The sequence below is a fragment of the Sorghum bicolor genome, chromosome 8 (assembly GCF_000003195.3).
Source record: "Sorghum bicolor cultivar BTx623 chromosome 8, Sorghum_bicolor_NCBIv3, whole genome shotgun sequence".
In the NCBI taxonomy this organism is placed as follows: Eukaryota; Viridiplantae; Streptophyta; class Magnoliopsida; order Poales; family Poaceae; genus Sorghum; species Sorghum bicolor.
Window position 1 is genome coordinate 62,375,410 of NC_012877.2, and position 54,130 is coordinate 62,429,539.

The 54,130-nt window shown below is 43.1% G+C and overlaps 7 protein-coding genes across 9 annotated transcripts; 3 read left to right on the forward strand and 4 right to left on the reverse strand.

Moving 5' to 3' along the window:
- Positions 315–2,523, forward strand: LOC8065251 (protein NUCLEAR FUSION DEFECTIVE 4). The gene has a single exon (XM_002442569.2). The coding sequence runs from the start codon at positions 394–396 to the stop codon at positions 2,236–2,238; it is 1,845 nt and encodes a 614-aa protein (XP_002442614.1). The 5' UTR covers positions 315–393; the 3' UTR covers positions 2,239–2,523.
- LOC8071539 (protein NUCLEAR FUSION DEFECTIVE 4) lies at positions 4,304–6,082 on the reverse strand. Its single transcript, XM_002443613.1, has one exon. The coding sequence runs from the start codon at positions 6,080–6,082 to the stop codon at positions 4,304–4,306; it is 1,779 nt and encodes a 592-aa protein (XP_002443658.1).
- Positions 9,131–10,061, reverse strand: LOC8065252. Its single transcript, XM_021466155.1, has 3 exons — positions 10,034–10,061; positions 9,383–9,651; positions 9,131–9,235 (listed from the first exon to the last, which is right to left on the reverse strand). The coding sequence occupies exons 1-3, from the start codon at positions 10,059–10,061 to the stop codon at positions 9,131–9,133; spliced, it is 402 nt and encodes a 133-aa protein (XP_021321830.1).
- Positions 13,787–19,632, forward strand: LOC8065253 (disease resistance protein RPM1). Of its 3 annotated transcripts, none has more exons than XM_002442570.2 (4): positions 13,787–14,215; positions 14,962–15,042; positions 15,383–15,528; positions 16,567–19,632. In XM_002442570.2, the coding sequence occupies exons 1-4, from the start codon at positions 13,862–13,864 to the stop codon at positions 18,986–18,988; spliced, it is 3,003 nt and encodes a 1,000-aa protein (XP_002442615.1). In that variant the 5' UTR covers positions 13,787–13,861; the 3' UTR covers positions 18,989–19,632. The 3 variants fall into 3 exon arrangements, with proteins under 3 accessions (XP_002442615.1, XP_021302156.1, XP_021302157.1); XM_021446481.1 differs by having other exon boundaries at positions 14,980–15,042; XM_021446482.1 differs by lacking the exon at positions 14,962–15,042.
- Positions 22,124–26,245, reverse strand: LOC8072346 (LRR receptor-like serine/threonine-protein kinase FEI 1). Its single transcript, XM_002443615.2, has 13 exons — positions 26,036–26,245; positions 25,782–25,917; positions 25,416–25,487; positions 25,172–25,243; positions 24,966–25,037; positions 24,804–24,875; positions 24,614–24,685; positions 24,412–24,518; positions 24,112–24,294; positions 23,674–24,006; positions 23,310–23,564; positions 22,884–23,017; positions 22,124–22,772 (listed from the first exon to the last, which is right to left on the reverse strand). Exons 1-13 carry the CDS (start codon positions 26,181–26,183, stop codon positions 22,548–22,550), a joined length of 1,881 nt encoding a protein of 626 aa, XP_002443660.1. The 5' UTR covers positions 26,184–26,245; the 3' UTR covers positions 22,124–22,547.
- On the forward strand, positions 34,017–39,599 carry LOC110437679 (acetyl-CoA acetyltransferase, cytosolic 1-like). Its single transcript, XM_021466243.1, has 15 exons — positions 34,017–34,181; positions 34,363–34,430; positions 35,059–35,157; positions 35,257–35,430; positions 35,542–35,647; positions 35,901–36,039; positions 36,711–36,788; positions 36,876–36,941; positions 37,087–37,172; positions 37,694–37,793; positions 37,988–38,098; positions 38,177–38,218; positions 38,479–38,565; positions 39,029–39,148; positions 39,222–39,599. Exons 2-14 carry the CDS (start codon positions 34,403–34,405, stop codon positions 39,116–39,118), a joined length of 1,206 nt encoding a protein of 401 aa, XP_021321918.1. The 5' UTR covers positions 34,017–34,181; positions 34,363–34,402; the 3' UTR covers positions 39,119–39,148; positions 39,222–39,599.
- Positions 39,822–43,878, reverse strand: LOC8065254 (protein NRT1/ PTR FAMILY 2.9). Its single transcript, XM_002443616.2, has 2 exons — positions 43,533–43,878; positions 39,822–41,713 (listed from the first exon to the last, which is right to left on the reverse strand). Exons 1-2 carry the CDS (start codon positions 43,714–43,716, stop codon positions 40,113–40,115), a joined length of 1,785 nt encoding a protein of 594 aa, XP_002443661.2. The 5' UTR covers positions 43,717–43,878; the 3' UTR covers positions 39,822–40,112.

Here is a 54,130-nt window from a genome sequence, read left to right on the forward strand (position 1 = left end):
GCCTTGTTTAGATCTAAAAACTTTTTAGATTTTGACACTGTAGCACTTTCGTTTTTATTTGACAAACATTATCCAATCATATAGTAACTAAGCTTAAAAGATTCATCTTATGATTTACATGTATAATTAGTTATCTTTTTTATCTATATTTAATATTCTATGAATACGCTGCAAGATTTGATGTGATGATAAATCTTGTAAAGTTTTGAGGTTTTTTTGATGCATCTAAACAAGGCCTAACGCCCACGGCCCATACCACATCCGCAGGCAGCTGGCAGCTAGTAGTAGGCTATAGCAGCTGCCCGGCCCAGCCCGCAAAGCCAAACGAGACAGAGCGGGGCCACTCCACTCCCATCCGATCCGACAATCCCCATCCACATCCGACCACTAATCATGGCGCCGGCGCCGGCGGCGTTCGCGGCGCAGGTGGTACGGGGTCGGTGGTTCATGGCGTACGGCTCGTTCCTCATCATGTCGGCCGCGGGCGCAACCTACATCTTCGCCATCTACTCCAAGGACATCAAGTCGACGCTGGGTTACACGCAGGAGCAGCTCAACACGGTGGGCTTCTTCAAGGACGTGGGCGCCAACGTCGGCATCCACGCGGGGCTCGTCGCCGAGTTCGCCCCGCCATGGGTCGTCCTCGCCATCGGCGCCGCCATGAACCTCGGCGGATACCTCATGCTCTACCTCTCCGTCACCGGCCGCGTCCACGGGACCCCGCCGCTCTGGCTCGTCTGCCTCTACATCGCCGTCGGCGCCAACTCGCAGGCCTTCGCTAACACCGGCGCGCTCGTCACCTGCGTCAAGAACTTCCCCGAGAGCCGCGGCGTCATGCTTGGACTCCTCAAGGGCTTCGTCGGTCTCAGCGGCGCCATCTTCACCCAGCTCTACCTCGCCTTCTACGGCCCCGGCGGCGGCGGTGACACCAGGCCGCTCATCCTCCTCGTCGGATGGCTCCCGGCGGCTGTCTCCGTCGCCTTCCTCGCCACCATACGGATCATACGCGCGCCGCCGCGCTCGCCCGCCGCGGCACGCCGGGAGTACCGCGCCTTCTGTGCCTTCCTCTACGTGTCGCTCGCGCTCGCCGCCTACCTCCTCGTCGCCATCGTCCTGCAGAAGCGGTTCCGGTTCACGCGGGCAGAGTACGCCGCCAGCGCCGCCGTCGTGTTCCTCATGCTGCTGCTCCCGCTCGGAATCGTCCTGCGGGAGGAGGCCGCGCTGTTCAAGTCCAACATCACCAACGCTCCAGCGGAATCACGACCCGCAGTCACGCCGGCCCTGCCCGCGGCCACGAAACAGCCACCTGCAGCACCAGTACCACCACCAGCGACGACGACGGCGGGTCAAAGGTTGCTGCTTTCGCTGCGGCCGCCGCCGCGCGGTGAGGACTACACGATCCTGCAGGCGCTGGTGAGCGTGGACATGCTGCTGCTGTTCACGGCGACGGTGTTCGGGGTGGGCGGCACGCTGACGGCGATCGACAACATGGGCCAGATCGGCGAATCTCTCGGTTACCCGCAGCGGAACGTGGCCACCTTCGTCTCCCTCATCAGCATCTGGAACTACCTCGGCCGCGTCACGGCGGGCTTCGCCTCGGAGGCGCTGCTGTCCCGGCACCGCATCCCGCGGCCGCTGCTGGTGGCCGGCGTGCTGCTCCTCACGGTGCCGGGCCACCTGCTCATCGCGTTCGGCGTGCCCGGGTCGCTGTACGCGGCGTCGGTGCTGGTCGGGTTCTGCTTCGGCGCCGCGTACCCGATGATCCTCGCCATCATCTCCGAGCTGTTCGGGCTCAGGTACTACTCCACGCTCTACAACGTCGGCAACGTGGCCAGCCCCGTGGGCTCCTACATCCTCAACGTCCGCGTCGCCGGCCGGATGTACGACCGGGAGGCCGCAAGGCAGGGCGCCGTCGTCGTCGTGCCCGGGAAGGCCGGCGGCGGCATCACGTGCGTGGGCAAGCGCTGCTACAGGGAGTCGTTCCTCGTCGTCGCCGCGGTCACCGTGGCCGCCGCGGCCGTCGCGCTGGCGCTGGCGTGGAGGACAAGGGCGTTCTACGCGGGGGACATCTACGCCAGGTTCAAGGAGGGGGCGACAGGCACGGGAGCGAGTGGCAACGGCGTTCGCGACGGGGAGAAAGAGGATGCCTCGGCGGCGGCGACGGCGGCGGCGGAGTCCGTGTCCAAGGAACAGCAGGCCAAGGTGGACGGACGCGACGCCCGTGACATGTTGAGTTGAGCGACTGATACGCGACAAACACTCACGCTAGTTAACTGCATACTGAATCCACAGTGATAGTGCTACTTTGGATTTCGACTGGGAGCTGGTTGATGTTGGATTTTTGGTCATTGCTTGGCAATTAGGTTGTTTGATTGATGATTGACACTGATGGTTGATCTTGGATTGGGAATTTGGTATCTTTACCATTGACAGTTTCACATTGTTCTGTTCCACTGTAGTACGCAGAACAGAATAGAACAGAAGAAGTTTGTTAAATCAATTACTGTATGGGGTTTACGGTGATGGCGTTGTGTGAATCATGATGGCTCGCATTGGGTACAGGTGTCACCGGCACTAATCTAAACAACAATAGTAGATTCACCTGCTTTTTCAACTAGCAAAACCTTTCAAGTCGAATTTTAGAACTCTGTATGCAGTTCTGAGATTATACTCAGATTTTCAGACAACAGTAGATTCAGATTTTGAAATACATCTACAACTCTAACTTACCTAAAAGTTCCATCTCAATTTTAGATCTTACTGTTCAATCTCCTCAGTTCTTTACTCAAATCATGAGCTGCTCATCTCATGAAGACCTTCTATTGAAGGGATGCATGGCCAACATGGTGGAGCTGAAAACAAGTGGAAATTTTCAAGAGGCGCCACCATGTTCAAGCACCAAAATTCAAATGAAGTCGTACAAATTTTCATGGGCTTGTTCACCATGTTCTTGTTCGATTGTTCAGTATGTGATGACAACTTGACATGGGCTTATTCGATTGTTCAAAAAGTCATGGTTAAAAATACTATTCATTGATTTGATGTGAGAAAAAACACTAATGAATGACTGACAGATTCGAAAGCTAAAGCGAATAGAGCTATATATCACTCTAAGCGCTGGGTACAAATGTCAGGACATGGAAAAAGGGTTACCTTTTGCATGGTTGACCTACTTTTCAAATAGTGGGATTTTAGTGTCTAGCCATAAATCTACTTTTCGCCTTGGTTGGAAGTGCATATAAACTATTAGCACTCTTGCAAAACTAATAAACTAATTGTTAGCAGGTCCGTAGTTAATAGTTAATATTTTCTTTGTATTATAGTATATTCTATAGATGTAAGAACAAATTAGGAGAGAAAACAAAAGACTTCATTTTTGAGATTTTAGGAGACAAAAAAATATTTTACATTAAATAGTAGCACAGATTATATAGATATTATATTGTACTTGTCATTTATGAATCAGACGCTATCATCGGTGTAATCAATGAAGATTGATTAATAAATGACAAGTAACAATATACTCGGAGTATATCTATAGATTTTGTGCTACTATCTAATGCAAAATTATTTTGTCTCCTAAAACCCCTCATATTCAGATATAATTTTTGAAACCTTAAATTTACTAGACGGAGGGAGTAGGTCTACTAGTAGCAGGCTTGTTCGGATCTTACGTGCTGATGTTAGCTGGGAACTAGTGTCACTAATGATTTTTTTTTTTGAGGTAAAATGTCACTAATGAATTTAAACTGACCCTAATAACTAAGGGTGACATGGTAATATTATTGTGTTGCTATTTTTTTATCTTCATTGCTAAAACAACAGGTATTATTTTCAAATAGAAGGTGTGTGTTTTTGTTCACTGCCAAAAGGCACTAAATTTAAGTTTAAAAAAGCACAAAATTTGTTTTTTTTTTTTTTGCCAAATCCAGATGCAGTCCCGAGCCCTTGAACTGTGAGACGATGAACGGAATGACTAGAAAGCAAGTGAATTTTTTTTGGAGGAGACCATGTGCATGGAACACATGATGGACTGCCGGACTGCCATTGAGGTAGATGTTTGGACCACCGGACTGCCATCAAAACCACAAAAAGCATTAGCTCTTCCGCCTAGAACCATCTGAATAATTGAACTCAAATCTTCAATAGTTTGTGAAGCAAAAAAAAAAAGATTCGAACTTGGAGGTAAGGATTCATATATATATATTTCTGTAAAAAAAAGTGGCAGATTCGCAGTACGCGCATCGGTTGGATCAAAATTTTTCGAATTCTAAATAATATAATAGTTTTTTCAAACTTACACTTATTCCTTGGGTTCTACTTGTACTCGGACCTTGTCTTCACCAGCAATGGCAGCATTACCACCATCATCACCACTGCTACAACTACAAGCTGTTTCCGTCTTAAACTTGGCGTAGATGTCTCCCGCGTAGAACTCCCGAGTCCTCCATGCGAGCGCCAGCGTCACCACCGCCGCGGCCACGGTGACCGCCGTGATGACCAAGAAGGACTCTTTGTAGCACCGGACGCCAATGCACGTGACCCCCTTCCCGGCCGCCGCCGGGGCGTTCTGCCGCGCCGCCTCGCGGTCGTACATGCGGCCGGCGACGCGGACGTTGAGAACGTAGGACCCCAGGGGGCTGGCCGTGCCGCAGAAGTTGTACATGGTGGAGTAGTACCTGAGCCCAAACAGCTCCGACACGGTGGCGAGGATGAGCGGCTGCGCGGCGCCGAAGCAGAACCCGATCACCACCGACGCCACGTACAGCGACCCCGGCACGCCGAAAGCGATCAGTAGGTGGCCCGGCACGGTGAGCAGGAGCACACCGGCGAGGATGAGCGGCCGTGGGATGCGGCGCCGGGACAGCAGCGCCTCCGAGGCGAATCCGGCGGCGACGCGGCCCAGGTAGTTCCAGATGCTGATGAGGGAGACGAAGGTGGCCACGCTCCGCTGCGGGTAACCGAGAGACTCGCCGATCTGGCCCATGTTGTCGATCGCCGTCAGCGTGCCGCCCACCCCGAACACCGTCGCCGTGAACAGAAGCAGCATGTCCACGCTCACCAGCGCCTGCAGGATCGTGTAGTCCTCGCCGCGCGGCGGCGGACGAAGCGAAAGCAGCAACCTTTGACACCCCGTCGCTGGTGCAGGTGGCCGTTTCGTCGCCGCGGCCACCGCGGGCAGAGCCGGCGTCGTTGCCGCTTGCTCTTCAGCTGATGTGTTGGTGATGTTGGACTTGAACAGCGTGGCCTCCTCACGCAGGACGATTCCGAGCGGAAGCAGCAGCATCAGGAACACGACGGCGGCGCTGGCGGCGTACTCTGGCCGTGTGAACTGGAACCGCTTCTGCAGGACGATGGCGACGAGAAGGTAGGCGGCGAGCGCGAGCGACACGTAGAGGAAGGCACAGAACGCGCCGTACTCCCGGCGTGCCGCGGCCGGCGAGCGCGGCGCGCGTATGATCCGGATGGTGGCGAGGAAGGCGACGGAGACGGCAGCCGGGAGCCAGCCCACGAGGAGGATGAGCGGTCTGGTGTCGCCGCCGCCGCCGGGGCCGTAGAAGGCAAGGTAGAGCTGGGTGAAGATGGCGCCGCTGAGGCCGACGAAGCCCTTGAGGAGCCCGAGCATGACGCCGCGGCTCTCCGGGAAGTTCTTGACGCAGGTGACGAGCGCGCCGGTGTTGGCGAAGGCCTGGGAGTTGGCGCCGACGGCGATGTAGAAGCAGACGAGCAAGAGCGGCGTGGCCGCCGGGCTGACGCCACCGCGGCCCGTGACGGAGAGGTAGAGCATGAGGTAGCCGCCGAGGTTCATGGCGGCGCCGAGGGCCAGGACTAACCATGGTGGAGTGAGCTCGGCGATGAGGCCGGCGTGGATGCCGACGTTGGCGCCGACGTCCTTGAAGAAACCGACGGTGTTGAGCTGCTCCTGCGTGTAACCCAGCGTCGACTTGATGTCCTTGGAGTAGACGGCGAAGATGTAGGTGGCGCCGGCAGCCGACATGATGAGGAAGGAGCCGTACGCCATGAACCACCGCCCCCGCAGCACCTGCGCCGCGAACGCCGTCGCGGTGGCCATGGGCGCCATGGCTGCTTGGTTGCGGAGTGTCCTCTGTCGCAGTCGCAGCAGTGCCTTGCTTTCGTTGTATGGATGGCAGACATGACAGTAATTTATACTGTATTGCAAAAAAAAAAAAAAATAGCAGTTAGTTCAAAAGTTTTTACTGTACTAGGTGGGAGATGGGTGCAGCAGTTTAATTGAAACTTTTTACCGGAGCATGCATGCGTGACAGTGCATGGATAGCAGGATAGGTGAGTTGGAAACTTGACGAAAGATAAGACTGAACTTTAGACCAAGAAAAGTTGGCACATGTCTTGTTTGCTTGTTTACATTAGTCTCCTTGAATCGTGCGTTAGCATAATAAACAACTTGTCACTTAACACTGCCATGAGTGGTGGTTAATTTTTCATTGGCATTTGGGAAGCTACAAGCTGCAACTAGTAGTATATAAGTTGATGCTACTACCTAGTACCTTGCTACCTGCCTCCTAATCAAATCGAAACATGACAGAATTGCTACTAGTTTGATTTTATAGGGCTCTGTTTTCTTTTCAGTGGTCTTGATGCACGTTTTATTTGATCTAGTACACAACAAGATATCAGCGGGCGGTTTACTAAATTAAACGTCGTCCTCGATCATTGCGTGTAGCTTGATTCCGGCACTCTCATAATGGCCTTTGCAAGTATCCAGTCCATCTATGATCTATACTAAGTACCACCCAATTATGTTCGAAAATAAAACTAATGCAGGTAGATGTTTGGGCAGCTACTATCGGGCTTGTGTTATCCTTAGCAGTAACACAACAGCGGAGTATCAGGCAGGTAGATGTTTAGAGCATGTTCGATTGAGCTTATCTGTCAAATTTGTTAGCCACTTAGCAGTGTTTTTTCTTTCACAATAAATTAACAAATAATACTTGGGTTCTAGAGGATGAAGTTTCACATCTAGTCATCCACAAGTTGGAACACTTGAGAAGTAAGCACATTTTTAACAGAGGTTGAAAAGAAGATAATCCTGGTGTCTCTATCGGATTATAGTCCAATGCTTGTAGTGAATACAAACCACAACGGGGTGGCCGCTCTCCCCCTTATCTCCCAACGTCTATTTCACATTAAGATTCATGCTAGAATGTTTCAAAATCCGTGCCTTGGTGTTTTAAAATAAGTGGGGGGTGTTTTATTTATCTGCATGAATCACAGAACAAAATGAACGGTGGGATAAGGAGCGTGCGCCCACCTCATTGTGGAAATTACAAGTTGGGTGCTGAAATTTCAAGTTGGCTTTGCTTGCCTATAAAGGGCAGCGGATATAATCCATAGGGCTTTAGACTAGGCTAGGGTTACCTACTAGATTGATCCAGTGGTTGATCTTGGGGATCACTAAACCATGCATTAGCACTTTTCCAGAGGGGGGAGGGGGTACTTCCATTGTACCCACCAGATTAGTTTGGTTTGAAGCACCAAACCAAGCTGATGGTCTAAACCGTCTCTAGTCACTAAGCACAGATTAGTCTGGTGGTTAGGGTTGACCTAACACCAGACTATGCGATACAAATTTCTGACAATTAGAGTTAACACGTAGTTATCGGTGGTGACAATAAAAAGAAGGCACCGGATGAGACTAGTGCCGCAGACCAGCCGAATTTTTTAGCTATTTAGCAGTATTTTTTTTTCACAAGAAATCAGCCAACAATACTTTCTATCATGGCTGAACAAGGTACCGGTGGTTTATCAGTGTCGTAGACCTGTTCGCTTGAATTTATCAGCCGAATACTTTCTTGTACCGAATTTGAATGCATAGAAGCTAGAGTTAATGCCTAGTATGTTTCCTGTGGCGACTGTTGAAGAAGAAGGCACCAAATTAGTCCTGTGCTGCCGTCACTGCCGAACCAAATAATCCGGCAAGTGCGTATAGAAGCTATGGCTTATTTCCAACGGCTAGTTGGCTCTTGGGCTCTCTATCTATTGTGGCCACTGGCCAGGCTTAGCTCTTTTGGCACCCTTGGTTGATGCTATCACACTCACAGAACTTGAGCAAACACTCTAAATCACTTGTAAACTTAGAGATTGCATCTGGCTGTACTTGTCTCACAACAAATCAGTGCAGCCTACTTTCCGGCGAAACGAACAGCCTAATCACGCCACCTGTGATTGATTTTTCAATGGCATTTAGGAAATTATAAGAAGCTGCAACTAGTATATAAGTTGACGCTACAACCTGTACCTTGTTGCTAACCTGCCCACTAATCTACCGATCGAGAAACAGCATGACGTAATTGTTAGTTTTGGTTTAATCGGGCTCTGTTTTCTTTAGTTTAGTCGTGATGCACGTTTAAAGGTCAAGGTCTTCACTCAAAGATTTGTCAACAACCTCTCAAGATGCAATGGCTCGATCTACAAGATTGATAGAAGCATGAACTGTACTTGGTAAACTCTACACTCTTTAGCTGGCCAAGCTCTGAATTTAGGATCCAGACTCTGTTGCAAGTTCATTGTTCCAATGCTTCTCATGTAAACAGCTGTCCTGTGAAGGCAGCCTTGCAATCTGTACTTGGTGAACTCTTCACCAACATTGCAGCGAGATGCTGCTAATAATAAAGCTTGCTTTTTTACCAAAAAAAAAAGAAGATCATCAGGTGAATTATAACATGCACTACTTATATGCCGGTGTCATCCCAATTTTGATATTTAGATCTCAAACAAACTTTGTTTGTACCGAATTTTGATATTTAGATTTCAAAAGAAACTTTGTTTGTAGGCGGTGTGACCACTATATATGTTTGCTAGATCGAAATAGCAGATACAGATTATATATCATTCTCCTAAAAAAAAGCAGATTATATATATCATATGGGACCTGGCACCACTGAAATCCAAAGTGATAAGAATTAACTATAACCAAAATTCAATCTTTAACTAGAGGATCCACTGTCCACAACAAGCTATATATAGAAAAATCATGCAAATGAACTGGAACAGATAAATATGGTATAATGGCCGATGCAGATCTAGGATCGATGATGGTCGGATTCTATTGAGTTCATGTATCCTCGAGTGGCTTGTGTTGGATTCCTAGCTATCCGGATGTTTCGGCGGCGACTTGGCCTCTGCGGCGGCAGTCATTGAGAATGTTGACGTAGAACTGGCACTTGCTGATGTCGCTCCCATTCTGGTTGATGCACTGCATATATATGCATGCAACATTATTAGGTCAGATCCATGCATGCAGGCAAAATTGATTGACATTCAAATATATATATATATATATACACACAACAAATTCATAAATAGTAAAGCAGATCGATCTATGGAAGCATCAGAGACATACGTCTTGGAAGGCCATGGCATGGATTTCGCAAGGGCTAGACGACGCATCACTGGGACTGGTGGTCGTAGTAGTAGCAGCAGCAGCAGTGTGTTCGATGCGGAAGGTACGGGGGCCAAGGACAGCATCCATGGCCCTGTTTGCCAAGGCCCAACTGGTGCACCAGATCCATCCCTCAGCAAACACGGATGCGGCGTTGCTCAACAAGCCGCCGCCGCCGCCACCGCCGGTACTAGTTGCTGGAGCAGGAGCGCCGCCGCCACCCTTGGCTGCTGCAACGGAATATGCATGCATGCAATAGCACAACAATGTTATAGTATATCGTTCTAGCTATACCTGATCTTGTAAAAAGATGTTCTACATGCAAGCATGCATATTGGCATATTAATTCATACCCGGTGCAGGCGCTTTGGCTGTTTTGGCACTGGAATAAGATCTTATCCCTCCTCCTGCAAACCAAACCAAAATTCAATCGATCATATATATCCTTCATTATTATTGTGCCCATCATCGATCTAGCTAGCTCACTAATAATAAGATACAATGACGTGATCCGATCTGTCAGCATCATCTATACGATCAATGGCTATATGATATATGAGTTGAATAGTGATGATCATGCATGAACCAGAACGACGACGCGTTTATACGTACCCCCAGAGCTGCGGCCGCCGCGAGGCATGGCGTCGGTGGTGGGGCGTGGGATCGGTGGCCGCCGGCGACTCGACTAGACTAGCTGGAGGAAGCTAGGAAATTAAATAGATGGAGACGATGGATGTATATGGATCGATCGAGGCGGGCGCTGGTGGCTAATTTATATACGTCCATGATCCATCTTCTTCTTCCGCAAGATACAATTTAAGCTAACAATCTAGGGATATGGATGAAACATGGCCCCTCGCGATTTTACTGGAGCCGGAGTCTATTACGTATACTTGTATACACTGGAATCTTCAAAAGTTCCTAAAATAATATTTTGATAAATAAATCAATGAGTTTCCAAAGTACTTAGCTAACAAATTGGTTTCTTTTTTTTAAAACTGTTTTCAAAGTCTATCTGGCTTTTAAAAATAGAAAATAATTTTGAGTTAGTAATCTCGACTATTTCTAAATCACTTCAAAAGAAATTATATTTTCTTTCTAAAATGCAGATCCCTCTGTTTTTCCAATCATACAAAAAATCAAAATTCACGGTGAGTATTGGAAACTTTTGAAGTTCAATAGTAACTAAAAAAGTATGAATATTAGAAAAAAAATAACCCATCACAATAGCTTGAAAATTCGAAAGCAGGACGGCTAAGATTTTTGAGAGAATTCTCTATGGACAACTATAAAAGATAAGGTCCTTATATCTTTAGCTGGTAGAACAGTTCTTATATCTTCAAGTCTTAACAACTCTCCAATATACCATATGTCTGTTTACTTGCTCTCAAAATCAACTGTGCATCAATTGGATAAGATTAGGAGAAAGTTTTTCTGGCAAGGGGGTGGCACAAAAAGAAAATATCATTTGGTAAAATGGGAAATTATTTGTAAGAGTAAGAAAAAAGGTGGTCTAGGGATCAAGGATTTAAAACGGCTGAATATTAGCTTACTATGCAAATGGTGGTGGAAGCTTGAGAAAGAAGATGGTTTATGGCAACAAATAGTTAAATTCAAATATCTGCGAAATTCTTCCATTATAGAGGTTAAGCACAAGGTTAGTGACTCACCTATGTGGTCTGACCTGTTGAAGATTAAAGACATTTATCTACAAGGCAGGGGAATCTCTGTTAAAAACGGGGGGATATCAAGATTCTGGCAGGATCCATGGTTATATGAGGAACCTTTAAGTTCTTATGCACCGCTGCTATTTTGAGTTATCTGAAAATAAAAATATAACGGTTGCATGTGCTTTGAAAGGTGACCCAATTCTTTTTAGGAGATGGTTACATATTGAGATTAGAAATGAGTGGGAGAAAATTTGGGAGGATGCCAGTAAGTTCCAGTTAGAGGAACAGGAGGACATTGTTGTTTGGAATCTGGGAAAAACAATAAGTTCACGGTTAAATCAGCTTATAATGGGCTTACTAAAAATGATTATGGATTCTCTCATAAAAGAATTTGGAAGGGCAAAATTCTAGAAAAAATTAAGATCTTTTTATGGTTGTTGTCTTGTAATGCATTGTTATCTAAGGATAATTTGCAAAAGAGAAAATGGATGGGTGATCCTAGTTGTGCTTTCTGTGACTGTCTTGAATATATTTCTCATTTGTTTTTTCAGTGTCCTGTGGCATGTGTGATTTGGGATATTATTGCTAAATGTGTTGGCGCAAATAATATTCCGACAAATATAGAACAGTGTTGGCTTTGGTGTGAGAGATGGTTGCCATTTGGTAAAGAGTTTCATGCTTGGGGGATTGGTGCAATCTGTTGGGCTATTTGGAAGAGTCGTAATAAAGCATGTTTTGAGCAAAAAATGTTGAGAAATCCTTTGGAAATTCTTTGTCATGCAAATGCACTTATGGTCTTTTGGGCAGGTTTATATAAAGAGATGGACCAGGAAAAGTTGAAGGAGCTAATCTGATGCTTAAGGTGGCCAAGGAAGTGCTTGCTACACAAGCGGCAAGACATGTGAATCAACTTCTTCAAGATGATCAAGACAACGAACCAGCTGAACGAACCAGCTGAAGAGTAAAAGTATGCTGAAGAGGAAGAAGTGCAAGCGTGTCTTAGCGTGGGATGTGTTAGCCTTTTGCTTTTTAGTTAGTTTGAACTTTGCTGTTGTTGGTTCTGTTAAGTATTCAGCTTTTGGTTTCAGCATTCTGGTTTCATCCTTTGACTCTGCCTGCAGTTTTCTGGTTGGTGGTAGAGCCTCCTCTTGGTTTTGGCTGTTTCTAAGGTTTAGGCTACGCTGATGGTGTCAAATGTTTTGTTACTCCTTAGTTCTGTCTTCTTGTAATGGGTGAATGTTGTATTTCCGTTTTCGTAATGGAAATGAGATACTTCTCAAGTGGAAAAAAAGATAAGGTCCTTGCACAACACTGTGGAAAAGTTTATCTTGTTTTTTCTTGTGACTTAAAAAAGTTTACCTTGTTTTCGCCCTTCGGTTTGTTTAGTTCCAAAATATTTTGTAAAATAAATACGATAGCACTTTCGTTTGTATTTGACAAATATTATCAAATTATGGACTAATTAGATTCAAAAAATTCGTCTTGCAAATTACATGTAAACTGCATAATTAATTATTTTTATCTATATTTAATGTTTCATACATGTGCCGCAAGATTCGATGTGATGGGGAATGTGAAAAAATTTAAAAACTTTTTGAAACTAAACAAGGCCCAATTTTGTCCCCTTCGTGTCATTGTCGTGAACTTTGGATGTGTTTCCTAGAGGGCCTAGGGGGTGGTTCGAGCCACCCCAGCTGCAACAACCCATATTTAGTAATGTTGGGCCATCCTCAGAGTCCATCCCACACGAACCTTAAAACACAATGGGTCAGACCCTAGAAAAAAGATGGGAAATCATTTTTTAGAGTCAGGTTGGATTGAGCGATCGTCGGGCCCGATAGAGGGAGCGAGTGACCTTCCTATCCTTTCACCTCCTGTTCTACGCTGCCCACCTCCCTTCCGCGTCCCCGGACGCAGTCGTACCTCCTCCTCACTACCGCCGCCGCGTCACACCCCCATGCCACCTCCCTCACTATCGTAGTTGCACCTCCTCCTCACCTCCTTCGCCGTCACGCGTCCCTACGCCACCTCCCTCATTGTGGGCGGGGTCATCACAACGATGGCCACTGCACCGCCGGCGGACAGGAGGAGGAAGATGATCGCCTCACGACGCTGGATGCCACAGGCAAGGAGGAAGAACGGTTGGCCAAGGCGTGGAGGCTGAGCAGAGCAGGTCGACGAGTGAGGAGGTGAAGGTCACCGAGTCCTCGAGCTGCTCGGTGATGCGAAAGATAAGATTGTTGGAGACGGGGGGCACCACGCGCGCCATAGAGGTGGATAGCCTGTGCGGACGCTATGGCTGATGCGGTGCTCGTGGCCATCTCCGGTGCCGTCACCGCCGCCGCAAGACCGCCTCTACTCCTAAATCCATCGGCTTCTCCATTCTTGGCGCTAGGCTAGCTTGCGTCCTTGACCTACTCGATGAAATGCTAGTGAGGATTGCTGAGAAGAGAAGTGGTGATAAGGCTATCACGTATTTATATAAGATACTCATACTCTACTCGGCTGACAAATAAATAAAATCTCTACTCGGACATGCAGCCAAACAAGATCACGTGCACTGTTTGCACCTGGCCGTGGGTGAGCAGTAGCATCAAACATGCTTGCAACGTGCCTTAGGACGAAATGTCCATATTGCCCTCCACTGACGTGCTGAAAGAATATCAGAGGTAAATAGTCACCTGCTCGTCAGCCGTCAAGTTTTGAGTCTTTCAGACCAGAGGCGGGCACCCGCCCCGCACCGGGTTCTGTGCCGGCGCAGCCGGCGGCCATGGCGGACGCAGGGGTGACGGGGGTGGTGGCCAAGCTGGGTGAGCTGGCGGCGGAGGAAGCGACGGCGTTGCTGCGCGTGGACGCCGAGATCCGGGCGCTGCGCCGGAAGTTGGCCTACCTGCAGGCACTCGTCCGCGGGGCCGACCGCCAGCGCCGCGGCCGCGCAAGCGAGCTGCTCCTGCTCTGGCTGCGCGAGACCAGGGAGGTCGCCTTCGAGGTCGAGGACGCCGTCGATGAGTTCCACCTCCGCGTCGAGGCCTGCCGCCTCGGGGCTCGGTGGCGCCGGCGACGCAGATGGTGGTGGGGGTGGCACCGCGACGCCGTCAGCCTCGTCCAGGCCCTCACCACGCAGGTGCTCATCCTGATTCACTGTGGTGCGGCATCGTGGCATATTTTGTCAGCACCATCGGAAATTGTCTAATAATAGAAATTGAGAACAGGGATCACTTCACTAGTATATATAAAGTAGAAACTGAATTGAATGATATTTCTGACTTTGCGGTTTCAGTTTTTTCATGTTAACTGATTGTTTGTTGAAATGAATACAACTTTGCAAGCGAGCTATGGTAATAGAGAACAATTGGAAACACAAAACGCAACTTTGCATCTCCTAAACAACCAGACATGACAGTAGTTTCAGAGACATATTCTATTACTGAACCTCAAGGCTCTAGGCAAAGATGTCCATCATCGTGGCATTGCACATCGCTGTAGACATCTCGTATTTGTCCTTGTACTAATCTTTATTCATGGTGCATTCTTCATTTCTTCTTGAAACCCATCAATTCAGAAAAGGGAAGAAAAACATATACATGGAGTCTGTACAGGGAAATATATGCTCACAAAACATTGATGGGTCAGGGGTGTTTCTTGGTGCCCATTCTATGCTCTGATCAAATTATGCCTATGGCTTCTTCATCCAGGACTTTGAATTTTGTTCTGAAATTAACACTTACGTGGTCAATACCAAAGTTTAAATTTTTAGCCTTATGGATGACATTCTTAATTTCTACGGTCAGACATACTTCATGCCATTGGACATTAGCTACTGTTGTTTCACATACCTCTATTTTCTGATATTCTTGCTCCATAATTCAGCTCTTCTTTTCCAATCAGTACAACAGTAAAGACCTTCTGATCTTTTGGGCAAATAAATGTGTACTCTCTCCGGTCCTAAGTGTAAGTCGTTTAAGTTTTATCAGTCAAAATTTGGCTAAGTTACATGAAATTAAATCCACCATGAAATATGTTTTGATAGCGTATTTATTTGGTAATATGTTTTTCTATAAACTTGGTCAAAGTTAGAGAAATTTGACTTAGGACAAAACAGAAATGACTTACACTTTGGAACAAAAGGAGTATTGATCAACAAATCTCTCCTTTTGTTTTATTTTGAAACCCCAAACCATGCATTTGCTACTTTGGTTTGACTTAGCGAGCCTTATGAGTACATTTGAGGTTCATCTCACACATGCCTCTATGCTAATGGTTTGCAAATTAACATGTCTATGTTGTGCAGATTTTTGTACGTCATGGGCTGTCAAATCAAATATCTAAGATCAATGAAAGGATTGAGGAACTTAATCAGAACAAGGAAACCTATCAAATTGAAAGTTCTCCTTCTGAAATTTGGAGCTATGCGTCAGTTGAAGTGGATCCTGAGTGGTACACTACTATCTGGTTTTCTTTTTCTTTTTCTCGTTTTGTACTTTAATTCGACCCTTTTTTTATTATCCTACATTCCAGTACACAATTTATTTTAATGGTCCCTATTCTGTTTCTGTGTTTCCCAGTTCCTTTTTTTTCTGTGGATGCACCTCACTGCTACGTGTAGATAGTGCTGAAAAATATCTTATGTTCCCAAAGCCAACGAGGAAATATCTTTTCGTCCTATTACCTGCTAGTTCTAGCGTTCAAACGTTTGGCATTTCATTTCAACATATACATTGTGATTCTGGTTTAAGGTGATCAAACTGTGAAGGTGCATTTTCCTTTACTAGTGCAGTAGTTAGGTGTGTATCATTTCGAAAAATGTTGCATGGTGAACACATACTGGCCTGTTGGTAGATGTGGTACCATTAATTCAACATATACTGTCTATAAAGCATTGGAACTTGGAATGTAGTGGTGACTGTTATGATTGGGATAGTCTTTCAAGTGAGAAGAGCTAAAGAGTTGAGTGTGTTGGCCCCTTCACCATGTTCAGGAGTGGGCAAAATACCAGTCACTTTACTGTGTTAGATCACATGGAACACAACTGCATCATGTAAAGGTATTATATTGATAACTCTTAGCCAGCCCCGGTTGTTTGCTGGTGCAAAGGGTCTTTGAGCCATATGGACAGCCTAGCCATGTTGTCGACACCGTTCATCTAGAATTGCAGTGGCGAGTGGGTAATGATCAATCTGATGTAGCATAGGGTGAATAGGTTGTGTGTTGTGTTCTAATTTCTCACTCTCCCTTGCAGATGAGAGATTTGTTTGCACCATTCCCTGTTTTTGTCAGTACAATGATACACAGCTCCACATGTTTGATAAAAAAATGTGAGGCCCAATATCACATTTCGATGTGTCCCTGCAGAGAATTATGAACCTTTTAGTGTACCATTGCAAAGTGCCCTTCAGGAATACATAATGTGTCAGTCCCCTATTTTGTTTATATGCGATTCAATATTGAAATAAAACTGACTGAAACATTCTGCAGGTACGAGGATAAATATGTTATAGGCTCTAGAGAAAGTGAATTTGCTATCCTTAAGGACCTAATCATCAACAAAGAGGGAGATATTTCTCACCGGGCTGTCATCTCAATTTTGGGGGAGCGTGGCATTGGAAAGACTACACTTGCAAAAAAGCTGTACAATGACCCAGATATCATAAAACACTTTGAGGTCCATGCATGGGTATGTCTTCCACCACATATCAGGTTCAGGGAGTACATTGAGATTATGTACATGCAGGTCAGCTCACAGGTTCCAGAAACTCCTGAGGAAAATGATAGTACAATATTTGCACCTGGTAACGAAGAAACCACCGATATGGAATTCAAACTTTGGCAGAACCTTGAGAACAGGAGGTACCTAGTTGTTCTTGATGGTTTAGTTAGCATTAGTGACTGGAACTCATTATTTGCTGTGCTGCCAGATACCAATTGCAGCAGGATCTTACTCACCACACATCTCAATGTGAAGGAAATCAATCACATTGACCCACAGATAGCTCCCATTAAGCTTCCTTATCTTGACGAAAAACATGGAGAGGAGTTATTTTGTCAACGAGTTTTTGGGACAATAGAACCTCCAGAAATTTATAGGAGCAAGGGTTACTATAAAAAAGTTCACAGTATATCAACAGGTCTACCCCTGGCAATTACTGTGCTTGCAGGAATACTAAGATCAAAGTTGTTTCCCATGGAGTGGGATGTCATATTCGAACAACTCGAGTCCAATGGCCAACCAAAACCAGTTAGAAGCATATGGTATTTGGCTTTTGATGACTTGCCACACTACCTTAAGTCATGTTTCCTATACTTCGCGTCTGTTTCAGAAAATGTCATTCTTTACCCAGATCGTTTGGTGCGTCTGTGGATTGCTGAAGGTTTTGTTATGCCAAAGAAGGCAGAAACGCTGGAGGATGTTGGGTTTGACTATCTCAAAGAACTGGTCTCAAGAGGGTTAGTCCAGGTCATGGAGAAGGATGCTGGTGGATCCATCAAGCTGGTAGCCATCCACAATCTGCTCCATGCTTTTGTGGAGTCTGAAGCACAGGACTCTAGTTTCCTTGAAATCCATCATCATGCTAATGTTGTAAATCCAAATGCAGTGCGGCGCCTTGCCATACAAAACTATGTGGATGGATATGTCCACATACCTAATGCGTTCCCAAAGCTGCGTTCTCTTCTCTGTGATTTTGCAGAAGATCAACGCAGTAGCTCAAGCTCTGGAGAGCTGCAACCTCAGTCATTATGGGGCAATCTTGCAGAGTTGTGTTCAAGAGCCTGTGGTATTTCGGAGAATGTTAGCTCAAACACATTGCATGGACTCCACTTCTTACAGGGCTCCAGATTTCTACGAGTTGTTGACCTAAACGGTCTTAAGATGCAAAAGCTGCCAGATGTGATCGGCAACATAATCCACTTGAGGTACCTTGGCATTAGGAACAGCAACTTGGAGGAACTCCCCTCATCCATCTATAAGCTTGACAATCTCCAGACATTGGACGTAAGGAAAACAAACGTGGGGAAAACTGTCGATGAGTTTTGGGACATCGAAGCACTACGGCATGTGCTTGCTGAGAAAATGCTTTTGCCCGATTGTTCAGTTCCCTTGAATAATTTGATGACACTCAACGGTGTGGTGCCTTGTAGTTTGTGGGATGAAAAGAACTGCCCCTTGAACAATATGATTTATCTCCGATCATTGTCTATGTCTGGCATTTCAGCAGCCCATACTACCGCACTTTCAGCAGCTCTAAGGAAAATGGAATTCCTTTTGTACCTGAACTTGTCAGGTGAATTTCTTCCATCTAACATGTTCACCACCTCAAGCATGCGCCGTCTCCAGGTCCTCATCCTGCATGGTAAGCTACAAGGGATTAATGATCTACCAAATGATCGCTATGTCCTACCAAACCTTACCATGCTCTATTTGCATAAATCTGAAGTGTCACAACACTTTGTGCACAAGCTTGCTACGCTGCCATGCCTTGTTGAGATGGAGCTGTCAGCTGTTTCATACAGTGAGACGACACTGTTCTTCGACGGATTCCTGAGCCTTGCAAGACTGAAGCTTGAGAAGGTGTCTATGTTAAAGGAGCTAGTGATAGGTGAAGGGGCCATGCCAATGCTTTCCATCATATCCATGTATGATTGTGACAGCTTGAAGGCCTTTAAGGCCTTGAATGGCTTGGAACACCTCCAAGAAGTGGCAATCTACAATATGCCAGAGATTGTTGATAACATAAAGCTTCAGGACGAGAAGCTTTTCAGCAAGATCAAATGCCTGACTATCCCCACGATAGTAACAGACCGAGGAGGCTTTCCTGGTCGTTTTGTCAGAATGTTGGATCAACTGGATCATGTAGTACGTGTCACAGTGGCTTCTGAATCACGTTGCAGTGACATGTAGGATGATGATCATGGTGAAGGGAAATTAACAGACGAATTACATTATGGCCCTGGTCCATGGTCTAGTAAGTCATCCTCGGAGTCCTTAGCATGTTAACATATATATATCAGTGCAGCAGAAGCATTTGCCTTCCAATGCTGTTTGCTGTGGGTGTCACGGATGGCGCACATCATCAACAGCATGGCGCGTGAAAGAGTCAGCCTATGACTTCATCGCTTCGCTCGTTCTGTTAAATAATGGAGTAATAAGTAAAGAAATCAGAAAAAAAAAAAGGCTGCGGTGTTTTGCAGCACAAAAAAATGGCGTGTATGAGTAGCAACCAGTGATCGGCGGCTGGGACTGCAGCAACCCCGCAAGTTACTAGTAAGAAATTGTTATGTTATTGTGGCAGAACAAGTAATTATTATCCTTTTTTTTGTTCTGAACTTGTAAGATGTTTCCTACCCTCTAGTTTGTTTGAAATAAGATCACTGGTAGTGCTCTGTATTTCAGTTTTCAGGCTCTAGTTTGGACATTGCAGTCTTAATTGTCTTTTCGGTCTGGACATTGTAAGAACCATGAACATGTCAACTTTGCAAGGCTCTGATGCTGGTACCACAAAGTATGTTCTGTGGAAAGATGCCTCGGGCATGCTTTTGAGTTTTGATAACGGGCCATCACCATCAGGTAAGAGACACTGTATCTACAGGTGTAACTTCACTTCCGTATACAGCCTCATTGCACCATTTTTGTTTTGTTTTGTTTTCCCTGTTAAATTTACGGAGGCGGGAAAGCAACCACCTCCATTGATCCAGCATTAACCGTGACCATCGATTGGAGGCAGTTACAGTGTCCACCTCCATTAACCCTTTTCGTCTGCCTCTATTAAAATTTCTGTAATAGTGAAAATTATTACAGTATAATATTGATATACTTGCCTCTAGTCCAGTAATTAATATACGGCGTTTTGATTCAGAAACAAAACGTTTGAGTTTGTTTTGGTTTCTAAAGAGACGTCATTGTTGATGGGCAAGTAATGAAAAATAAATAATCAGCGGAGACAGTTTCATCGCTGAACCTGAACTGAAGGTAGTAGAATCCACCTCAAACAAACAAGCTGAAGGCTAGACCGCCCCAAGATTTGAGCACATATCGGCCAATAACAACGCAGCCTCTTGTCATGTCAGCGTGGCCAAATCCGTCCATGCACGTTTCAGGATCGTATGCTCTCACGTCGTGTCCGCCCACACGAGTAAAGAGTATCCTCCTGTCGTCCAGAATCGCCAGCGGATAATGGTACTGCAGGGACAAGAAGAAGAACGTGTACCAAGTTTTTTTAGAAATCATTAATCTGTTAATCAGTTCATAAAGACAACCAAGTTTTCTAAAGTCACCAGTAGAGATGGGCCACCTAATGGCCCATTCGGTTAGCCATTCCCGGCTGAAACGGCCCAGAATATTTCTAGATTAATATAAAATATCGAATAGTTCTAGGCTACAACAGTTCTACTCCCTCCATCTCAACAAATTGTAAGTCATTCCAAGAATTTTGGAGACTCAAACTTTTCAAAGTTTGACCAAATTTATATGATAAAATAATAATTATTATGATACCAACTAAATATCATTAGATTCTTCCTTAATTATATTTTCATAGTATACTCACTTTACGTTACAAATCTTAATATTTTACTCTATAATTTTAGTCAAATGTGAAAATGTTTTGACTCTCCAAAATTCTTGAAATGACTTACAATTTGGGATAGAGGGAGTACGCTATTCAGCGCATAGCGGGCCCTAAAACGTTCACTATTATTGAGGAAACTGAGTTTTCTAATAAAGTCATTAATAGAGATAGGTCACTTAGACGTCCGCTAGTAATCGACTTACAAGCTGGTCTATATCTCAATATTATCTATTTTGAATCTATGGATTGATTTTTTTTTTTTTTTTTGATGTGAGCAGGTGTAAACCCCGCCAATCACGATTGTAATTTCTACTGACGTGCTCCCCGATGGATCGCCCTTGGATATCTGCTACGCGAAAGTTGCAGCAAGTTTCTGCTCCCCGGGTGGGCCAAAAGCTCTGGTACAGTTCCTGTCTTCCTCGCCAGGCTTTTGCTTGCCTGTTTACCACTGCCTTCTCATCCGTCCTAGAAAGACGTACGGAGTACTCCGTATATCATTAGATCAGACTCTGTGTAGTATAGTATATTGTTGTTGCATTATACTATTTATATTTATTTAAAATACTATTTATTAATATTGTTTTCATAAATTTAATAAAAATGTAAGTAAATTGATGACCAAATGAAGCCTTATTTGAATGTACATGTATTAATCTCAATTTACATGTCCTAAGTCATTCATCTCGATCCATACATGTTAAGTTTCATTCCAATTCGCTCCACACATGTGAATTGGAAACAGGGTCTAACTGAACCATGCGAGGAGAGCATGAGTTTCCTTTTTACCAGCTGTTACGGGATATGTGTTGATTAAACTTTTTTAACTTTGACTAAATTTATATAAAAGACGTGTAATATTTAAATCTCCAAATAATTTTATTTGAAAAGTATATTCAACAATCTATCGAACGATACTAATTATGTATTATAAATATTTATATGCTTATGGTTATTAATTAACACCACATACTGTAGTACTGTACTACTCCACTGAGGTCACGCGCCACAAGGGTACACAAATACATCCATACGATGCACATTCCGCGATGATCGATGTGTCGGGTAGTTATACACACGCATATAAAAAAGCTGCATACAGATGCAGAGCGCCATTTGTTGTTTTGTCCTGCTCTCTCTGCTATCGATGATGCTTCATTCTCAGATGTCAATGCTGCTCAGCTGTTGCACTCTAATTCTTCCTTCCTTTCTTGGAGCATTGTGCTATAGTTTTGTTCCTTCCGGTGCCAACTCGTGTATCAGTATTTGTGAACTGGAGCCACACCCAATCCTTCGTTCACAGACCGTTTTATTTATCTCCATTGTCTCCCAGCTCATCTACAGATACGGCCCTAGAGCACAGCACTCTTGCCAAGCCAAGATGCTCATAATCCTGCCACCTGCTGTTTTTTCTCCTGATTAGAACACGGGATTTTTCTCCTGAACTATGTTTTATGTGATACATGTGAATATGTGATACTCCAAACAGGCCAAATTTGCATCGCAGCCACAACAGTGCAGACAATCTAGTCAGAAAATTACCGGTACAAAGATAAAGGCGCCACAAAAGAAAACTGAGGAAAATAAAAGGCAAAAAAGAACCAAAAAAAAAAGGAGAGAAGATCTATGTACAACAGAACATGCCGATTAGATTGTTGGTTCTGTGCCAAGAACCACTTTGACTTTGCTTGAGCTGAGGCTGAGCACAAAAAAAGGAAGATGAGAGAATCTGCACTTGTCCAGCCAGCACATAAACACCTACACTACACGGTTCAGCATCACCATTGTATCTACAAAACTTTTGCTTCCTACTCAGTCTCATCTCATCCATCATTCATGCATGCACGCGCTTGAGCAGCAGCTACTAGCATCATAGTCAGGCTTCCTCCTCTCAGCTCAGAGCTCCAGGTGCTGCTCGTAGCACAGCTCGCTCATGCAGGGGGACAGGATCTCCTCCTCCAGCATCTTCAGCACGGCACTCATCGATGGCCGCTGCCCTGGGTCTGCGTCGGTGCACATCGCCGCGATGTCCAGGATGGCTTCCACGGCTTCCACCTCCACGTCACCGCATTGCTCATCGATGATATCCTCCAACCGGTGCTCCCCAGTTAGGGTGTTCAGCTGCAGAAGCAGTAATGGATTTTCAGAATTTCACATGACTCTTACTCATTACTACTTTTTTTTAAGGTAGAAAAGGTAAAGAAGAAAAAAAAAAGAACACTGCTTAGTTACCCAGCCAACAATGTTCAGTCCCTTCTTGATGAAGCATGAGTCGGTTGGCCTCTTTCCGGTCACCAGCTCCAGCAAAAGCACTCCAAAGCTATACACGTCTGATTTTTCAGTAGCATGCCCATTTTGCAAGTACTCTGCCACCAAAGTCAAAGTAACCAACCAGTTTCAGTTTTCATCAACTGGAGCTGCTCAACATTATGTCTTGAAATACATGTCTATGAATTACAACTTCCTACTAAACATTTTTTACTGTTCTTGTTTAACTTCATGCTGTTGGTAGCTTTGCCCTACAAGGTGACAAGGTGTGTTTGCAGTCTTATATTCCAGACAAGTAAAACTTAATTCCTACTGTATAACTACTAGATGTCTTTTTGACAGCGTAGAAATCACAAGGATATCATCCAACTAGCAAGATAAGAGATATACCTGGTGCTAGGTATCCAAAGGTGCCCGCCACGACAGTGGTAACATGGGCAGCATTGTCTACAAGCAGCCTTGCAAGGCCAAAATCAGAGACACGAGGCTCCAAGCTTCTATCTAGCAGGATGTTACTGGCCTTGATGTCCCTATGCACAATCCCAGGCGAGCAATCATGGTGGAGATATGCCAGACCTCGAGCCGACCCAAGGGCGATTTTCATGCGCGCGTTCCAGTTCAATGGCTGGTCCTCTTGTTCATCTCCTGCCGTAGGCACCACATCATGTAAGCATCAGGTAAGAAGGCATTACACTGGTGTAAAAAATTGTGATCATGGTCATGCCTAGAGATGCGAGAATGTAGGCATCCTTACCATGAAGGTAGCAATCCAAGCTGCCCAGTTCAACAAAATCGTATATGAGTAGCTTTGCTGTGGCGAGCCTGCAGTAGCCTCGCAAATTGACAAGATTTATGTGCCTGATGCTGCCCAGAATCTCAAGCTCCTTCTCGAAGGTCCTGTCACGACTTTCGCGGCTGAGGTCGATCCTCTTGACGGCAAATGACGTGCCATCATCCATCACCATTTTGTACACTGTGCCAAATCCCCCACAGCCAACCACATCTTCTTCATCAAGCAGCTCCAACCTTCTAATAATCTCACTTGACGAATATGGAAGGTTCCACTGGTATGTCACAAGCTTTGCACCTAAATGATGACAGGATCGTATGTAAAAATAGTGGTTAGTGGCTGTAATTGGCATTGTCTTTTTTGTTGTTGTGGAAACAGTAGGAAATGGTGCCAATTCATTACCATCAGGAACGGTTTGCTTGTCCATCTTTACATAGTTTCCACCAATGCTCTTTTTCCTGGACAGCAAGCAAACCCATAGGAATCCGAGTACAGCTATCAAGGCAAGAGCCAAGGTTGACATTGAGCCGATCACGATGCCATTCAGAAAGTGTGATGTCTTGTTGTTATTGATTGGAGAAACGCCTGATTGAATTAGAAACAAATAGCTCCGCCAGTCAGTGACACAAACATTGCACGTGCACCAAAATTGTGAAAAAAAAAGAGTTCAACACTATGATAGAATAGAAATGGAAGACTTGCCAGCTGAAGAGAGCGGATCGGAGTGTGGCAGCACAGCAGGAAAGCCGAGTGTTCCACGGCAAGCCTTCTGGATGGACAAGCCACAAAGCTCCAGATTTCCAACGAACCTGCATCACGTGAACAAATGCACAACAACAATAAATACAGCTATCCAACATCATAACTAGAAGCACGCAGGTAAAGAAGGGACAAATGAGCTTACGAGCTGCTTTTGAAGGTTCCGAGGACACCAACATTTGGGATCTCTCCGGAGAAGAAATTTGTAGACAGGTTCCTGGGAGATGCATGGTAAGAGCGTGCCCTCTCATCAGTTTTTTTACTTTTACATCATCAGCAGTTCAGCATTGTGCGTTTCCAACAAGGGAATACGAAAATGGCACACGAAAACTTACAGAAAGCGAAGGTGAGTAAGACTTCCAATCGAGGCCGGTATTGTGCCCCTCAACAGATTGCTTGATAGGTCCCTGCAATTCGAACACATTTTTTAGTTAAAAAACAATAATAAAACTGTAAAATTAAATACAAGCAGGCAATGAGAATGTGAAGGACCATACAAGATTGTGAGGTGCAAGAGCTCGCCAATCTCTGAAGGGATGCCTCCTTGCAGGTAGTTGGCTCTCAGGTAACTGAACATACACACATAGTTAAATAATAATAATAAAAAAGAAGCAAGCATTTGAACACTCTGCTGAACAAATCGGCAACACTGGACTATTCTAATACTAGTAGTAAATAATAAATCATACTAGTAGTATCTCACATTGCCCTGAGCTCGGTGCAGTTCTTGATCTCTGCAGGGATTGGGCCGTGCAAGCTGTTCTGGTGCAGAGCTCTGAAAAGGGAAAAGGCTACATTCAGAGGCAACACACAAAAAGAAAAAGACAACGCAGTTGGTATCACAGATATGGCTGCCTTTTTATTCAGGAAAATACAATACTTCTAAATCTAAGAAAAACAGTGAAGAAAAAACATTTGGTCCTAGAAATCTTTCAAACAAGTCTTACAGTCTCTGCAGCTTGTCGAGCCTCCCGATGCTGGGCGAAATGATGCCCCCGAGCTGCATGTAGGGGAGGTTTCTGCACAGAGAAGAGCACGCACGCGCATGGCGCATTATTGTTATTGTTGTTATATTCATCAGTGGCAAAGGAAAGCAAAAGCAGGGGGCAAGGAATCCAAGAAGAAGGCGTCGGTAACCGAGCCATGAGCACACATTTGGGGGAACATCTGATTCAAATAACCGAGGCACAGAAGAAAAAGAAAAAGAAAAGACAGAGAGAAAGAAAAATAAAAGGGGGAGATGTACTGTTAAGATAATATGGAAGCTAGAAATGGGAAGAGCAATAAGCAGGATGAGGCGAGGAGGAACGGACATGGATTGGACCCTGAGGTCGGGAACGGAGCAGGAGATGCCCTCCCAACCGCAGGGGTTAGGGTCACTGGGCCGCCAGCTGGTGAGACGCTGCACGGTGGCGTTGAAGGCCAGCTTGAGCTCCAGCAACGCCTCGCCTGGAAGCAACCAAGCAAGCAAACAAGAAACAGCGGGTCAGCACTGAACACTCGGCAAGCGAGACGACAGCAATAGCGTCGCGGGGCTGGCGGAAGGAAATGCAGCAAGCAGACGTACCGTCCGGGGTGAGGGCCATGGCGGCGGGCGTGGAGGAGAAGCAGAGGCAGAGGAGAAGGGCGAAGGCCGTGGCGGCGATCTTGTCCATGGCGGAGTCGGAGGCGGAGGCGGCGGCGGTGGTCGGCTTCTCTCTCTCTCTCCTTGTCATTGGGTGGTGCGAGGAGAGGATTTGAAGGAGGAGAGGGGAGCAGTGGAGTGGAGTGGAGTGTGCGAGAGAAGGAAGAAGGGAAAGGACGTGCCTTTAATTTTTTTAGTCTGATGAGCTCTGACGGGAAAAAAGGCTGACCCGGATGGACGTGCTTCCCGTGACTTGGCCCACTGGCGAGTGGGTCCACCTGCTGTGCGCCTTCTTGGGCCCAGATGTCAGTGAGAAGCGCCGCGTAGGCACGGCCCACGACGTACGGACAATGAGCAGCTACAGTAGACACTACTGTACGTATGCTTTTGTTTGTGTTCGTACGTTTTTCTCCCTCCCTCCCCAAGAATAGAGAAGCCGTTGTTGGCATTGTGGTTGTGGAGGATGCAGAGTATACAAAGATTTGAGAAATTTTTTAAAAGCTTTTATGCTATGCTATACGCCTTTTCCTGCTTGAGAAAAGAATGTGAAAGATTGTCAAGGTCAAAGTACTGTCCGATAAAAAGTACTATCCGTTGATTTGTTAGGAGCGAAAAATATTGTTGAATGGCTATTGGCTAGCAGATTCAACGGATAAAATCAAGCGAACAGAACCAAAGTATTGTCGTTACAACTATAAATCTGATTAGTTTTTTATATTAGTTTTAGTCAGTACTAGATCTTATGTAGCATAGTTTAAGGCCTTGTTTAGTTTACTCCAAAACCTAATTTTTTAAAATTTCTCGTCACATCGAATATTGTAATACATGCATGAAATATTAAATATAGATATAAAAATAATAATTACACAATTTACTTGTAATTTGCGAGACGACTTTTGAGGCTAGTTAGTACATGATTGATAATAATTGCTAAATAAAAACGAAAATGCTACTGTGTCAAAAAAATTCACCTCCTCAACTAAACAAGGCCTAGTCAAAGTAAAGGTAGGGTCTCGATGTTAGGTTATTCTATGCACGAAACCGTATTTGATAAAATTGTGTTTGGCTATGTACATTTTGTTACATATAGTGACCTTGTTATTCTAATTGAGATCTCATGCTTCTAATAGAGCTACGAGGGATAAGAAAGAATACTTCATTATATGCATGTATTAGCTTGTGAAAATCTGTACTACGTATTAGATCTTATGGACCGCCTAGATGTCGTCTTCTTTATTTTGCTGATAAGCTATGGATAAAAGTACACATTCTAAACAGGTCAATGTGAAAAAGGCCGCGCTCAGAAGATTCGTCTCGTAAATTTCAACCAAACTGTGTAATTAGTTTTTATTTTCGTCTATGGCCTTGTTTAGATGCGAAAAGATTTTGGATTTCGCTACTGTAGCACTTTCGTTTGTTTGTGGTAAATATTATCCAATCATGGACTAACTAGGATTAAAAGATCCGTCTCATGATTTACAGTTAAACTGTGCAATTAGTTTTTATTTTCGTCTTTATCTAATGCTTCATGCATGTGCCGAAAGATTCGATTTGACAGAGAATCTTGAAAACTTTTTGATTTTTGGGGTGAACTAAACAAGGCCTATATTTAGTACTCCATGCATGCGTCTAAAAATTTGATGTGACGGAGAATCTTGAAAAATTTTAGGTTTTTGAATGGAAGTGAACAAGGCCATAGAGAAGGCGTTGTTGGCCTTGTGATCGTGGACAGTGGAGGACGTAGAATACAAAGATTTGAGTAAATTTTAAAAGCTTTCATGTTAATTTTGTTAGGGCTTTATTTAGGTCCAAAAAGTTTTTGGATTTTGAAACTGTAGCACTTTCATTTTTATTTGACAAATATTGTTCAATCATAGAGTAACTAGGCTTAAAAATTTGTCTCGCGATTTACAGACAAATTATGCAATTAGTTTTTGTTTTCATCTATATTTAATGTTCCATGCATGTGCCGCAAGATTCGATGTGACAGAAAATCTTAAAAAAAAATAGTTTTTGAGTGAACTAAACAAGGCCAGGTATAGTTACCAGCCTAAGGATAGTCACCTTGAGATCTCGTACTTCTAATAGAGGTAGGAGCAAGACGAGGAATATTTCATTATCTATGTATATCAACTTGTGAAAACCTACATTATTTAGGGGTTGTTTAGTTGGTGAAAAATTTGCAAAGTGCATTGTCCTTTATATTTGACAATTATTGTCCAACCGTAGACTAACTAGGTTCACATCTCATAAATACGAATTATGCAATTAATTATTTTTTATCTATATTTAATGCTCCATACATGTGAGTCGCAAGATTTGATGTGATGTGGAATCTTGAAAAAATTGCAAAATTTTTGGAAACTAAATAGCCCCTTAATATGATCAAATCTCTATTTTGACCACCATGTAATTAATCCGAACAAGCAATACAAGCTAACACAGACAACATACAAGCTGCATAAATCTAAATATTTCCAAAACCTAACTCATATATATGGTTTTGAGATTCTACGCGGTTATCATGATCATAGCTTATTCTAGTGATGGTTTTGACTTCATTCGCTTGTTTTATAATTCGTATTTTTTTTGCTAGTAAGTAAACAGTACTTTGAACCATGGTTTTTTTCTTGATCGGGTGATTAGCCCGTTTTTCATTAAGAGAAAAGTAACCACATGTTACAACGGGTAGACGAAGGCGAGACACCAACACCAACAACGGGTTTAAAGAGCTGGAGCCTGAAAACAAAACTTTGAGACACAAAGCTGTTACAACGCAGGAAACCAGACTGATTACAATGCATTCAAGAATTGCGACCAAGCAGGAGCCGTCGTAGATATGGTCCGAAGCCTAGCCATAGCCCACTCGGTTGCCTCACTGGCCACCTTCCTGCAGATGCCATAGGCGTCGCTGACAGGTGAGTGCTCAAAGGTGACTGAATTCCTTTCTTTTCAGAGAACCCAAGCTACGAGCAGAAACATGGAATCGAAGAGATCAACCATGGTTTTTAGACAAGCCGAACAAGCTTTGTCCGACATGGAGCTGTTACGCGAGGAGATGGAACCCAGCAACGCGAGGGTGCATTTCTGGTCCACGTGGCCAAATCACAACTCTTCATTTTTTGGAACCCTAAACGCGAGTTGTAGTCGTTTTTGTCCACGTGGCAGATTTTCTATCACATCAAATTTTACGACACATGCATAAAGCATTAAATATAGATAAAAATAATTAGCTGTACAGTTTACTTGTAATTTGTAGGATGGATCTTGAATCTAGGTAGTCTATAATTGAACAATATTTATCAAATATAAATGAAAATACTACCATATTCATTTTAAAAAAATTGGAACTAAACAAGGTCCAAACATTCGAATGAGTGCGTGGAAGGAAACTGCTCCCGTTTGAATGTACTCCTACATTTGAATGCTACTCGTCGTCGGATCGGATCGGATTCATTTATTATCGCGGGTTGAATCCCTGGCCTGGCCCACCACTCAGATGAGATGAGAGACAGGTGCCGGATTGGCCTCGTACGGACCGGACAGGAAAGGGGAGTCCTCGACCAAACCAAACTAGCCGTTGAGTCTTTGAAGATGAACACAACTAGTGAATGGTTTATGGGTTGAGATGAGAAAAATGATTTTCACTATATTGTCAGTATATATAAACCTATGTTCTAAAATTATATCGATATCATTTTTATTTATACAAGGACCTTTGATGCAAAATTCATATCTAGAGCACGTTAGATAAATAAGATAACCTGGTAGCATGCGATAATCCATTTATCGAAAGCTCCAAACTTATGCCTAGATATCAAAGTAATTATCGTTTGGCTGCACACACTATGGTTAGAGTAGGTATATGCGTGTAAAAGAGCTCATGGCCCAATGGTTAGAATTAGTTAGGTTAGTCTTTATGGGGGTTTCATGTCCCTATTTTCAAGACTTCAAGTGTTGAAAAAGTGTAAATAAGTTTCATCCTCATAAAACTTATTTTAGCCATTAAAAATTTTATCACATCTCTCTTCGTTTATACCATGTCATGCCAGCTTGTTTAATGTCTACTAAACTCACATTGACCGGACTTATATAAAGAAAACTCTCCTCATCGGCAAAGACAGTGTTCGGTAATTTTCTTTGGTTATTAGCAAGATTGAGTCCTTCTATCTTAATTTTTCTTTAGTTAGCAAGGTTCAGTCCTTATCTCCATAAATAGTAATGCCACGTGGAAAATCATGTGGATTGCTTTTTTATAGGCACCTTGTCCCCTTTTTTAGTTTCCAAAAAAATTCAAAATTTTTCAGTTCGCTATCACATCGAATCTTTAGACGTATGCGTAGAGCATTAAATATAGACGAAAATAAAAATTAATTATGATTGGATAATATTTATGATTTGCGAGACGAATCTTTTGGGCCTAGTTAGTCTATGATTGGATAATATTTGTCAACTACAAATGAAAGTGCTACAATGTCTATTTAGCATAAACTTTTGGAACTAAACAAGACATTTCCAAAAAAGTTTACAAAATTTTTCAGATTCTCATCACATCGAATCTGGTGACACATGCATCGAACATTAAATATAGATAAAAAAATAACTAATTATATAGTTTGCCTGTAATTTGCGAGATGAATCTTTTAAACCTAATTAATTTATAATTAAACAATATTTATCAAATACAAACAAAATTGTTGTCGTGTCTATTTTGCAAAGAAAAAAATAGAACTAATCAAGGCCATGCATTCCGGTTCTCCCTACCCAAGCAAGAAAGGACATTGATCGCGGTGCTGCTTAACAATAGTGGTGGGGTCCGGACTCCGGCGGCAGGCAGGCAGCAGGGCCCAGGCACAGGCAGGACGTGTGCACGGCCGCAGAAATCGGTAACGGTGTCTGTCGCGACCACCACGACGAGACGACATTTTAATAAATAGTAATTCGTCCTACCATTGCTAGCCACAAATCCACGGTTCAAATGATCTTTTTTGAAGATTTTCGAATCTACGGTGCTATTGGATTCATATCGCGGCCTTGTTTAGTTCAGTTCAAAACACCAAAAACACTTTTTAAGATTTCTCATCACATCGAATCTTGCGGTATATATATAAAATATTAAATATAGATTAAAACAAAAAGTAATTGCACAGTTTATCTATAAATTACGAGATGAATCTTTTAAGCCTAATCTCACGCCAAAGTGCAGGTCTGTGGCCGTCCCGTCTCACGGGGATGCACGTGCCGCTGTATATGGGTGAGGCCGGGGTTCGGAGGTTTTTCGCGAGCTGCGTGAGAAGTTCATCTTCTTAATGAAAAACCGGTGGGGACGTCATTCCCCCGCGGCCCGCTTTTTTTATGTTTGTCAAATAAAAAAGAAAGTGCTACAGTATCAAAATCTAAAAATTTTTTAATCTAAACAAGACCTTAGTTTGTGAAATTTTTTAAGTTTAGCTACCGTAGTATTTTTTTTATCTGGTAATTACTATTTAACTGTAAATTAACTAGATTCAAAAAATTCATCTCACAAATTACAAATAAACCATACAATTAAATATATTTTTTATTTATATTTAATGTTATATATAAATATATTCAAAGTTTGTATGTGATAAGAAATATTGAAAATTAAGTGAATGTTCTGCAACATGCAACGTGGCGTCGTGCGTACGGACGGTTTGCAAGCAGAAACGCCGGCCGGAAACGTGCACTAGCCGTTGATGGCCCTGCCCTCGGAGTGGGACCCATCACCCGTTCGTTTGAGGCCTTATTTAATTCACCTTAAAATACAAAAAAAACTTTTAAGATTTTCCAGCACGTCAAATCTTTCGACACATATATTGAGAATTAAATATACATAAAAAGAACAAATAATTACACAGTTTGATTATAAATCACGAGATAAATCTTTTAAAACTAGTTAGTCTATAATTGAACACTAATTACCAAATACAAAGTGCTACAATAGCGAAATCTAAAATAAATTCGGATCTAAACAAAGTCTAAGTTTATCAATCAAATCTACCGACCATTCAGAATTATTTATCTTTTACAATAAATAAGGCAACAATACTTTTTACCATAACTTGTCAGCCAAACCAACAAAGCTTTGAAACCAACCAAACCTACTCTAATGTGAGCCAACGTACGAGCAGGCAATCTACCCTACTGTTTACCTACTTCCTCCGCTCAAAAAAAAATATATAATCTCGTTTCCAGATAAGTTAAACAAGTTTAACTAGTTTTATTTATAGAAATTTAGCACCTATAGTTCCTGATAACTTTATTATAAAAATATATAACCCTAAAAGAGGAAATGCTACTGGTTTGGTTTGGTTTGAAAAAAATACTAACAAACCTTGAAACGACCCCGAAACACAATATTTGCACGATGACTAATCACATAGTGAGGAAAACTGAAAGTTATTCTATTCCTCACAAATTATAAGATGTTTAGCATTTTTTGATTTATATCTTTTACTGAAAGTATAGATATAATAAATATATATTAGATGTTTAGCAAATTATGAATCTAAAAAAACTAAAACTTAATTTGGAACAAGAGAGAACAATTCTTGAAAAAGATAAGGCCAAACATCCATAGTCCAATCCATAGCACCTACACAACCCCTAATTACAACCACTGTTGATCTCTAATCACAACATTTACGCGACCTCATAAATGTTGTAAACTTAAGCTGTGAGTTGGGGTGTGTGTGGTGGGGGGTGAGGTATCGCCTTATCACATCAAATCTTTGAACATATGGATAGAACATTAAATATAGATTAAAAAATAACTAATTATACTAATGACGAATTATCACATCCGGATGTAAAAGAGCATTCGGGTGCCAAATCACATGTGCGCCAGGATCTCAATTTCACACACATGGATCGACATCATCAATGGTACAAAACACAGTGTTCAAACGAATTACATAAATGAGTATAAATGTACCATTATTACAAGCCATTGGATCAAAGTACGAACGGAAAGCATAAACTAAATTGTTCCAAGAATTAAAAGGTGAAACTAAATCATGCCGACCTAGCAGGACGGTGGGCACAATTAACCGAACCGAGGAACTGAACCGAAAGAACTGGAACTGAAACCGAAAGAAACGAATCTGAAAAAATCGGTTCCTTATTCGGTTTCAAGTTTTGAGGAACCGAAATAACCGGAAACAATTTGGTTCCCACCCTCGGTTAACCGAATTAACCGAAATTCATGAATTTTATTTTACTTACTAGTATTTTGTAAGACAAAGTTTGATTTTTGTGTGACGTCTCATACTAAATTACTATGTATTTATGTTACTATATTGCTATTATTCTCTTATCAATTATTATTATCTAAATTAGAAGTGGTGTTGCCTATATTTTCTTTAAAACCTACATATTTTTTTGTATTAACCTTTGCTGAAAAAATTCGGTTAGTTCGGTAAAAACCGGAACCGAACCGAAATAACCGAAAACCGAACTGCTCGGTTCCTAAATTTTTTTGAACCAATCGAGAACCGAATGCCCACCTTAAGTTAGCAGCCCCAACTTGCTACCGAAAATAATAGTCAATGATCCCTTTCACTAATAGTTAGTTGGTCTATTAATAACTCTTTTAGATCCACTAGTAATAGTTCTAGGTGCCAAGTATTAGCATTGGTGAATCTATAGACTCTTGGTATTGAAAGAGAGTAGTACATAATAAACTGTCATAATTTTTTAGACAAACGAACAGGCTGATAACTGCTGCTCTTCTAGAGAATGGAAGGCACAAACAATTTCAATTAATTTCTGTTGACTAGCAGGTAGCTGAACTCTCACCTGTCTATTTATTGTCAAAATAAATAAAGTCCTTCCATGGTGCCATAATATGCTTCAAGACCAATCAACTTCATCCTATAAAAAAAAGAGAGCTCAATTCAGCTCTGGCCGAGCCCAACTGGTTCCCTGGAGCCTGCTTTGAAGCCTACAACTGAAGACTAGAAATAACGGATTGCGATCTCCTCGTGCACTCCGCCAACCGCCGTCGCCACAGCCGCCCGCCCCGCCAGGCGCCACTGCCTCTCTCCAGGTGACTTAGGCAGGCTGTGAGGTGAGCTTCGTCTCCTCCTCCTCTCTCCTCTGCTCTTCTCTTGGCGGCCTACCCTTGTCGGCCGGTGGCCCGCCTCTGCAGGCGCCCGCGTGATCTCTCTCTCTCTCTCTCTCTTTCTTTCTATTGGAACGGATGGATCACGGGTTGATGCTCCACTGTTGTTGCGTTTCTGGATTCGCAGGTCGCTCGGTGTTGCCGAATAGTCCGGACCGCCGCCGGCCATGGCATCCAACGGCATCGCCCCCAGAGGTATTATCGCGTCGCGTCTTCTCTGATAAACACCCTCATTCACACTTCGGCGCGTCCATTCTCATTCTAGATCCAGTTCCAGCGACCGATCTGACATGTTGGGAGGTGGACTTCCACTATATTGGGTGGAATTTTGGTTTATGTTGCTCGCGAGCTAGGAATTGGTTGTTCTCCATGTAAATCTAGCGCCTTTAATTTCGTTCTGCGGCCATTGGGGGCGTTCTGGATGCTCCATGATCCTGCTCTCATGCCTCAATCCTTGTGTATGTGTACCGATATCTCTTTGTTGGACAGTACTCTAGATTTCATAGGATCCTTTGCTAGCTTTCCACGGCTTGTTGGTATGGTATTTCCTAGTTTGCTGCAAAATACGTCCACAAGTTCTGTTTCTCTTTCTCCCCTTTGGTGGACTGCACAGGTGGGAGTGCCACACACACTACTTTACTTGGCTGCATGTAACAAGCTACTGCAATTACTTTATTCTGTTATAGTTTTCAAGTTTTGTTTGTACCATCGGAAGGATGTATAAGCAACCATGGTTTATACACATGTTTTTTTTTAAAAAAAGAAAAATCTAGATGACTTTTCTATGTTCAGCAGTTAATAATCTTTTCTTTCTTCCTCACAGATGTATGTGTTGTCGGTGTTGCACGCACCCCTATGGGTGGTTTTCTTGGTGCCTTGTCTTCCTTGCCCGCAACAAAGCTTGGCTCTATAGCAATTGAAGGTGACATCCAAATAATCTTTTTTTTTTCTGAGCTACGAACAAGGTGTATCTGTTTCGCCACAATAATAGCACTGACATGAGCATGGTTGGGGCTGTTAGCTGCTCTGAAAAGAGCAAATGTGGATGCGGCTCTCGTGCAGGAGGTCTTTTTCGGAAATGTCTTGAGTGCTAATTTGGGACAGGCTCCTGCAAGGCAAGCCGCTCTGGGTGCAGGGATACCAAACACTGTTGTTTGCACCACTGTTAACAAAGTCTGCGCGTCTGGCATGAAGGGTCTGAGCCTAATTCATCTATCCATGCTTGTATAATCTGCTCACTGTTTAGTCTTTGTTTACATGTGTGAGACATATATCATCTGACCATGCTCTTCCTCACACTCTGCAGCTACTATGTTCGCCGCACAGACAATTCAGCTGGGTATCAATGATATTGTTGTTGCAGGTGGCATGGAAAGCATGTCCAATGCCCCAAAGTACATTGCTGAAGCTAGGTATGCAAAGTGCTGTTTTGATTTATCCGGTATCATGGTGCATGACCAAAGCACAATCTTGAGTTATTTGACAGATAAAAGCTGTTTACTTATTTAAATTGCACTTTCTACACTTGGTTTTAGTGATTCGAGCATTCACCATCCGCAAGTCAATTAAAAAAGTGGCCAGTTTTATGTTGAAATTATGTATGCTCTTGGTTAAAACAGATTCCAACTGCTATAATCTGACAAACGTGCTAATTACAAAATACAGGAAAGGGTCTCGTTTTGGACATGACACACTTGTTGATGCCATGCTTAAGGATGGACTTTGGGATGTATACAATGACTGTGCCATGGGAATGTGTGCTGAGCTTTGTGCTGACAATCATGCCCTCACAAGAGAAGACCAGGTGTCTCACTGCCTTCTGTTATGACTTTTATTCCTATATTTGTCAACACCCATGTTGTAGTTTTCAGTAGTTGGTCAATATTGGCAATTATTGTTTTCAGAGTACTCTTAGTTTTTTCTTCGTCATCATCATGCCCCTTGCAGTTTGAATTTCTTGTTGGCATTTGTTTTGAGGGTGCCCTGAATTTTAATTCATCACCACCAGATCCCATACAGTCTGTATATCTTCTTCTCTTCTTCTTCTTCTTCTTCTTTTTTTAATCATGGTTATCATCCTGAATGGTCTGGACTGGCATCTTCATTCCCATCTGTAAGGTGAATTAGTAGTTTGGACCCTTCTAGGAGCAATGAACATCAGGATTGTCACATGATTGCTAGGGTGGGCTTAAAAGATAGTCTGGATCTTCAAAAAACCATCTATTTGATGTGCCATGAAAAAGTACTATTTGTGTCCCTATCCTTCTTCAAGCTATGCTATATCAGTACATAACATTACACATCGATACCTCAGTTATTTTCCTATATCCGTTTTCATTTTTCTTCTAATAATTATGGTCCTGTATGAGTTACCTGGGAATATCTTCCCATATCTGATGCTATGTATTTTCGTATATATTGTAGTGCAATATTATTTGCATTTATGGTGTATTGATTTTACTTTTATGTTCATAGGATGCTTTTGCTATCCAAAGCAACGAGCGTGGAATTGCTGCTCGTGACAGTGGTGCTTTTGCATGGGAGATTGTTCCGGTGATTTTCTTTCTCTTTGCTAGAACTAATAATTACAGTATATGCTTTGTTTGGCTTCGTTATTATGTTCAATGTTTTTTCAACCAGATTGAAGTTCCTGTCGGGAGGGGAAAACCACCTGTACTTATTGAGAAAGATGAAAGCCTGGATAAGGTAAATTTTCTCATGCAGCAAAGACATAATACTGGCATGCCCTTTGATTCATTATTTGTCCTATGGGAGCAACAGGCCTCCTTACATGGGGGCTTGTGAAGATGATTGTTTCACTTATGCCATGCCAATTTCTTGTCTCTCTTAGTTTGACCCAGCAAAACTGAAGAAACTCCGCCCAAGTTTCAAGGAGAATGGTGGTACTGTTACAGCTGGAAATGCTTCTAGTATAAGGTAACTTCTCGACGTTTACATTATTATTACTTAGTCCTTTTAAGTTTATCTTCAGCTGTATTATAATTCTTGTGATTAACTAGGGTGATAGTTAACTTGTTTCTTTACATTATGCTTGCATTTTGTTATTTTTGTTGCTGTCCTGTGTATACCATATTTGATTTGTGTTTGTTCTTATGAATTGGCGCTCCTATTATGTTTTAGGTGCTTGGTATGCTCTAATTTGTTAAATCAATTGTAACTTTTCTTCTTATAAATGATTTATTATCACATAAGAAACTAAAGAAGTGTTTCTAATATCTTATGCCTTTTTTTCAAAAAATAAAAAATAAAAAATCTTATGCCCATTCGAAGGAAAACCAGCCTATGTGTATAATGTCTCCTTGGCTGTCTTCAAAATTCTTTCATCTCACTTTGCACTTGCTGTTTTTCCATTCACTGGTACTGGCCAGTGTGTACTGCCTACTATCCGCTTGTGTAGCTACAATCGGGCATATCTAATTTGCTTTTATATGGATCAGTGATGGGGCTGCTGCATTAGTTTTGGTGAGTGGGCAGAAGGCTCAAGAGCTTGGCCTGCAAGTCCTTGCAAGGATCAGAGGATATGCAGATGCAGCTCAAGTAAGCCACAGTAACAATTGTTATCCAACTTGAGAGTAGAATACGTTTCATCTTGATATTTACATTGTGATCTAAATGTTCAAGGATATTTGGAGTTTATTTTCTCGGACAGTTTTATGTTACTATCTAAATGTTCAACTATTAAAATTGTATTCTGGAATTTTATTTTGTAACCATGAATGTTGTTTATACAGGCTCCGGAACTTTTTACAACCACCCCAGCACTTGCGATACCAAAGGCTATAGCAAATGCTGGATTAGAGTCATCCCATGTTGATTTTTATGAGATTAATGAAGCATTTTCGGTATGTGCTGACTACTGAGAGTTTCTTTCACTCAATAATTGATTTTTGTAATAATATCTATTTTTACTTCGAGTACAGGCTGTTGCTCTTGCAAATCAAAAGCTTCTTGGGATTCCTTCAGTAAGTGCTACCAATACTGAGCTGTCATTTCTTGTGTGTAAATGTAAAAGGCTAAAAATGTTGTTTCCAGCAAATGCACCTTGATTTTTTTGTAGTTTGCTATGCAGCTGCAGGATTTAATAGCATGATAATAACATTTCTTGTGTGTGAATTTAAAAGGCTAAAATGTCATTTTCAGAAAATGTACCTTGATTCTTTTGTAGTAGTTTGCTATAGGCAGCAGCAGCATTTAATAGCATGATAATAACATGTGGATGCAGGAAAAGACTAATGTTCATGGAGGAGCTGTATCTTTAGGGCATCCTCTTGGGTGCAGTGGTGCTCGCATTTTGGTCACCCTTCTTGGTGTAAGTTTTATCTTAATCCCGTTGTTTAAAGATGCACAATGTTTTTCTAGTAGAAAAGTTGAAGGTAATCTGTAATTAAATAATGAATTCTGTCAAATACTTGAGGCCTTGACCGTATCATAGCGTTTGCCAGGAAGGGTAAATTATCTTTACTAGTATATTGTGCGTATCATAGCGTTTGCCATGAAGGGTAAATTATCTTTACTAGTATATTGCTATTGGGTTTTGTTATGAATTTTCAGTATGCAAAATATCTGCAAATAGGAACTTAGGTAACCCTGCAAATCCAAGCTTTAACATTGATACTTGACTCACAGATTATGAAAACTGTATCCATAAGTTCATATGACAGCATACTATTACCCTTTGTTTCACAAATCTTTGGTGTCGTCTTGTGCCATCAGTTTGGGACATTTTGCACATATGGTGGTCGTTCCTCATAGTCCTTGTTTCTTTTTAACAGGTTCTTAGGGTGAAGGGTGGCAAGATCGGGGTTGCTGGAGTCTGTAACGGTGGAGGTGGAGCATCAGCTCTTGTTGTTGAGCTCGCATAAGAGATATTGAACTTCGCTAGACTCGAAACAGTGAGTGTACCAACTTCAATTGCATTCATTTATTACATGATGGAGCATTGAAAATGACCATAATTTATCCCAGGTGCTGCTGCTATCTGCATAATTCAACCGAGCATGATTGAGCAATCATTCTGTCTTGCCGCTTCGGTCACCATAGCAACATGACGTCGCAGGCGCAATCATTCTAGCAATTAGCACCAGCTCCCTGAGGCGGACCTTGTACTCTTACGTTGATGTATGTTTAGTGTTGTAGCTTGCTGAACATTCTTAAGTTAATTCAGCAATAAAGCGTGGTGTGCTTCTGCTACCTGCATCTGCAATAAGAGAAATGGAGCAGCCTCTGCTCAATTCTATCCATCTGTACATCCTATTTGGAGGACTCCATTGACGCTGTTTTAGAAGTTTGTGTGAACTGAAATTCATCTACTGAAACTTTGAAGATGTTCTTTTTTCTTTGAAATCTGAATATTTGAAGATGTTACAATGGAGAAGCCGGGGTCCAGTCCAGGTAGAGCAGGGACTGGAACGGGATGTCATGGTGCAAGTCAGTTATGCAAGGTACTTGGAGGCTGCCTGCCTTGAGCTCTGTTCTGTTCTGAGCCTTGTGCTTGCTCTGCATCTGCTATAACATGCTCTGCTATCTCTTTCCTTGTGTTTATTAATTGCTGTCAGTCAGTCAGTCTCCAAAATTGAGATGGATGCTAATCATGTTGATATCATGAATGGAGGAGTCATCAAGCAATAATACATCAATTTGGATTCGCATTGCAACCTGTCTCCCTCCCTTGGCCTTTAATTATACGTCTACTGTTCTACCTATATACTAGTGCTCTTTTACTACAGTGCTACTTTTCTTCATACCCTGCACTGCACGGCAAGTTCGTCGTCCTTTTTTCCTTTTTGATTGATTTTGAGTAATTAATAAAAGGAAAAGGAGACGAAAATAGCTCCTCGCCTCGATCGTCCACAGCGTTCAGACAGGAGGAGGCGCTGCGGCCTTTCCCTCCAGCTCCAGCTCCACGTCGGCGGCTGCCGCCGGCTTCTTGAACCTGTACCAGCGCGCGCAGACGACGAAGTAGACGAGGTTGACCGCGGCCATGGCGGCGATAAGCAGGTAGAAGAGGTCGACGCGTCCCTTGTTGAGGTCCTGCGCCAGCCAATCGGGTCGTCCGTCGCTGCCACCCGTGGTGTGGTGCACGACGGTGACCATGAGGCCGCTGGCGTAGCTGGCGATGGCGAATCCCAGGAAGAGCAGCGCCCCCGCGACGCTGCGCATGTTCTCCGGGAACTGCTTGTAGTAGAAGTCGACCTGTCCGATGACGGCGAAGGCCTCGGAGAGTCCGGCCAGCATCTGCTGCGGCACGAGCAGGAAGCAGGAGGTGGCGTCGCCGACCCTGCGGCGGTGTCTCTCGACGGCGGCGGCGACGAGCATGGTGACGATGGAGAGCACGATCCCGACGCCGATCCGCTGCAGCTGGGTGATGCCGCCCTCGCGCTTGGTGACGCGCTGCATCGCCGGCACGAGCACGCCGTCGTAGAAAGGGAGCCAGAGCGTGAGCGCCAGCATGTTGAAGACGACGAAGGAGCCCGCCGGGATCTGGAAGCTGCTGCCGCGGGCGACGTGGCGGTCCGTCTGCATGGCCTGGAGCACGTTGTAGTTGCCGAGGTTGGTGAGCACGATGTAGTAGACGATGCCGGAGGACCAGACGGGGAGCAGCCGCGCCAGGCACTTGACCTCCTCCACCTGCTGCAGCGTGCAGAGGCGCCACGGGTTGACCGGCTTGTTGTCGACGTCGTCGGTGCGCACGGCGGCCTTGTCGAGGCAGAGGAACTGGTGGGTGTATGCGATCTTGGAGACGAGGCTGCTCCGGTGCGGCGGGTCGTAGAGGTCGGCGGGCGACGGCGCGGGGAGACGGCGGTTGCGGGCGGCGGCGACGAGGACCTGCGCGAAGCTGGTGAAGGGGCTTCCCTCGGGGCGGACGCGGACGTAGAGGCGCGTGCCCATGAAGAAGAGCGCGCAGGAGAGGCCCATGAGCGTGGCGGGCACGGCGAGCCCCAGCGCCCAGTTGACGTCGCTCTGGAGGTAGATGATGACGGTGGCGGATATCATCATGGCGATGGTGAAGGTGAAGTAGTACCAGTTGAAGAAGCTGTTGATGCCCCGTCGACCCGCCGGGGTGCGCGGGTCGAACTGGTCGGCGCCGAAGGCCAGGTTGCAGGGGCGGATGCCGCCGGCGCCGACGGCGAGGAGGGCGAAGGAGGAGAGCAGCACGGCCATCTGGAGCGACGAGGAGGGCCCGTTATTGATGGGGTGGAGCGACGGCACGGCGGCGGTGAGGGTGAGGATGATCATGCCGAGGAAGGAGGCGACGGAGGCGAGCGCGATGGTGGTGTAGCGGCCCAGGTAGGAGTCGCTGAGGAAGGCGCCGAGGAGCGGCGCCAGGTTGACGGTGCCCGACCACAGGCTCAGCAGCGTGGCGGCGTTCGCGCCCGTCATGCCGTACACGGTGGTCAGGTACACCAGCAGGTTCGCCGTCGTGCCGATGGTGCCCAGCTTCTCGCAAGTCTCGTTCCCTGCATGCCCCCCATATGCATGAATCATCGATTACTATACGATTCAGCCATTGCATGCATACGCTTGCGTTCATGCTCATGCATGGATCCATCCATCTTTTAGCTCAATGATCAATGAATGAATGATTGCTCGATCGATCAAGAGCTAGCAAAGTCATGCTCATACATGCATGCATGCATGCATGCATGCAGCCTTGATGCTGGGTGCCACGTAGGCAGACGCAGTCTATTTTTAGTGGCTGCACACACTGATCGATCGATCGATCGATCCAAGTGACGAAATCGAAACAGTGCACAGCAGCTTTTTAACTTTTCTTCATTTCACTGGGGTTTGAGCGGTGGTGAACTCCGTACTAGTACGTGCCTACTAGCTAGTACATGTACGTGGTGGTGAGTGAAAGCAAAATGGCTTGGTTGTGGCAGCTCCGTGCGTGGTCTTCGATCCATGATACATGCATGGACCACAGGAGCAGTGTGCACTGTGCAGTGCAGTATAGTAGCAGCAGTGCGCGTGGGTGCGCTTGCCTCCTTGTCCCCGGGCCCAATGATTGACAACAACAGCCAAATTACATGTGGTAACCATCACACGCTCGTTACATCAAGCAGGCAACATATATATATGCTACTGTACTCACCTAAATAGTAATTAAATAGATTCCTGTACTACTTACTCCATTTGATTTTTCTAATTCTCTGTATGTGCTGCTTTAATTTACACATGTACTCTCATGAATAAATAGATTCGTCCTAGAGTTGTCTTAAGTTTTTTTTTCTTAAAAAAACTTTTAAATTTTTGACTATTTCTAAAAAAAAATCCCTTAAAGATATTTATGACATCAAATTGGTATCATTAGATATAGCATATAATATATTTTTATAATATATTCATTTTATGTTATACATGTTGTTACCCTTTTCTATATATAAAGTTGATCAAACTAAATATACTTTGACTTGCACAGATTTTAGGAATTGATTTAATATTTGAGGACAGAGGGAGTATATAGATACAATATAGTTATTATGCAACAGCCGGTACTACTAAAATGGTTGAGTTCTCCTAGTGTTTTTAGTTAGTAATAAAATACTACCACTAGTCAAACACTAGGGAATCCTCACTAAGAGGCATTTACTAGCTAGGGAAAGTTTATACTAAATTTTAAATGCTAAAACACTAGGAGAACTCCACATTACTAGGAAAAATTGAAAAATCTGGTTGTGCGGTAGGAAGGCTATTTATAATTGGACCGATTAATTTAATCACCTTTTAGCGTGCATATATATATATATATATATATATATATATATATATATATATATATATATATATATAAGTGAAAAAAAGGAGAGGGGGGGGGGGGGGGTGGGTGGGGGAGCCGAGAGTTGATGAGGTTTGTTTTCTACTACTCGATGGTGTAGTACCTTTGTTGTGGGGAAAATTAAAAACAATTGAAATCCTAGGATACAACGTACGTATACAGCTAGTAGCAGTTGTCCGTAGGTGATATACCAAAGATGCGTGGTATAATATATGTGCAACTCCAAAAAAAATTAATTAAAGATGAAACTAGGAGATTAGTGTTTGTATTATATAACGTTTATGTACGTCTCTACTAGCTAGATTACCTACAAAAATAATTTGGTGGTACTTATTGTGTAGCTAGTATCACAAATATGCTAACTATTTTGTATATTATAATTTTGATGAAACCACAAATCGATTTGGTTTTTGAAAAGTGGAAATTATTACATGTTTTTGTTTTGTTTTATGAACGGAATTGAAGGAGGAGGAAGTATATGGTGTGGGAGGTCACCGTACCTATGACGTAGGGCATGGACTTCCATCCGCGGTAGTTCTCGGCTGGCTCGCCGGCGTCGGAGGATTCGTCGTCGTCGTCGTCGTGGGAGAGCTGCTTCATGTTGGAGGCCTTGTCGTCGTGCATCTCCAGCGGCGGCCGCTGATCGTCGACGGCTTTTATTAATTGCATCCTCCCCTGATGCATACAGTACGTACGATGGATGGAATCGAAGGAGGAGGACGGACAGCCTAGGCTAGAGCTGCTGCTGCTAAAGTGCTCTCAACTCAACTGCTCATGGATGGATGTGCTAGCTAGCTGATAATTAGAGTAGAGGAGAGGAGAGGAGAGTGAGTAGAGAGGAGCCACTGGGTCGGCCGTATAAATAAGCAAGCGCGCGAGCGAGGCACAGCTGCCTGCTAGCTTAATGCGAAATGAAAATTTTTTGGGTGTCACATCGAATATGTTGGAAGGATGTCGGGAAGAGTTTTTAAAAACTAATAAAAAAATAAATTACATAGCTCGTCAGGAAACTGCAAGGCAAATCTATTAAACATAATTATTCTGTCATTAGCACATATACTTAAAAGATTCGTCGCGCGATTTTCAACCAAACTATGTAATTAGTTTATTTTTTATGTATATTTAATTTAATATTCCGTGTATGTATCTAAAGATTCGATGTGATGGATGAAAAAAATTTTGGGCGAGAAACTAAGAGGGCCTTAGCTGCTGGCGAAAATGAAGGGGAAGCAGGCGATAGACTGCCGGACTCGTGGTCTGCAGGGCAGGCTGCCAATTGCAATGCAATCCGAGCTGCTGGTACCGCGCGCCATCCGTCGTCGGCTGCTACCAAGCCTACACCCTCTCTCTGTCTTTTCTTCGACTACTAGTACCCACACGCCAAACGTATACCGTATAAACTATAGTACAGAGACGACGCGCGCCGCGCCGTAGAAAGCGAAAAGATCGATCGAAACACAGGCTAGCTGCTGGGGGCCAGGGTGCCATACCGTACCGTCACTTACCTTAAGCTTTGATGGGATGTACGTCTCCAACAGGAGACGACCTATTGCATAACTCAAATCCAAAATCAATCTCTAACCCAATGCAATACATATAGCTTCCAACAAAGTACCGACCGCCTATATATTTTAAATGTCATGAGAGACATAATCTAAGTTTAGATATTCTATCTCCTCGAGACCTATTTAAAAAAAAGGATTGTCTTTTTAAGTTTTGTTGGAAAAGAACCAAAATAGATATTGAACTATTTGCCAAAGGATAAATGGGTCTCAGGCCTTGTTTACTTGTAAAATAGAAATAGTAGCACTTTTGTTTGTATTTGACAAATATTATCTAATTATGAACTAACTAGACTCAAAAGATTCGTCTCGTCAATTCCGACCAAACTGTGCAATTAGTTTTTATTTTCATCTATATCTCCATGCATACGTCTAAAGATTCGATGTGACGGGGAATCTGAAAAATTTTACAAAATTTTTGAGGAACTAAACAAGGCCTCATTATTTTGGGTCATGGTTGCTAGCTAGAGACAGTCCACGCGTACACACGCGAGAGAGTGAGATGCACCTCACATGCACGCCGCGTACGTTTCAGACCAGTCATCACACATACATATACATGCACACACACGTCTGTCACGCGGATCCCGCCCGGCCGCTTATACACATGCATGGACCTCTCTTCCACCACGCGTTTACTCAATAATACTAGCTACCACTGCTGCACGTACGTGCATGGTACCGATCGACCACGGTTAGTTAATTGGGGCCTCCTTTGGTATGGTCGTTCCTCGATCGATCGTGGTCCGGTGCGGTTACTGTAGAAATTAATCCGGCCAAACGGCCCCTACGTACCAAGCTAGCGATCTTAATTACTAGATGAAATACAAGACCATCTTTTAATGCACAAATTCTATAACGATATATAGGGTTTGTTTAGATGCAGCCAAACAGCCAAAACTTTTGGAGAAATGAGCATTTTTTGGAAGAATGAATCTAAACAGGGGTTTGTAAAACTTGGCTGTAAAGATTTGAAATTTGGGACCTTGGAGCCCCCAAACTGTGTAAAAATTTAGGATGTAAAGATTTGGAATGTAAACAGGCCATAGACGTAAAGGCATTATTATTAGTTCTACGAGTCTCATATAGTAAACTCCTCGTTATACCGAGGTGGAGAAAAAATTAAGCGCGCGCGCGCTCTCTCTCTTGTCGAGAGAGAAAGAGAGAGAGATATGGAGCTGGATGGATTGATGATACAGCAGGAGATTGATCGATCGGTGGTGCCTCGCCGGCCGGCTTCGAGCACCTAGCTAGCTAAGGTCGTTAATGGCGCTGCTCAGGTGATCACACCAGTGCTGTAGTCACAATTGTATATTTTTTTATTAGTATGTAATCGTTTTGGTGCTTGGTTTAGGGAAGAGGGGTTTCATATATAATGAAATATGTGTCAACTTCTAAATATAATAAACATGATTGATACCCAATTCTTTATCATCTTCTGGAATCATATAACTGTCAAAAGTGGGTGAGTGTTATAGTTCGAATTGAATAATCGTAAGGTTGATACATATCTTTTTAGAATTTTCAGTACAAAACAAAGTAAGTTGGTAACCAAACTACCTAATTTGTAAAGGGGAAAAAAATCTCTCACCAAACTAACGAAACTCTTGCTAGCTAGGGGTATCTTGTATTTTAGGCCAGAGCGGAGGGAATACTAAGAGCAACTCTAGCAGGCCCCTACTCAAGCCCCAATAGCTAAATATGGGTGCCCAGGCTAAAAACATTACTCCAGCAGGGCCCCTACTCCAGACCCCATATTTGGCTGGGCACCCATATTTCTCCCCCATACCCCATTCCTGTTGGCCCAACAGGGCAGCCCCCATCCTCCATCGTGTGTCCTAGCCCCAGCGCATGCTCCCTCTCTCTCTCTACCCTTGCATGTGCATGACACCCTACGGTAACCGGCTCGATGCTCTAATTGTGTCCATGTCCAAAGGAAGAAGAAAGAGGAAGAAGAAAAAGACACTGACAAGTGGGTCTCTTCTGTCATTCTCTCTGGAATAGGTTTGGGGCTCCAAATTTGGGTGCTACTGTTGGAGTTGAAGTAAAAAAGTTGAGCCCCAAGAAGTAGGGGAGCACCCAAAGTAAAAGTAGAGGCCTAGTTTTGAGGGCTACTGCTGGAGTTGCTCTAAGTTTGGAGGTGTTTTGTCTAGTATGCCTACCGACCTGCGTGCCTGCTTCCTTTCTTGTCCATATGTATCGACACGTCAAGCGGGCCTGTATTGCGTTCTGGTTCTGGTTGCAGGATACGTTAGTACGTTGCACCCGCGTACCATATACTCCCTCCATATTTATATCGGTGAAAAAACCATTTTAAACAAGTTTTAAGCCAAACATTAAGAACATAAATTATAAATAAACTTTTAAGTGGTTGAGTTTAGAAATATGAAAACCATATAAATAATTTTTTCTTGAAAAATATTTTATAAAAATATACATATATCATTTTTTTAATAATTATTTTATAAAACTAATAAAGAGTTAAAAATAGATTTTGAAGACTGCTGTCACTAGTACAAACGCATACTCTACAGGCGGCTGAAAACCCATTTCTACTGGCGTTTTTCAACACCGTCTGCGGAAATGGGACATTTCTACAGGCGGTAACTAAGAACCGCCTGTGGAAATACATTTCTACAGGCGGTTCAGTTATGCCAACCGCCTGTAGAAATCTTTTTTCAGAAAATAGGAAATCGGTTTTTAAAAATAGAAAAAAAATATTTTAATACAGGGAAGGCCCATTGTCTATTCGCCCGCCCGACGAAGATCGAAGTCGCAAGTCGCGCTTTTTTTCACGTAAAATCGCGCGGTTCAGTTATGCCAACCGCCTGTAGAAATCTTTTTTCAGAAAATAGGAAATCGGTTTTTAAAAATAGAAAAAAAAATATTTTAATACAGGGAAGGCCCATTGTCTATTCGCCCGCCCGACGAAGATCGAAGTCGCAAGTCGCGCTTTTTTTCACGTAAAATCGCGTGTTTCACGGCCGGTGGGATTCGAACCTGAGACCTTGCCCTTACGCGTAGCCTCCTCTACCACTCCACCTATCACTCACTTGTGTCTATATTAGAGTTTAGTTCCCCACATATTATCACAAACCGAGCATATATTGATTATTTGAGGCCCTAAACTGATTCCAATGGAAAAGTTGTCAACTACAAAGTTTCATAACTTTTTAAGATCTACAACTTTTATATTGGAAGTTTTTCCATCCGAGGTCATTTACAAAATTTGAATTTCAAATTTAAGAAATTCAAACGTAGTTTTCGACGACAAGATGATGTCAAATGAAAAATTTATCAACTACAAAGTTTCATAACTTTTCGAGATCTACAACTTTCATTTTGACAGTTTTTTCAAACAAGGTCATTTAAAAAATTCAAAAAATTAAATTTCAGATTATTTCTACGGGCGGCTTTCTTAACAAACCGCCTGTAGAAATTTTTACAGGCGGTTTCTTAGGAGAACCGCCTGTAGAAATACATGATTTCTACATACGGTTTTGTTAGGAAAACCGCCTGTAGAAATATGATTTCTAGTGGCGGTTCCTTAGGACAACCGCTTGTAGAAATGCATGATTTCTACAGGCGGTTTAGTTAGGAAAACCGCCTGTGAAAATGCATCTTCACGCGGTTCGTAATTCTGACACCGCCCTTTTTACACCATAGACGCGTGATAACTACAACCGCCTGTAGTATAAAAAAAAGGCGTCGGCGTTGTACTCTTTTCTACTAGTGTGTTATCCTAAACAACATTTTTTTTACAGATATGGAGAGTGTAAATATCAAGCAGCCACACTCCTAGCTAGTCCTACCCTACCGTACGTAGTATCTCTGTCGGGCCACGCTGTCGCTTACGGAGTACGATGAATTAGCTAGGCAGGCCTGTTCTTGCCCTCCAAACCGAACCATATAAACTAGCTAGTAAACTAATAAAGTACTGTAGTAGTTAGGCACTCTACTTTCCTCCGTACATATATTTTGTTTTTATTAATTAGCGTGTGGATCATCATCAGATCACCACCAATATATATATGACTCAAATCGATCCAAAGAGCAATTTGCACGCATTCTTTCCCAACAATTTTGTTTGGCAGAGAGTTCATACGAAATTTTAGGTGGGGCGTGGACACATGTGATCGTAGGCATATTTTTATTGATATCACACAAATGAGAGTTTAAGTGTCTAATAAATGGTCACCTGCAATACATTTTTGTAACTTGGTGCATTGAGGTTTATTTCCAGAAGATGGAAGAATTTCTCCACAAGATGAAGAACAAAACAGGATATAAACAACTCAAATATTCATTTTTTTGGTGTGTTGCTCTTGCACAAATAGATGTTCAAATATTTTGATACTATTGGTATCACCTGTTGAGACTTCAACTTGGGAGTTATCTACTTGTCAAAAAAAACTTGGGAGTCATCTGTATATTGGGTCTGGGCCATGGTCCAGGACCAGCAGGCATTGCTGGCCGAGGGTCTAAGTTGGAGGCTCGTAGCCCTTACTGTATATCGCTTCAGTCTTACTTGTGCCAGAGTCAAGAAACAACGCTGCACACAGCACATTGGGAAGGAGAAGCTCGGAATAGGAAGCCACACCGGCGGTAGCTGGGGCAGCTGCCCCAGTGTGCCTAATGGAGAGCTCCGCCTATGGCAGAGACAGATCGATCAGAGAGAAAGGACGACCCGTGATCCTGATACTTGTGGGTGATCAACCGTCACATGCGGCGATTCATACTACAGTGCTCCTGAGTGCTGACAAAGCATTCTAGACAGCAGACCAAGTTTGACCCTTTCTCACTGATGTGGTGGAAATATTAAAAATGGTGGTTCTCAACAAGCTTGGCACGAGGTGTCATTCTTTAACTTGAAAATGCAGGAAAAAAATCTTAGAAAATGCTACTTTGGCGTCTGTACAATTGCTGAAGGCCGGTGTCAAAGGTCTCCAACTAAGGCCTTGTTTAGTTCCAATTTTTTTTGGCAAAATGAGCACTGTAGCAATTTTGTTTGTATTTGACAAATATTGTCCAATCATGGACTAACTAGACTCTAAAGATTCGTCTCGTCAATTTCGACCAAACTATGCAATTAGTTTTTATTTTTATCTATATTTAATACTTCATGCATACATCTAAAGATTCGATGTGACGGGGAATCTGAAAAATTTTGCAAAATTTTTGGGGAACTAAACAAGGCCTAATTAAGGAAATACGTACTATTTTCGTCTACTGTATATATGAACCAGCATCCACGCTCCTATACTACACTATCAATTGCAGTGTGGAAATATCTACATAGGTACTGTACTGTAGCAGGCAGCGACACACAGGTTTCCATTTTTTTTTATCCCTCTCTATCTCTTTCAAGGTTAAATTTAGTGAGCGACGGTGAAGCGCGTAAACCCCGGAAGGAGGAGAAAAATTTACAGGTCTTAGGTTCAGCCTTTTCCAGACTAATAGCTAGTATACGTCATGGATCACTGACCTGCTATTATATTGGTACGTACTACCTGCTGAGACTTTGAGCCTCCGATCGATCGAGAGTTGAGTTCAGACTACTGATCTATCATGTGTCTTTTTATGTTCATCCCTACACGAATGCAGACCGGAACCTAAAGGTTTGCTGAAAATATATAAGACCTTTTAATTTGTTGAAACAGATGTTTCTTGTTTCATTTTTACCGCATACAATATTGTTGTTGCGTGCGTGAGCAATACAAGGAAGATGGAAGTTTTCCAGAGGATGATGGATGATACGCGCGACAAGTTGGGGGATCATCATCGAGTCTAGCTAGTGCTGAAGGAGTCAACTGCAGACAAGACACCACAAGAGAGTCGTCTGATGGATGTACGTACATGGATGGATGGATCTTGACTGAGTATGACATGCGATTAAGCAGCCACTCAGTGTAATGTGTGTTCTATAAAATTCTCAAAGAAAAAAAAGTGTAATGTGTACTACTAGAGCCTTGTTTAGTTTTTTTTTTTGCAAAATGAGCACTGTAGTACTTACGTTTATATGTGATAAATATTGTCTAATTATAAATTAAATAGGTTTAAAAAATTTATCTCGTAAATTATAGATAAACTGTATAATTAGTTATTTTTTATTTATATTTAATATTCTATATATATATATCATAAGATTCGTTGCTATACCGGACGAAACGTCACGTCATGTCATGTCACGGGGCCGGGCGGGCAACAGTACTGGAGCAATTTGGAGCACGCCCGCAACATTTGACTACACGACTACTAGCTAGCAGGAGCATGCATTTTGTTCTTGTACTCCGAACCATGGATCATCCATCCGGATCCGGCCCTGTAGTGCAGAATGCATGCATATGCATATATGCATATGACGAAACGGCCTGCCGGTACTCGATCCAGTTGGAGTAAGTAGCACTTGCACCCTAGAAATGAATGAACGAATGATTCAGTTTGGTTTAATTTATTTACTGTTGCTCTCCTCCATGCCTGTCATATATAGTGCATATATAGTACGTGATCCCATGCATGGACCTGGGACTTGTTTTGTTCCAATTTGTTTTGGTTTGGACATTTTTATTTTTATTTGATAATTATTGTCGAATCATGGACTACCTAAGCTTAAAAGATTCATCTCACGATTTTACAGACAAACTGTGTGATTAGTTTTAATTTTTATCTATATTTAATGCTACATGCATGTGCCGCAAGATTAGATGTGACGAAAAATGTTGAAAAGTTTTTAGTTTTTGAGTTGAAGCGAACAAGGCCCATGCATGTTTCCTGAAGTTTGTAGCATGGCTCTCTAGTTCTAGTATAAGAACCAAAATGTGCTACTTTCGTTGTAAATTATAAGTCATTCTGCACCCTTTTTTCTCTCTCTCTCTAGATATGCATAGCTGGAGTATGCTTTTGCTGCTAATTCATGTAAAGACCCCCATTTTCTCTTTATAATTGAAGACGTGCAACGGTTGCGGAAAAAAAAGATATAATTCCTAACTTATCTTATTAATTAGGAGTACAATTAATTCAAGTTCCTAAATAACTCTTGGAACGTACGTATTTTGATACACATCCTTATTCCTTAAACTTGCCCTCGAATGTGTCCACATCCTAAAATGCATGCCACTTTTATTTAGGTCCACTAATACACGACTGCTTCATTCTAGCTCCCGAAGTATCAATCGCACTAGCTTTTCTCTCCGGAGCATGCATGCATGCTTGAAGAAGCAGAGCTGGCGATGGCGAAGCAGAATTTGGAAACCAATGGAGCGGATCGGATCCAAAAAAGCAGCCGGCCGAAGTAAGCAGTCCACAGAAACTGATCTGATCTGAGGTGCACGTGTGCCCCAATATCATCAGCAATATATAATTAATATAATATTAGAAATTTCCTGATGAAACACAGGTGACTGATGATCATCGATCGGCAGATGGTGAGATCATATCGAGATTTCGATGATCCTAGCTTCCAGCAGTTTCTATCTATTTTGCTGCTAGCTAGCTTGTGGTTGTGACAGCTAGCTATAGCACAACCAGAATTTTCCTCTCTAGTGTTTTTGGTCTGAATGATAAGACTACCCAAATTAAGATTTGATCCAACACCTGTCTGTCAGTCTGTGTACCTATCCTCATGCCTGCTAGCTAGCTTTTCGTCATTTCAGGCCTTGTTTAGTTCGTGAACGAAAACATTTCGTGATACTGTAGCACTTTCGTTTGTTTGTGGTAATTATTATTCAACTATGGACTATCTAGACTTAAAAGATTCGTCTTGTCAATTTCGACCAAACTGTGCAATTAGTTTTTATTTTCGTCTATATTTAATACTCCATGCATGCGTCTAAAGATTCGATGTGACGGGGAATCTTGAAAAATTTTGCATTTTTGGGTGGAAGTAAACAAGGCCAATTATTTCCACATCGGATGTCATCACTGGCCTGCGAGGTATTGGCAGTGGAGATCAGTAGTGGCCGGCCGGCCGGCCGGTCAATGGACACGTACGATAGTGCAGCTTGCATTGGATCACCGGCCGGCCGGTCCGTATATCGATCTCATCAACAGATCATCGTCGTCGGTCGATCCCATGGCGTTTTCATCTGTCACAAAAATTAGCTAGCTAGTAGTGTACACATCGATCATCCGCGCGCGTGCGCGCAGTAGCAAATTAAAGTGTACAACTGGGCCTTTGCCACTATATATATGCACGCACTAGCTAGCTACATGATGTGATATACTATACATGACTGATGACAAACTAGTTAGCTAATAATGGCACGATGAGTCACTTTGCAAAAGTACTAATATCCTTCTATGAAAAGATACACAGATAGCTACACTAAACAGGCACGAGGCACCAGTCAACTGCGTAATAATCTGTATGTGTTGGTTGCCATCATATTCCGATCCTGTAATTTGTGGCATCGGAATCGAGGTCGACGCATACGATCGACGACAGGAGAGCTTATCGTCGAGAAACCGATGGATGCACATGGATCCAATAATCCAATACATAGCACACAACAGCTCAAGACATGCATATACATGTGTACTATTTAAGGTCTTGTTTAGTTCACCCCGAAATTCAAAAAGTTTTCAAGATTTCCTGTCACATCGAATCTTGCGGCACATGCATGAAGCATTAAATATAGACGAAAAAAAACACTAATCACTTTTGACTGTAAATCGCGAGACAAATCTTTTGACCTTAATTAGTCTATAATTGGACAATATTTATCACAAACAAACGAAAGTGCTACGGTAGCGAAATCCAAATTTTTTTCAGATCTAAACAAGGCCTAAGCTTGAGAATGACACGCTGTGCAAATGCAAGTTTGGTATATACTGTATTGTATGTGCTATTTATTTGCTGTCCTTTTCGTACGTAGTAGCTACACACGTCCGGCCGGGCTCGTCTGAATATGTAACTAGCTTAGTTAGACTAAATAGCTGCGTGCAGTAGCAGTGCTGTGTATGTACTGTATATTACACTAGAGATAGTGTAGTGCACCAGCTGCCACGCGCTGCTCCCATATGAGGCCTTGTTTATTTCTAAAAACTATCCAAAATTTTCTAAGATTCCTCGTCATATCGAATCTTACGGTATATATATGGTATATTAAATATACATGAAAACAAAAACTAATTGTATAGTTTGTCTGTAAATCGCGAGACAGATTTTTTAAATCTAGTTACTTTGATTAGACAATGTTTGTCAAATAAAAACGAGAATACTATAGTATTGAAATAAAAAAAAACTTTTGGAAACTGAAAAAGGCCGGAATACCCTGAAGGCGCGCTATAGCTAGATTCCGTCTCGCGTGTTCTCGATGCTCATGACATATCCGTGCAAATGCTAAGGAAGTCATGTCGGCCCTGCTGCATCTGCACAGCCACAGATGGTGTCAAAGCCGGTACTCAAACTAATTAGTATATCTCGGCAGATTACTGGATGCGCACCCATTACTATACTACGCTACATCGTACTCCTTGATTAAGTCCTATGACACTCGACTAGGAATAGTTTTTATATAAGCTAAAGTTGAGAAAAT

Bases quoted from the DNA above. Each gene is read 5' to 3' on its own strand.
- LOC8065251 (XM_002442569.2), top strand. From the start codon at position 394: ATGGCGCCGGCGCCGGCGGCGTTCGCGGCGCAGGTGGTACGGGGTCGG.
- LOC8071539 (XM_002443613.1), bottom strand. From the start codon at position 6,082: ATGGCGCCCATGGCCACCGCGACGGCGTTCGCGGCGCAGGTGCTGCGG.
- LOC8065252 (XM_021466155.1), bottom strand. From the start codon at position 10,061: ATGCCTCGCGGCGGCCGCAGCTCTGGGG. The intron at 9,652-10,033 runs GTACGTATAAAC...ATTCCGTTGCAG, and splicing joins CGGCGGCCGCAGCTCTGGGG to CAGCCAAGGGTGGCGGCGGC. The intron at 9,236-9,382 runs GTATGTCTCTGA...ATATATATGCAG, and splicing joins ATGCCATGGCCTTCCAAGAC to TGCATCAACCAGAATGGGAG.
- LOC8065253 (XM_002442570.2), top strand. From the start codon at position 13,862: ATGGCGGACGCAGGGGTGACGGGGGTGGTGGCCAAGCTGGGTGAGCTG. The intron at 14,216-14,961 runs GTGCTCATCCTG...TCCATAATTCAG, and splicing joins TCCAGGCCCTCACCACGCAG to CTCTTCTTTTCCAATCAGTA. The intron at 15,043-15,382 runs GTAAGTCGTTTA...TATGTTGTGCAG, and splicing joins TACTCTCTCCGGTCCTAAGT to ATTTTTGTACGTCATGGGCT.
- LOC8072346 (XM_002443615.2), bottom strand. From the start codon at position 26,183: ATGACAAGGAGAGAGAGAGAGAAGCCGACCACCGCCGCCGCCTCCGCC. The intron at 25,244-25,415 runs GTAAGACTTGTT...TTCCCTTTTCAG, and splicing joins CTCGACAAGCTGCAGAGACT to AGCTCTGCACCAGAACAGCT. The intron at 22,773-22,883 runs GTAACTAAGCAG...CTGCTTCTGCAG, and splicing joins GACTGAACATTGTTGGCTGG to CTGAACACCCTAACTGGGGA.
- LOC110437679 (XM_021466243.1), top strand. From the start codon at position 34,403: ATGGCATCCAACGGCATCGCCCCCAGAG. The intron at 37,794-37,987 runs GTAAGCCACAGT...TTGTTTATACAG, and splicing joins GATATGCAGATGCAGCTCAA to GCTCCGGAACTTTTTACAAC. The intron at 38,219-38,478 runs GTAAGTGCTACC...ATGTGGATGCAG, and splicing joins AGCTTCTTGGGATTCCTTCA to GAAAAGACTAATGTTCATGG.
- LOC8065254 (XM_002443616.2), bottom strand. From the start codon at position 43,716: ATGCATCAGGGGAGGATGCAATTAATAAAAGCCGTCGACGATCAGCGG. The intron at 41,714-43,532 runs GTACGGTGACCT...GGGGGCATGCAG, and splicing joins GTCCATGCCCTACGTCATAG to GGAACGAGACTTGCGAGAAG.